The sequence below is a fragment of the Nilaparvata lugens genome, chromosome 9 (genome assembly GCF_014356525.2).
Source record: "Nilaparvata lugens isolate BPH chromosome 9, ASM1435652v1, whole genome shotgun sequence".
NCBI lineage: Eukaryota > Metazoa > Arthropoda > Insecta > Hemiptera > Delphacidae > Nilaparvata > Nilaparvata lugens.
The window spans coordinates 2,777,584-2,838,531 of NC_052512.1; the positions used below are offsets into that span (position 1 = coordinate 2,777,584).

At 36.2% G+C, this 60,948-nt stretch overlaps 1 protein-coding gene across 1 annotated transcript; it reads right to left on the minus strand.

The window, feature by feature from the left end:
- Positions 1-28,908: 28,908 nt before the first annotated feature.
- On the minus strand, positions 28,909-58,125 carry LOC111049734. The gene is made up of 5 exons (XM_039435397.1): positions 57,993-58,125; positions 56,748-56,879; positions 53,995-54,150; positions 31,241-31,375; positions 28,909-29,392 (listed from the first exon to the last, which is right to left on the minus strand). Exons 1-5 carry the CDS (start codon positions 58,050-58,052, stop codon positions 29,312-29,314), a joined length of 564 nt encoding a protein of 187 aa, XP_039291331.1. The 5' UTR covers positions 58,053-58,125; the 3' UTR covers positions 28,909-29,311.
- Between the last annotated feature and the right edge of the window lie 2,823 nt (positions 58,126-60,948).

The window sequence follows — 60,948 nt, forward strand, 5'->3', positions numbered from 1 at the left end:
ATTTCGATGACGATGGTCCACTTCTCTCCGGTAATAAGCGCCTCTCCCATACTTTCGAACCATACTCCCTCCTTGTTAGCTTCGTGTGGAGAGTTAGACATCACACCTGTAACCAATTATATTCGATGTTCTATTCTGTCAGAGTTGCCTTTATTCCACCCTTATTCCACCATAATTCCACCACACCTCCATTAATTTTATGGGTTGACAATTTGGTTACCCATTCATTCAATTCTGATCAATTCCAATTAAAACCGGTTTTAATGTCAAGTGCCAATTGAAGTTAACAATTTCTCTGAACAACGGTGACTCAATGTTCATTGTTGGCCTAGGAACGCTGATTCAACAAGGCTGTCACAAGGTAGAACCGTTGACCTACAATGTAAACATTGGACTCCATTGTTATAGTTACAACTGTCGCCGCTAGATTGCGTAAGATTCCAATCGCAGAAATTAATAAATTTTTCTCTAATATTTTTCTCACGGCTGTAGTTCGTTTACCCGCGTGAACATGGTTGCCGTTTCTATTGAGTTGTGGTAAACAATGGGTATTAGCTTAGGCGTGTTTGTCACTTTTCTTCTATCATGTAATTCGATACAATAAATTACCTTCTGTCACAATAATTCAACCCGTAATCTTGAACAAATCATTTCCCTAGATTATAGGCCTGCTTGCAAACCTTTCTATCAATCATAATAATATTATTCTATAGTCTCTATCATCGTTTATTGGTTTTATTCACATTTGTATTGAAGTACATTTTATCACAACAAAGATTTTACTACTAAAATTCTTTCACTACTAAATCCTTACTAAAATAAATTGGAACGTTTCTTGTTCTCTTCTAGAACGTGGGCCTATTCCAGGGAAGTTCAACCAGGGCTCGGTTTGAGTACTACCGCCTACTCAATTCAACGATAGCCCTTACCCCTTATGGTTTTCACTAACCAACTGGTCATCCCTTACCGCAACAGCAATTATAACGTTCTCGAATCAGATACAATAAATTCGTAATATTCCCATTGAAAATATTCATAAACTATTCCACAAAATTCAATGACAATTCAATATTATACAGTTGCAATTATTCTCAACACGACTTACAAGGTAACAATTTAACAATAACTAAACATCAATCCTCATCAATCTAATCTCAATTATAAAATTACAATCAATTACTGCATCTCTGTATCAATGTATCGAAATTAATTTTTATACATCATAGTCACGTAATCTAAAACAATTCTTCCTAACACATTGAACTACAATAATCACGAAATCATCAATATCATCATAACATAATACAACAGTTAATATTTCATAGTCTTGGACTCAATCAAATTAATCGTTATCAATCAAAACATCAAATAACCATAAGCACTCGTTATCGAATTACTCTTCAAGTACAACATAAATCAATAATTCATCGAAATCATATTCTCATCGGAATCATAATTATTGAATCGCAATTAAAGATACATTACAATAATTCGTCATTTCATAAAAATTATACACAGTAGTCGTCAGCAATCGATAATAGCATTAATTTCCGTAAGCAGCATATGAGTCAGCAACTCCATTTATCACTCATCATTTATCGCACCTTATTCATAATCACATGTAAATCAACAAAATAACGTAGCAGTTCTAATCTATAATCGTCTAGTATTCATCAACATCATAATAACGTCATCGTCTTATCAATATTCGTTCATCTTCATACTAATCGTAAATCGTTTTTTTTTTGTAAACTAATTCCTTAATAGTTTGTTTGTCGGATCTACCTTCATCTCATTTCGAAGCGATTAGCAAGCCATTGTGTATGCCTTGACATCTTATAACAATAGGCGGCTGTCCGTCTTCTTTCCTTCATTTCATTTCGCTCGTGAATAGTGTATTGATCTATCACACTCATTCATTCTCGATAATAATATTATGAAATTTAATATTATTCATGGTCTTTTTTTTTCATCTCGATACAATAGCTTCTTACTCGAAATTCCTTTCCTATTTCGTTCTACTCCAATTATCACGTAATTATACTCCATTCAATCGTTACATCGAATACGTTACATTCATTAATTTTTCCGTACGAATTCATTCATTTGAATTTGAATTTGAATTTGAATTTGAATTTGAATTTGAATTTGAATTTGAATTTGAATTTGAATTTGAATTTGAATTTGAATTTGAATTTGAATTTGAATTTGAATTTGAATTTATTACTCTTTGCATGTACAACAATAAAGTTATTTGGCAATCGTCACATATTACAAAATGAAATTACATATTACAAAAATAAAATCACAACAAAAAGTCATTCATGTCATAAAAACACTTATCAGCCAGCCAGTCCTTCAATTTTTTCTTGAGCTGCACTCTATTGTCAATGTCCTTAAGATGGTGCGGCAGGGAGTTGATCATTTTTTGGCTCATGTGAATTGGATTTTTCTCGTAGAACGCTGTCCTATGTTGTTGTATTCGATATTCGATTCATACCTTGAATACCGTTTTTTTTCTACACTAAATTTCGAACGCAGTTTTCTGACATGCTCAGGTCATAACTTTCTCTCATTTTCCAATTATTGTTTGCCTACCCTAATTTTGAACGCAGTTTTATGACATGCTCGGGTCATAATTTTTCTCTCATTTTCCAAATACTCTAGGTGATTGTGCGTGCTCTCGATCGCAGAGGATATGGTGATCTCTGCTCCAGATTTACACGCTCGGTTGGTTCAAAAGTGAGGTCCCGTGAATCGTCATCAAAAACGTTATCCGGTGAAGAGGGCTCCATCACTTCCACGTTTCCTTCTTCTGATCCCATCTCGTCATTGTTGTCGACGCGATTTCGTGATTCCTCAACATATTCATCTTCGTCGCTATCTGGCTGTTGATAAGGTTCTTCTTCTCCATCTGTTTCGTTCATGTATTCGTCATTGTCCATTATATCGTTCTCGACTTCCTTCTCTGCTTTTGAGTCATTGGTACTTTGTTTCTCCTTGTTACTAGATTTCAGCCTATTTACGTGCACTACGACTTGTCTCCCATCTGGTAGTTGTAATGCATAGTTCACTATCGATAACTTTTTAACAATGATAAATGGTCCATTCCAGGGTTGGTGGAATTTGGTCGCCTCTCCCGGTTTGACAGCAGGGTCGTATAGATAGACTGATTCTCCAACTGCAAATTCTCTCAGCTTTCTCCCTTTATTGATTATCTTAGATCTTTTTTCAGCAGATTGCACGGATTTTTCGTGGGTTGTTCTGTAGGCTTGTGACAATTTATTCCGCAGTTTGATTAGATGGTCGCCCACGGCCGTCTCCTGGACTTCCCTTGGGATTACACAGGTCCCTGGAAATATCATCTCTCTTCCGTGTAGCAGATAATAAGGGGAGTATCCAGTCGATGCATGAGGGATAGATCTATAGGCGGCTAATACATACGGTAGCCATTTATCCCAGTCCGCTCCATCCCTCTGCACATAGTGTGCAATTGATTCATTCAGTGTCCTATGCAGGCGCTCCAATCTACCATTTCCTTCGGGATGGTATGCTGTCGTCCTCAACTTCTTAACTCCTAATAGTTTACACACCTCGGTGAACAGTTGGGAAAGAAAGTTGCGGCCTTGATCGCTAAGAAGTCGTCCTGGTACGCCGTGTCGGGTGATAACGTGGGTAACAAACACACGTGCGATCGTCTCTGCTGTCTGGTCGCGAACTGGCACGGCCTCTGCGTAGCGGGTGAAATGATCAATGAAACTAACGTAGTATCTATTGCCAGCTTGTGTTACAGGCAATGGACCGACTACATCGACACTTATCAGTTCAAACGGATATCCAGGTTCCTCTGCAGTTTGTAAGGGTGCTTTTAACATGATGGGTGTTTTCCTTCGAGCACACTCGTGACATCTCATTACGAAATTTTTTACATCTTCGTCTATACGTGGCCAATAGTAACGTTGTTTTATCAAGCGGCTTGTTCGTTCTCGTCCTGGATGGCCCGCCCATGGCACGCTGTGGTTGAGCTCGATTATATTCATTCGCATAGATTGGGGTATAGCTAATTTCCACTGTCTGTTCTCTTCTATATTTTTAGTCCACCAGATTATTCCGTTTTCGCATTGACCCTCTCCGGTTTGTAGAATCTTATTACACCAATCATCCCCTTTTTGTTCTTTGACTATTTCTTCCTCTGATAATTCACAGTTTTCAATCGTCATTACAGCTCGACTAAGAGCATCACAGTTTACATGTTTCTTCCCAGGTCGATGCACCACACTGTACTCGTATTCGGATAATCTTAAGGCCCATCGTGTCAACCGTGAAGAAGGATCTCTCAAACTCAGCATCCATTTTAGGGCTGCATGGTCAGTGATAAGAGTAAACTTTCTTCCCAGGAGATAACATCTGAACTGGGTGGTTACTGCCCATATTATGGCTAAGAGCTCTCTTTCAGTTGTCGAATAGTTCCTTTCGGCTGTATTTAATTGTCTACTTGCATAGGCGATAGGTCGTTCCTCTCCATCAAAGTCTTGTGATAGTATTGCACCAACAGCCACCCCTGATGCATCGGTTGCTACTGTGAATGGTTTTGTAAAATCAGGAAAGGCTAGCACTCGGTCTGAACATAGGGTCTGTTTCAAGCTGTTGAATGCCTGTTCTTGTATAACTCCCCAATCGAATTTCACTTCCTTCTTTGTTAATTGAGTCATTGGTCGTGCTATTTCCGCAAAGTCTGGTACAAATCTCCTGTAGTAGCCAGCTAGACCTAGAAATCCTCTTACTTCTTTCACGGTTTTTGGAGTTGGGAATTTTGCTACTGCTTCTATTTTCGACGGGTCAGGTTTCACTCCTTCTGCTGATACTACATGTCCCAAATATTGTACTTCCTCCTTTCCAAAATGACATTTTTCTAAATTGGCTTTCAAGTTTACATTCTCCAAAATTCCAAGTACTTGGTCTATCCGTTTGGCATGCTCTTGAATTGAACTACTGGCTATCACTACGTCATCTAAATATACGAAACATCCAGTACCTTTTACGGAGGCAAGAATATTGTCCATTAGTCTCTGAAACGTTGCTGGTGCTCCACATAGCCCGAACGCCATACGTTGGTATTCAAAATGCCCGCCTACCGTTGTGAACGCCGTCTTTTCTTGATCTTCCTTAGCAATTTTAATCTGGTGGTATCCAGCAGTCAAATCGAGTGTAGAGAAATAACAGCAGTTTCCCAGATGTTCTAAAGTTTCGTTGATTAGAGGCAACGGATAGGCATCTGTTTTCGTAACTTCATTAAGGGCGCGAAAATCAGTACAAAAACGGTATTTTATTGTTCCGTCAGTGGATTTTTTCTTGACTAAAACAACTGGCGCACTATACGGACTCATAGATGGTACGATTACTCCCTTGTTAAGCATATCCGAAAGGTGTTCCTCTACTACTGGTCTTAAATGAAAGGGGACTCTGTACGGTCTTTTCCTGATGGGTCTGTCGTCTGTGGTTGGAATCTTATGTTCTACAGGAACATTACAACCCTCCGTATCTGGTTCACCAAACACTGCCCAATATTTCATTAGAACAGGCTCCAGGATTGCTCTCTCTCTTCCTGGAAGGTGAGCTATTTTTTCTTTTATCTTCTGACGAATCTCTTGGCTATCACTTTCATCCTGTGATATGGTTGCTATAAATGGTCCAATATTTTCATGATCCAATAATTCACCGGTTCCAATTACTGTCTTCTTCTGTAATTTTATAGCGTTCTCTGTCACGTTAACTATGGAAGTGGTTACACATCCTTTCTTAGGTATGGCTAGAGCTCTGCTAACATACAAACCCGGTATCTGATGGTGAGGTTCAATTAATATCGGATTACCGTGTAAATCCCCATCAATTGACAATTTGATCAACAACTCCGACTGTGGTGGTATCACCAAGAATTTGGAATTCCTCAATTCATAAGTGAATTCGTCATAAGCATGGTTTTTTGAAACTGTACCGCGCGCGGTGACGTCACAGTTCGAAGCTCTCCCTATGCAGGCTACAGAGGGAATTTCGTTTCGGCCGCATTGCCGTGGTGACTGGGAATTTCCCTGCGGGTGGGAAATTTTCATAGGTTGCGGAACATTTGATGTCGGCTGTTGGTTAATCTGGATGCGCGCGCAAGGCTGACCCTCCTCCTCCTTCATCACAACTCGTCTCGTTACATTCTTGTTCTCCTCCTTCTTCTTCTTGTCGGCCTCTCTGCTTTGTGCGGTATTTCGTTTCTCGCTATCAATTCTATCTCCTTGTGCTCCGTCGTTTGTACGCTCCACTCTCTGGTCACTGTTATCATTGTCTATCGGTCTCTCTTTCTTCTCTCTATCCGTTCCACTTCGTTCCACGATATGCACTGCGCTGACTGGCGATCCTTGTCGCTTATCGCCTATTTCATTATACTCATCTTCTTCTGGTGCGACTCCACAACACGTTATTCGTTTTCTTTTCACGTCTATCACTGCTTCAACTCTGTCTAGGAAATCAGCTCCTAAAATTCCGTCAGCTTGTATTGCGATTTCGGCTATAGAGAAAGGGTGAACAAAATTCAAGTGTGCTATCCGACAATTTAAATATTGTATGCCGAATACCCCCAGTGTAGCGCCGGTCACTCCCCGTGATCTTGAGTGTTTTTTCGATAAATCCACGCCTTCTATAGGATACTTCAGGATGGATATCTCGGCTCCGGTGTCCACTAGCAGGGTTCTCGTCTCTCCCTCTATGCGTAGTCTGACGTAGATGTTGTTCGTCTTGCCTGCTGCAATACAAGGTATCCAATCTACTGGTCCATTTTGGGTCTGGCCGGCATCTGGACCTCTGATACCTGGCCGTTCCCATTTGGGTGATTTCGGATATTATCATTTTTTGCTCCCTGTCCACGAGTCGGGCAGTTGAATGAGAGGTGATCGGGCGCCCCGCACGAAAAACAAAATTTCGGCCTTGCTTGTCCTCCGTCTCGACGTCCACCTCTCGAGGTTCGGTTCGGCTCACTCGGATTCGTTCTCTTCCTCCTTGTGGCGCACTCTCTCCCATAATGACCGAACCCTCCGCACTCGTAGCAGGTGTCTTTCTGGTTGCCTCGTTTCGGAGTAGACTCGTCTCTACGTTCAACTTTTCGACCTTGTATTAAATTGACATTGACGTCATTATTCATATATTCAGTCACTATTGGGAAAATATTATTACTGGAGTTAATTGAGGGTTGTGCCTCTGCCGTTCGCTCTGCTATTCCGATCGCCTCCTCCAAGTCCTTGGGTGGGAATACTTGTAGCGTGGTCGCTGCTGGGCCCTTGATCCCTCGTACGAAGGCAGCCAGGAGAGTGCGTTGCAGCTGGGCACGCGTCCACTCAGCCTCTTGTCGGTTGCTAGGAGCTGGCATCGCCTTCAATCCCATTTCTCGGCATCTATCAGCAAATGCACGTGCGCTCTCTCCTACATTTTGCTGTACCATACTCAGTGATAACAGCCATCGTTCGGGGTCGATGGATCTTTCAAATCTTTGGAGAAGTAGCTTCCTAAAATCTTCAAAAGTTGTTGATTCGAGTGTAAGCTCTGGGTGGGCTTCAATACACGATGCAGCCGCTCCCGTCGATTTCAAACGACAAATCAATTTTTTGTCTTGATCGTCCCAACTTCCCGTTTGAGCTACAAGGTCGATGTTTCGTAGAAACTCTCGTACATTTTGGGTGCTTGATTCACCTGAGAAATTTTTAATGAGTGATTGTAATCCTAAATCTTTTCGCTTCGCCACCTGCCTAGTGTTACTGCTACTTCCGGAAGCCTGATTTCCGGCAGCGTCCCGGTTGATTTGTTCTGCCAATTCCCTGTTCTGTTGTCTTAATCTTGCTAGCTCCTCCCTCTCCGTGGTCGTCTCGTTCTGATCTTCCGCATCTGACATGATTGTGGATAGGTGGTAACTATTCTCTATATCTATCCACTCCGAATTAAAGGGTGAATTTGAAGGGTCACTTGAATTGAATCAGAGTTAATTAACTCAAATTAATTCTCTTAAATCAATCAATCAATCAAATAGTCAAAAATTCCTAGCAGTGCATCGATCATTTCAATAAGCATTGAGAACACATTGTGTGCGTAATGGTTGAAACTTGGCATAAGGTCAACTATGATTGATACAAGCTCTACAATGAATTCGGCAACATTGTATGATAATAATCTACGACCATTAGGCATTTTTGCAGCCTAATCCCACCGCTGCCACCAAATAATGTAACCGAACTGGCGGGTAGATCTGGTAGCGGGCCCAACCAGTTCGGACATAAACTTAAACCTAGTTAGGAGGTCGGCCCAATCCTGCCTATACGACCCTGGAAGAGGCCCTCTGAGTTCAAGTGGGTTGAAATCTCAACCCTAATGGGAAAGAGGCACAAACTCCTCCAGGAGACGCAGACCACAGCAGAACTGTTCGACTCTCCCTCTTATCTATTTAACATGCCTTAACTAAGTGAGAACAGGGCGACTGGAGAAACAACGACTGTTGAAATGAAATAGATTTAATTTACGAAATAAATTGAATAGATCGATATTATGTATCCCCTCACTAGTTCGCAAGAATGTCCAATTAGTTAACGTTGGAACATAAAATTCTTCTCAACTCACATTAAATTCGAATTTTAATACTACACCAAATTAATGCCTTAGACATCGGCTTAAAAGAAACATAGGTACACACATTTAAATACTCTCTACATCATAAAAATATGCAACTGTCGTCAGGACAATTGTTAACAAAATTATAACTGTTTTCTCGTTAATGGTACAATTGAATAAAATGGACAAATTTATTATAAGTGTTCCTCAATAGTAGGCGAGAATATCCAATTAGCTGTTAATGTTGGAATATAAAAACCCTTCGCCACTCTCGTCCAAATCAAATTCTAATAAAACACTAACATTTCAATTAAATAACATTCAGAGTAATTATCAACTTGGTCAATTAAATAATATTAAATAATAATAGCACAGTACAACCTATCTCTTACTCCAGCCGCCAAATAGACTAAGATAAAAATAATTCTCGACAATTTCAAAGGGAAGGTTCGGTCAAATATTAATCAATTATAGTGGCTAGAATAGATTCACTCACCCGTGATAATAATTCCGAGGGTCACTTTCATTAGGATCCCAAAACGCATCTTGGCTTCTGGATTCAGGTTAGAGTCACACAAATACGTTGTTCCCGCGAATTAATTTATTGTCTCACGGAAAATAATCACACGAATAAGTTCCACAAAATATATCAGAAAACTACAGGCGAACTTTATCGTTCATACTTCAGGAATAAGTTCAACAAATTAGCCTATAACGAAAAACTGGAACCAATCCTTATTGTCCGTATCGCTCGAATAATTTCAACAATATTATAACGAAACACAAAGAAAGATTCTATCGTTCATATCTCACGAATTGTTCAACATAACACAACGAGTACAACGAATTAATTCGACATCAACTAAACACTAAAGACACATTTTATCGCTCGTAGCACGCGAATAATTACAACAAATATAACGAATCAATTGAACTTGATTTTTATCGTTCGAATCACAAAATAAATTTAACAAAATATAACAATAATTAAAACTTATTTCACCGCAGTGCGTCTCGCGTTCGAGAGTAACCGTTCGCTCAGGAGTCCATCGCTGACTGACTCGAGGGCTGTCCATGGACATTACCCTAGCCTAAAACGCTTGGGAAACTCACCTTTTTCTCACGGCAGAGAAAGAGTGAGAGCTCAAAATTGGATGGAGAAAGAGATAGTTCCTCGTGGAAAACTGTCACCAGATTGCAGTTTTTTCTCCACGAGGCAGAAGAATACGCTGTACTGTGCACAATTCTTATATTCTAAAACGCAATAATCTATTTCTCACACTAGAGAAAATTGAAATACCCTTACATCTAGAAAAAAAATGAACATTAGAAAATTCAGTCCGATCACGCCATCGAGTCCAAAGTTCAATGATTTTAGATTGGCGTATCATGAGAAATAAAAAAATTAAATTAATTCACCTCCTCTCAATAATTCTACCCATTTACAGTTGGGATCTGAATTGTGTTGTGTATGAGTTCAAGATGGAGGAAAAATTACAGGAAAAAATCAGGGTGCATCGCGCTCAACTGGAACAATTGTATGCCAGATTGCAAAGAATTTATGACCTGTCTAAAAATGTCTCTGATCCAAAAGTTGCTGAGCAATTTTCAATCTTGTATCCTCTGGTGTCTCAGACCATTTCGGATTATGAAAGGACAGAATTAGTGGTTAATGAGTTGGAACTTGAGTTGAATAAAGATCATGTTGTAGCATTCAACAACTCATACCTAGATCTGTTCCAGTATATTGAAGTAGCGGCTAACACTCTAAAACAGAAAGAGGTGACTGTTGCTATTGCTCAACCTTCAGCAGCTATAGCAGCTAGTTCACAGCCGGTCGTGTCCGAGTCGGTACTGCCTAAAATCGACCTTCCGAAATTTGATGGGAACCAGACTCAATGGTCGGTGTTTTATGAACTATTTGAGGCATTGGTACATGACAACAAGAATTTGAATGATCAGCAGAAGGTCCAATATCTTGTAAGTAGACTTACTGGACAAGCAGCAAATATTTGTTGTCATTTGCCACCATTGGCTAACAATTATCAAATGATTTGGCAGGCATTATTTACCCGCTATAACGCTATCCGCTATCCACGGGCGCAAGTCAATGCCTATTTCAAACAAATTTTTGAATTTCGTCCAATAAAATCAGAATCAAAGGCAGATTGTATTGTGATTTTGGATGGGTTTTGCAGTTCAATCAATGCATTGAAGAGATTGCGACTCACTGATTTGTCAGACTCGATATTCCTCTATCATGACTTGAGATTGCTGGATCCAAGTTCTCGTAGAAATTTTGAATTGGCCGTCCGTGACAAGGCTATGCCAACTTATACCGATTATGTCAAATTCATTGAAAAGCAAATTAAGACTCTTCCTTCTGATGAGAAAAAGACTGAATCATTTAATATGAAGCACAAAAAGGATAATAAATAAAGCACATGATCGAGATTGTAATGATCCGCTTTGTGATGTTCATTTCTTGGTTGACACCGGGAGTCAGTGTCATTTTGTTTCAGCCAAATTGTGTCGGCGTTTGAGACTACCATTCCAGCCCATGAAAACCGTTGTTCGTGGATTCGGTGGTGGTACTAGTGAAGTTCGAGGTCGTACTTGTGTGTCGATTCAGTCAAAGTTGGATCCTACCGTCAAGTTTTCGATGGATGCCACAGTGGTAGATAGAATCATCGACAAGTTGCCTTCTTGTGAAATCGACAGATCCAAACTTCATCATCTTGAAAATCTCACACTGGCTGACGACAAATTCTACCTTCCTAGTAGAATAGATGGCATCATTGGTGCGGAGTTAGTTCCTCACTTGCTACGTGGGAGTCCTAGTACAGGTGAATCACACGAATTGATGACTGTTAATAGTGTCTTTGGTCACATTCTGATGGGAAGAGCGCCGATTCTCACTTCAACAACGAATGTGTCGAATTGTTTTACAGCCATCTGTAGTCCATTCGTTAGTAGTCCATTGTTGGATAGTTTTGTGGAACGTTTTTGGGAGTTGGAATCGTGCCCTGCACCAAGCTGTCAACTGAAACTGGAAGAGTTGGAGTGTGAGGTAAATTTTCGGAAGTCTGTATATTGTGTGAATTTTGGTCGTTTTGTTGTTGCCTTGTCATTCGCGGAGCCGCCCAGCAGCTTGGGAGATTCATATGCTGTCGCCGAACGCAGACTGCTGACTTTGGAGAGACGACTAGAGCTTGACAGCAATACTCGTATTTCATATCATGAAATATTGATTGATTACCTACGTCAGGGTCACATGTCGTTTGTAGCAGATCAGACAGACTGAGGTGGTTACTACATACCGCATCACGCCATCATGAAAGCAAGCAGCACTACCACGCCCATCCGAATTGTATTTGATGCAGGTTCCAGAACATCATCTGGTTTGTCATTGAACCAGGTTCTTCATGCTGGTCCCAAATTGCAGACTGACATTTTTGTTTTGTTAGTTAATTTTCGTTTGTTCCCAATCGCACTAACTGCCGACATTAAACAAATGTATCGACAGATATTAGTGGAGGATTCCTGCCGTCGTTATCAGTGTGTATTGTGGAGATTTTCGCCGGAGGATCCAATCGAAATTTATCAGCTCAATTGTGTTGTTTTTGGTGTTTCAAGCTCTCCATATTTGGCGCTTCGCACCATCCACCAGCTTGTAGAGGAGGATGGAAATCGTTTTCCAGCAGCCAAGGCGAGAATATCAGGAGACATGTTCATGGACGACTTACATCTGTCGCCACAGAGTCAGAGGCCACGGAGCTGTATCGTCAGTCCAAGCAGCTGTTTGAGGGAGGAGGTTTCTCGCTCACAAAGTGGACTTCAAATTCACCATCAATGTTGGAGAAATTCTCGGAGGAAGAGAAATCGTTTTTGTACAAGGATTTTGAAGCAGACAACTCCTTGGCTATCTTGAGATTGAATTGGCAACCTAGTACTGATCTGTTTCAGTTTTCAGTCAAGAGTGGTGAGGTCGTCGCTACTAAGCGTTCTATTCTGTCAGTGATGGCTCGTATCTATGATCCACTTGGTCTCTTGTCACCGTTTACATTATTTCTAAAGTGTCTTGTCCAGAAACTGTGGAAATTAGGAGTGGATTGGGACGAGAAGCCGCCTGAGTCTATATGCACTCTTTGAAGATTAAATTTTGCCCCTTGTTTGTATTTGATTATTTAAATAGTAAATTACAGTCCTCTGATAGCTCTAGCCTGAGCTTTGTTCAGAACACAGTGGTTTGACAATTTCTTAGTCTTCTTCATTCAATATGAATGATTACCACAATAAAACTTCTCAACTACACAAAAAGGAAAAGAAGAGTTCCCATAATGAATATGTAACAAGTTGGGAAGAGTTGAATGAAACATCTCTACCTCCAAAATTAGTGTTTAACTCAAATTTGACAAAGACAGTTATAACTGATGAAGATTTTTTGCATGCAACAAAGGTTTAGAAAATGTTTGGTTTCACAACGCTAGGGCAATATAGTGATAATCATCTATTGACTGATGTGTTGCTGTTAGCTGATGTGTTAGAAAATTTTAGAAGCATCACAATGAAGACACATAAGTTAGACCCATGTCATTATTTCACTCCACCTGGTCTATCTTGGGATGCGATGCTGAGATCTACAGGGATTCAAATTGAACTTCTCACTGACTATGAGCAAATTATGATGGTTGAAGGAGGAATACGGAGTGATTTGTGTCAAGTTTCACACCGGCAAATAAAAGCCAATAACAAATACATGGAAACATATGATTCAACTGCTGTTAGTGTTTTCATCTCATACAAAGATTGTAAAATTTGTATGGCCTGGCAATGTCAAGACCACTGCCTTTTGGAGACTTCCAGTGGGTCGATTTGAGTGCAAATGATCTACTCAATGCACAAGAGGGTGATGACTATGGTGACATCATTGAAGTTGATGTGGAATATCCAAAATCACTTCATGAAGACCATTGTGATCTGCCATTTCTACCTGAAGTGATATGTACAGGAAATAATAGAAAAAAGTTGTGAGCACATGTAAATAGCCAAAAGCAATATGTAGTTCACTACATGGCATTGGAGCTGGCAGTTGAACATGAATTGAAAATTGTAAACATTTGTCGTGTGTTGAGATTCAAACAGTCACGTTGGCTACAGCCATACATTGAACACAATACAAAACTCCATACTTTGTCTCAAAATGCTTTTGAAAAGGATCTTTATGAACCTTATGTTTACTTAGTGTATGAGAAAACTATGGAAAATGTTAGGAATCAAATGAACATGCAATTGGTATGTAGTGGTAGAAAGATTGAAAAAAATGATCAGATAGCCTGAGTTTATAGATAGAACCATTTATTGTGAAAGGGTTGCAGTTGAACAGCAAGTAGTGAATTAGTTCTTGAATTATATGTTAAATAGAGTGATTCTAAGATCCTGAACAGGGTTTCTCTAGTGCTTGATGAGTGTCATAAGGTGCATACAGACTTTTGCTCTGCTTCGCAACCAAACGTCACTCCAGCAGAGTGATTGATGATTGACCGGCGAGCAAGAGTGGTTCGACAGGGGACTGCGAGAAGATCTAACATCTTCCGTAACATTCATGATGGGTGCGGGGGCGGAGCGACTGTGGTTTGATGGAGGAACGAGGGCGGCACAAGGGAGGTATGAGGGTGGAGCTTGCTCGGTGCGGGTTAGAGGCGGGTATATGTGTACACAGCTATATACATCATACTTCACGAATTACAGAGGCAAATCACTTTGGGGGGACTCAGCCCATGAGTAACGAACAATGAAGGCAACTCATAACCATTCTTGGTCACTAGCTTCTGTGTTCAGCCATTGTTTTTGGTTACATTTAGATGCATTACAGTTCTAATAGGATTGGACTTTGATCTTCGGTTGTGCCAACGGTCGAATCAAAATTGTCCTGTACTATGAGAAGAGACTGAATCAGAGCAAGGTTTGCTTTGTGCATATTCCATACCTACAACACCATCTAGGAGTTAATTAGAGAAATATGAGTGCCAATGCTATCTGTTCTGAAATATAGAAGATTGAAAACCGTTCCTTCAGCTAATAGCAACAGTCGAATTCTACAAAAACTACATCCCAGTTGTAGCTTAATAAACGGATGAGACTCTTATTGAGCTGTTACTATCGACAGTCTGTTTGTTATTATTCTCCATTGTTAATTATCTCTTCAGAAATTGTGTCACTTCGATCTCCAAATAATACTTTATCACTTGCCCAACCTAGTATAACAATTATCACCTCAGATGGATCCAGAAAAATTAAACGGTATTCTTGACAATTTCACAGCGAATTAAAAGGAGGAGCTGAAAATCAAAATTGATTGAAAACTGGATTTAATAACCGATAAAGTAGAAAATATGTGTAACATATTTAATTTGGATTGATAAATAAAAATCCCTAGCTGAAATATTTATAGGTCTAAGTGAAGTAATTGGCTAATATCGCCAAAGAGATAACTTAAAGATTAGATAATATCAGACGTCCTGGCTAAACTGTACAACAGCCTAAGAGGAATGGAAATAAATTTTGCTGATATATAATATTATATAAAATATTGAAAATTGAGGTTAGGCATAAATATTTACTGATCGGCGACCTAATGATCGACCAAGCCATACAACGTAGAATCTGACCAAACACCTTGGCAGAAATTTATTGTGGCAAAACAGTATGCAATTTGAGGAACTAAAGGTCTCACGTGGCTAATTATTGTGATGTATGAAAAAACTAATAACCTATAAAAAATTACTAAGCATGTAAAGAGCATATTTAAAAACCCCAACAAAAATAATTAAATGTATTAAGGAAGTAGGAGGTTACTGGGTGCATGAATACTGTAATAATTTGCATGCACCAATCAAATAGTGGCAATTGATAGGCAGCAATAGTGAGCCGATTCAAAAATATTTGTATATATTTCTACAAATAAATAGAATTTATAAAAAATTGTTGTATAGTCTATGTTTTGGATATGGCCCGAAGGCAAAGAAATTATTAAATATATAACATAAGTAATAGTTTAATATTTTAATACGGTCTATTTGAGCCTTGAATGGCGGAGGACTAGAATATTCAAATTTTATGCAAATTTGAAAATCGGAAATGAGAATTGTAAAATTGAGAAACGAGAACAACACTTGCCTGCCAACTGCCACCATGAGAGGTCCCTAAAAATTATAGAGCGTAATACCTTGCTATATCTTGTAATAATTTAAAGTTAAATTGAATTACTAAATTCTTATAAGACTTTGTGATGCTCTTATAAAGCAAAAGTCATTTTCATTTTTAAATAATTTTGTAACCCCTTGGAAGAGACGACTCCAGCTACAATAATCCAGGACCACCAGGAGTTGGATCGACATCAGCAGCTCATAAGAAAATTCCGACATGTGAGTGGAAAATATTGAAATAGTGATAGGGCGCCCTCAGTGCTTCGAAATTACATAAAAATCAAAGCTAGCTCGTCGAAAGGGTTTTCTTATAAATTAAGAATTTGGTAAAAAATACTTGCGCAAGTAAATGTAGTATTAAAGGTATTTTATTAGAAAAGTAACGAATCAATTCATATATATTGGAAGATCTATCAATCAAAGAAGTATAAAATCTAGGCTGTTAATACACATTCATATGATCATTAATTTCTGCAATATAATTTACGATAGTTTGTTGTGGCTCTGATTCACTGGATGAATTGCTCTATTTATTCCTTCAGGTGCCGAATCTCGCACCCTGAGATAAAATATATATTTATTACAAAGAAATCTATTAGATACTATAGAATTTAATATATATATTTGGATTACTAGTTGTCAATTTATCAAGTTGATTTTTAGAATCTAGTTTTAATAGAATTGTCCAAGTCGACAAGTATTAGCAAGCTGATATCACAGCTACATGCAAATAAATGCATATGATCATAAAAATAAAAGCACATGGTAACGTTTCGTGCTATAAATTTTAAAGAATAGTATTGGCCTGTGATATTTTATTGATTTTGATTATTGTTCTATTTCATATTATATATTTTTTATCGCTCTATATATTTTTTGCAATATTTGTTAATATATGTATCAAATTGTTTATGGTGTGCGATTTATTTTTATTCCTCAATACTATAGGATAAGTACCATATATATATTTTTTAATAAATTATCAGTATTATTTCTATAAGCTCCTGTATGAGCCCATTAATGTATGATGACAAGAACATGTCGTACTAAAGTGAGACTATATCTTATAAAAAACCACGACCTTGATTATTATAATTAGTAAAATATTTCATGCTCTACCGACTGATGCCAAGCAGGAGGCTAATCGTTATTTAACTATAAAAAAATAACGTGACATATGATGAAGTAGTAAAGATAAATTCCACTTTGAATGAACAGGAAGAGAAAATATACCAGTTAGAAAGGAAGGTCAGAGAAAGAAATCTTATCATTAACGGTGTGGAGAAGGACGATAGGAAGGATTTGCATGGCGTAATTGTAGATCTGTTCGAAGAGAAGCTCAATGTTCAGATAGAAGATAAAGAGGTGGATTTCGTCAGGAGAATAGGGAAAAGTGTAGGAAATGATAGCAGACATATTTTACTCTCGTTAACTACTACAAGAAGAAGAATGGAAATCCTCAGAAACATTAGAAAGCTGGAGGGCTCAAAAATATTCATTTTAGAGGACTCCCCGGAAGAATTTCAACGTATAAGTAAAAGCCTATGAGGGAAAGTGTTGGAAGCAAGAAAAGACGGAAAATTCGCTATTATCAAGTATGACAAATTGGTCATGATTGGTAACAAGAAAGGAAACGAAAACCGTGAGCTTAGCGTTTCTCCACTGAAAGAAGAACATCAAACGAAAGTATTTAAACAAACAGATGAGACGGGGTTGACAAGAAAAAATGCTGGTAAGGAAAAAGGTTCAGGAGGAAAGAAGGGATCAATCGATAGCTATTTTCGAGATAAGGAGGAACAGAGGAGTTAGGACAAGAAAGAATAGGAATCAACGGAAACCAGGCCAATCAACAGAAACAGCAAAAAGGATTTTACAACTAAATTAAATAAAACTATTAGCATTTCCCCAGAAAGACAGGTCATCGAGGGGAAAAACGACCAATACCTCCCAGGATTAACAATAGGCACACTCAAAGTGAGAGCATTGCGAACAGAAGAGAGACTGGTGGGACTAGAAGAGGCCATGGCAGAAACAAAAATCGACATCCCAGGCTTGGCTGAATATTGTGAAGAGATTCGGAGAAGATAATTCATAGAAGGAGTGGATTCATCCTCTATCATTTTGAAAAAACTGAAGGTCGAAGAGCTGTTGGCTTTATTATCAGAGAACATTTGAAGACGAAAATAATAGAATTTGATGGAATATCTGAGAGACTAGCAATGCTCAAGTTAAGAATGGGTCGAAGAATATTGAATATTTTCCAAATATATGCTCCAACATCAGTAGCCAAGGAAGAAGATAGAGAAGCATTTCACCAGTCCCTATCGGTTGCTTTGAATAATGTAAAAAGGAATTGGAAGTACGTGAATATGATCTTAGGTGACTTTAATAGTCAAGTTGGAAGTCAAGAAGCTGGTGAGAGTCGCATAGTCGGAAAATATGGCTATGGTGTCAGAAACGACGCAGGACAGACACAAGTCGAGTTTTGCTTAGAACATGACTTGAAAATAGTGGACACCTTTTTCAAAAAAAGGAAAAGCAGGAAGTGGACTTGGATTTCACCTAATCAACTGGTGGAAAATGAGATAGATTTTGCTTTGGCGCAAAATAAAGGCTTTCAACATTTCAGGAAAACTACGCTTCACCACTGATCATAGGCTGATAACTGTTGAACTGTCAAAGGATTACTTCAGGAAGGGACCAAAATCACCAGTTAATGGAAATACGACGAGATTAACTAGATTGAAGTTGAATGAGCTGCCTGATTTTGAGACAAGAATCCACCAATGGAAGAAGCAGTGAGGAATTGACTTACAAGAAAGTTATAGCCGACTTGAATTTCATCTCAGAGATATCTTTGAACCAGTCACTGAAATAGAAACAAAGAAAATATCGAATAAAACTGAACAACTGATTTTAGAAAGAGAAACGTTGAAAGAGAAGAAAAATAAGAATGATTGAGACAGAATTGAATTCAGTATAATCTGCTAATTGGTGGAATACAGCATACGAAAAGACCTCAAACCATATGAAGACAACTTGATCAAATCAGTGCTGGATTACAATGGATTGATGAAGAAATTGAGACAACAGCTCTTTGATAATAAAGAATGGAAGATAGGAATGAGAAATAAGAGAGGCAAGATAGAACGGAGTAGGCTAGGTATTGTTAATACTGCCACTGCTTTTTATAAAGAGCTATACTCAAGTGATGTGGAGGAGAGAGTGACGTCTCCATGCAACCACAAAGACGTCATCCACAATATATTTCTGGTGGGCAGTGATGAATTAACGATAGTTGCAAAAACATTGAAGAAGAATACAATGTCTGGGAGAGATAGAATATCAAATGAAATGTTGAAAACACTGCATTCGTCAGAGGATACAGTCCTGTCTCTATTCAATAGAATTCTCATGGAGCAGTCAGTGCCTTCACAGTGGAAAGAAGCAGATATTCTTCTATTGTTCAAAAAAGGTGAAATGTTCAACATTAACAACTTCAGACCCATTAGTATTTCATCATGTTTTGGGAAATTCTTCATGAAAATGTTTCAAATTTGTCTACAGCCAATACTTGATTGTCAACAGCCAATCGAACAAGCAGGTTTCCGAAGTGGCTTCTCTATGTTGGATCATCTCCAGAGTGTCAATCAGCTTATTGAGAAATGCGAAGAGTTCCAAGTTGGTGTATACTTAGCCTTCATTGACTATAAAGAAGCAATCGATTCTTTGGAGCACCAGTTTCTGTTCACGACTCTACAAGCGCAATTAGTCCCATCAACATATGTTAATATAATATAACATTTCTACAACGGCAGTACAGCAAGACTATTGTTGGATAATCCGGGAGAGAGTTTCTTTATTCAGAGAGGTGTTAAGCAGGGTGACCCACTCTCGCCGATGCTCTTCAATGCCGCTTTGGAAGAGATTTTCCGACATTTGAAATGGGAAAAATGCGGGATAAATATTAGAGGAGAATGTTAGTCATCTACGCTTTGCAGACGACGTCATAGTCATTGCAAAATCGGCCCAACAACTTCAAGTTATGCTCACCGATCTTTCAGCAGCTAGTAGACGAGCTGGCCTTTCTATAAACCCCTCAAAACCCTATCTGATGACAAATAGGAGATCGGAAGCTATCGTATTGGATGGATGTTCACTAAGGTGGGCGGATGAGACTATTCATCTTGGGCAGCTTATCTCATTCAGTGACGGAGAGAGAAGTGAAGCGGAGATGTGCGATCGCCTGGAGTAAATATTGGGCTTTAAAATTCATACTCAAGAATAGAAATATTTGCACAAGTACAAAAATGGGGATACTAAGGAGCTGTGTTCTCACTACACTGGTCTAAGGCTCGTGAACAAAGGGCTTGACATGGGCTTGTAAACAAAGTGTTTTAAGAAAAATAGGAGTCACCCAAAGATCCATGAAACGCAGCATTCTAAATATCAAAAGATTTGATAAGGTGAGGAACACTGAAGTTCAAGCGATAACCAAATCAGAAGATTGGGTGAGAAAGGTGCAGAGTCTGAAGTGGAAATGGGAGGGCCATGTGGCCAGATTGAGCAAATATAGGTGGACAAAGAGGCTGACGTTTTGGCAGCCGGTCGGCAGAACACGCAAAGTCGGCAGACAGCGAGTCCAGTGGCAAGATGACATCGTCAAGGTGGCTGGTGCAAAGTGGATGCAGTTGGCGGCGGATCGAGACAAATGGTGTGACCTGGGAGAGGCCTTTGCCTTGAAGGGCTTGGTTTCCACAAAAGACAAAAGAAAATTTATCAAATAATCTCAATTCAAATAATTGTAAATATATATTCATTTATGAAGAGAATTCATTAAGTAAATTATGAGGATATTCATTCCATATTGTGTCATTGTATAATTGTATATGTGAAGTGGAACAATAAAGTCTTTATTTATTCATTTATTGTGGAAAATCCAGCAGCTATCCATTTACAAAAGGAAAAAGATTAAGTGTGACTCTAGAGAACGGGTTTGCTGTGGAACGTCCTGTATATAAGTTGGGCAGATGTATAGATAAGTCACTCAATTCATTCTACGAACTATTAAATACGGTAGATTGGTCACCCTGTTTCAGTAATAATGGTGGTGAAAATGCCTTCAATGCTTTCCATTCTTTATTTTATAATTGTTTTACTGAATGTTTCCCGCCCAAGAAGTTTAAAGCTACAGTGAAACACTTCAACAAAAGCTGGTTGACTAATGGGATTAGAATTTCATATTCTAGAGAACTGTGCATAGAGGCTAGAACTAATAGGGACCCTACATTTTTGAATTTTTTTGTCACCTAGAAGAAAATCTTGAAAAAAGTAATATTATTGGCCAAGCAGAAAGCCAATGAGAAGATCATCTCACAGTCAAGTAATGTCAACAGAGGAGCGTGGTCTGTTGTCAGGAAAGAATTGGGGCTGTCGAACTATAGTGAGCAAAAAATTGAGTTAATTAATGGAAATGCTAATGTTTCTGATCCAGTAAGGGTTGCATCTTTGTTCAATGATTATTTCTTGGAATGTGGTACTGAATGGACGAGCTCTGCTGGGCTGAGTCATGTGAAGCGTTATCTAAACAAAATAGGTAGACAATTTGGCATATTTAGATTCAGAGCTATTACTGAGAGTGAGTTGAAAGGAGCGATCTTGGGTTTGAAAAATACTGGTTCATGTGGCTGGGATGAAATTTCTTCCAGGGTAGTGAAATGGGTATGTCCCATTATATTGCAGCCTCTCACGCACGTTTTGAATATGTGTCTCAAGGAAGGGATATTCCCACAGAAATTAAAATTTTTTGTCATTAAACCCATCCATAAGAAAGAAAGTAAAACGATGTAAAGAATTATCGGCCTATATAGCATTATTGACAACTTTCTCCAAGATTTTCGAAAGGGTTGTATTTCAACAGATGTCTGCTTACTTGGAGAGTGAAAGGATATTTTATAATAAGCAATATGGTTTCAGAAGGGGTGCATCAACTAAGTCGGCCACGTTTGATGTTATATCCGATTTGTTGGGGGCTCTGGATGGGTCGCGGAGGGCTGTGGGTGTCTTCTGTGACTTATCCAGAGCGTTCGAGATGGTCGATCATGAACTCCTTTTGAGTAAGCTTGAATTTTATGGATTTAGAGGTCATGCAGAGGTGTTTTTGAGATCCTATTTTGTGGATAGATACCTGGCTGTGAAAAATGATTGTGATGGCTCTCAGGTGCTTTCTGAATGGCAGATGGTTAAGCGAGGGGTTCCTCAGGGCTCCATACTTGGGCCTACATTGTTTAATATATTTATCAATGACTTGTCCTACAATGTTGATGGTAAATTGGTGTTGTATGCTGACGACACAACAATCTTACTTGAAGGAAACAACTATCAAGATGTCATGGAGAAGGCTAAGATTGCCATGCAGCAGCTCAATGGATGGTTTTATGATAATTCCTTGAAGCTTAATCTAAGCAAGACAAATTCTATTTAGTTCTCTATGAGAGGTAATGAGAATGATCCAGCTACTGTGGGATGGGAGTGTTCTGCTACTGATAAGACAGTTTCTGGGGATTGAATTGCAGGCAAACTTGAAGTGGGATGGTCACATAGAGAAACTCCAGAAAAGGCTTTACCATGCTCTCTTTGCTCTGAGGACTGTTAAGTCGAATTCAAATCTCAAGACAGCTCTAAAGGTTTACCATGGGTATTTTCTTTCACTAATTAGATTAAGTATTTTGTTTTGGGGGGCTGGAAGAATTCATTTGAACACAAACTTAAAAATGCATAAAAAAGCACTTTGGATTTTGGGGGGAGTGGGTCCATCTTTCTCCTGTAAGACCATATTCAAGGCACTCCGACTACTTACAGTTCCAGCGATATACTTCCTTGAAGTTGTTTTGTTTGTGTTCAAAAACAAAAATATTTTTAATGCTAACCGAATTTGTCATACTTATGAAACACGAGGTAAAAATACAGGATTATTCCAGTTCCCTATCCATAGGCTGACTCTTCTCGAAAAGGGACCGTATTATTCAGGACTCAAGTGTTTTAATTGCATTCCCGAAGATATAAGGCTGTGTAGCAGCTATAAGTTATTTGTTTCAAAGATAATTAGGACACTGGTAGAGGCTTGTCCTTATACCATTGAGGAGTGTTTTAGAGCATTCATGTGACTTCATTCTAAAAATGACATGTTGTATGCCACTTGAGCACCGCTCAGAATTTTTGGCTTCACACAACAAAAATATAATAATAATGATAAAAGAGAGAAATGGAGCCTAGAGCTTCAAAGCAAGACACGTCATCGATTGTCAACCTCCAAAATTATAAGTTTGCAACTATTGAAAATTATTATTCTCAATAAAACTTCATTTTAAAACTAATTGAACTTTTTATTTAACCTTTATATTGTTTAGAATTATGTGTTTATTCAGGAATAGAACTTTGTCGAAGTGAGTTGTTCAACTGTTTAACATTTTAGTGGCTCATCAATTTCCAGTGAAAAATTAAGTCCCCATACCGATTACACCGATATTTGCTATCAAGTTTTATTAATATTGAATATCGAATTGAAGACTCGATTCAAATCGAGAAAATGTAATATCACAAATACCCCACTCTCGATATAAAACTTTTACGTTTTGAGAATAAAGAAATTCACATTACATTGTAATAGCCTGAATGAAATTTAAGTTTTTTTTAGATTTGAGAACAGGAACAATTTTTTCTTACAAAAACATTACATATCATCCTATAATTGAAAATTATTATAAAAATTCATCAATAGCATTTATTATACATTTCCAAACAATATTTCAAAGTATAGAATATCAAAATTACTTTTGATTTAGCTTTATGATTTAAGTAAATTATCTCAACAGTCATCTAATATATTTAAAGAATAGTTCTTGAAATTTTACATAAGTTTTGTATATAGAAAAATTCAATTGTTATTGCATAGAAATTTAGTATGTTGAACAGAATTTTTTTAATGAATTGATGAATTGTTACATTTAATTTTCATATAAAATTGCAATAAATTAAAAAATGTCAATTTCTTTCACTGTTGACGCAGTTGATTTTTTATTGATGCGAATTTTGAAAACAGTCCGTTAAGGTACTCAGTATGAATTTCAGTTAAGTGTGACTCCAGTGTTGGTCTGATCTGAATACACATAGTGTTGGGCTGATCTGGATACATGTAGTGTTGGGCTGATCTGAATACATGTAGTGTTGGGCTGATCTGGATACACGAGACATCTATTAGCATGGCCTCATGCTTGTAGTTGACTGATGCATACAAAGCTCGATACAGGTGACATCTTTTAGCATTGCCTCATGCTTGTAGTAGACGGATGCATGCCAAGCTCACTCAAAGTCATGTAAATTGTGTATCATACATACAGTGTACATTTAAGGCTTGAAATGACAATGTAACTAGTTTGGAAAAGAGATAGACGCTGCATACAGGATTGATTTAGGTGAGGATTAACTTAGGTAGGGTTTGGTTTTTTGATATTTTCAGCTTTCAAGGTTTAGAGTTCAGCATACAGGATTAATTTAGGTGAGGATTTTTTGTTTTGAATCAGTTTATTTCATGATACAGTGACTGTTATTTGAGTTTAAAGTTGCGAACTTGGACATGGATGGCAATTACCTCCAGGTAATGTAGTAGTGCAGAAGCTTGAGTTACATAGTCAGCAATAGGCATAGTCATTGACATAGGCATTGGCGTCGACATTGGCGTAGGCATTGGTGTCAGCATTGGCGTCGGCAATCGATTAATGTATTTCTTAATATGCTTAAAAACTAAAAAGAAAAATTTGATTAGGCTACCAATACAATCTAATGCACATAAACGTTATCTACAAGTATGTAATCAGTATAAGAATGAAATTTATTGTTAACATCTCATTATACAGTCAGCAACTTATAAATTTTGAAGTTTCCCCAAACTCAATAGAGACATCAATTACAAAAATGTTAATAAAGTAATAATTTCATGTTCATTTATTCACTGTTCAAATAACAAAATTCAATCCATTCTTAAAAAAATCAGAACATAATCAAATACATGTTACATAAATGTTATAGCATCCTGTATCATCAAAATTGCAAAAAACATCAGATCATCACAACAGAAAACAATTTCAATACATACTTCACTATATTCAGACAATTGGTCTTCCACTAAAAATAATTTCATAATACAATATATATGCATTTCATTTATCATTCAGTATAACATTTCAAATATAGTATTTCACATTTATGATTTATCATTCAGGGTTTCAAAGTTATTTGTAGACAGATTTATAAAATTTTTATTTCAATTTTGTTCAAATAATTTATAAAAAGCAAATTATTTGATATTATTAATCATCGTTTGTTGGATACTATAGTTTATTTCGACTTTTCAATGTTCTAAACACAAACTACATTCCAGACAAAACTTTACTAATAATCATTAAACAAGAAATCATTCAAAACATCAATAATATTTTGCTTCAATGGCAATCAATATTCATAAGTAATTATTTGCATCTATGGCACCCAACACAATTAATCATCATTTGCATCTATGGCATTCAACATAAGTGATCAACACAAAAAAATATTATCTCATTACTGCCTCTCTAAGTCATAACCTTTTGGTCATTTCTTCTTTAGGCAATAATGGTTTTCCATCTCAAAAACAATCATTACCAGCAAAATTCTCATCATCAAACCCCACTAAAAATTCTACATACACTCCAGCATCCATTTCAAACGATAGTTAATCATATCAAAGTTTATAAAGAGAAACAGTTTTCAAATTTAGAAAAAAGACATCAATTGCAAAAACTTTAGAGGAAATTCAAACTTTAACTCATTTCAATCAATAATGTGACACAACTTCTATATAATGAAATCATTATTATTCAAGTCAACTCTTCATTTATCTTGAACATTTCATATTTATGGCAACACAATTCATTAATACTTTCAAATTTTGAAGCTCTTATTATTATAACAAAAGAATTTATACATCATATTAAATTTCAACATTTTCTAAATTGAACTATTTATTTTTCAAATAATTTCTGAATTTGAAGACTGTATAATAATTACAAACCATTTCAACAATACAAAGAAAATCAAGATGGATAATGGGTAAATAAGTTCCCTAAAAAATTACAAATAAGAGAGAAGGAAAATTGGGTAAATAAATTCCCTAAGTAATACAAGGAAGAGAAAGATAAATAATATGTAATAAGTTCCCTAAATCAACACACACAATATTAATACCTTTCAAAATAAGTGATACATGATGAAAGAATATGTCACAAGCACATCATAATCATTTACATTACAGTAGATAGATTCTATAAAATTCAGGTTTTATCAACAATTAAAAGATTAGGAAAATAAGCTACAATTTCAACTTCTAATATTATCTCAGAAGAATACTTGAAATTTACAAATTTAAATTACTATGGACAAGATTGGTTAGAAATTCAGATTGGAAGAAGAAATTCACTGAATACTACACAGAGACAGGAAAGAATCGGAATTTGAAAAGATTTAGGGCCAAGAAAACAGGCTACAGGAAAGAAAAAAGATACAATTATCGTCTTCTACCATAGTTGTTATAATAATAAGAGCTTCAAAATTTGAAAGTATTAATGAATTGTGTTGCCATAAATATGAAATGTTCAAGATAAATGAAGAGTTGAATCTGAATCTTGGTATGACACAGGATTCCTAATCATAACATATAGTGCCGGGAAATACCCTTTCATCATGTGATTCACTCTCATCATCTTGTAAGTAAGCAACTTAAAACAACCTTTGAATACCAACACATCAATGGTGATTTTGTGCTTTGATTTTTTCAAACTCATGATTTTGTTCATGGGTTCATTTGTTTCAATAAAGCCATTTTGCTCACATAAGTCAGTCAAGTTTACTTGAGATTGCATTACATTTACTTACCTTCTCCATTTTCAATTGAAAGTTGAATTCATCAACTTGATTCAAAGCAAGATTCATTTTGTTTACATTTTTCATAACCTCTGTAGAAACTTGTCTCATGTAAACATTTACTTTGTTTACTCTTTTCCTAACCTTCAATTTGGCAATACTACTTTCTTCACTGTTGACTTCCAATGAAGACAACTCCCTACCTACTACTTTACTCAATTCTACTATCTCACTAGGGTTGACTTTTTCAACAACAGTAACTAGGCCTACATTATCTGAAACTTCATCTGAATGAATTGATCTTGTATCTCAACACTACTATTATCATGCTATGCTTCAATTTGCTTTCATCTATATGATTTTTAATCAATGTTTCAAGTGTATCTTTCAATGAAAAAATTATACTAACCTGCTCTTGTCTTACATTAGCAAATTCTTGCTTCATATCATCAAACCTGGCATTTTGATCTTGTTGCAAATTATCAATCTTAGCATTTTGCTCATCAAACCTAGCATTTTGCTCAACAAACATTTGCTTTATGATAGCTATTAACTAATCATCAATATTAATATTTTTCATATTGTATGCCATTTTGCTAGTTTGCACAGATATATATTCATTAGGATTTGATCGCTCTTGAACTGACCCCACACTCAGTCTGCATTTCACCATTCATAACCCATCAAGATATCAGCCTACATATAATTCCTATAACTAGGGATTTGGAGTGTACCATTTGGGACTTATTTATTTTGTAATTCGGTCCAACCACAGGGGAAACATTTGCCGTGCTACCAAATTTTGTCCAAATAGGTTGGATAGCTTTCACTTATCATCTAAGGAAAGTCTTCCAAATAAGCTAATATCTTGATATATCATGAATGGATCTAATGCTTATGAATAAGAAATTCAGTTCAGAACAAATCATCTTATGATTTTCATAATACTTGGACAATTTACAACAAAAATTTACTGAACAAAACCATTTAATACTTAAACAGAAAATTCTTACAAGCTAAAAATACTTATCTCTTCATATTGAATTCATTTGTTTGGCTACAGACTTCAAAATTATACAATACATTCAACACACATTTAGAAAATGATAAAATTATTCAGATCTCAAATAAAGATCTTGATAACATTTTAAACTTCACTTGAACAGAAAATTTTCAACAGGACAAAAACGATTCTATTTCAGCCAGCAGCCTTTTTTTCTGAGGGAGCTACGTAGCTTGCTTTCTCAAAGGACACACCTTAAAAACGTCATCAATGCCAACCACACTAATTAAGAATTGTGCCGTGCTATGAATTCAAAAAGTTAATTTGGAATTTGGAATTTAGAAGCACACACAATATAACTTAATAAAAGGGATGCTTGATAAACATACCTAGTGCTAGAGAATGGGAATCCAGAAATGACAAGAGAGACAACTATAGAGAGAATATATCAAAATAATATATTGTCACCTCTTACAGTTGAATTCAACAGTTAATAGAACAAAATGAAGTTACATCATGAAAACCGAAAATAGAATCACTGAATTTAGAAAATTATCTCCAATATAGCTAATTCGATAGTATCCTACTCTGTCTGCTTCACATTGAAAACGTTTTAGATTGAATCATGAGAAGCTTTAAGGACTCTAATTTCAGAAAGAAAAATTGAAAGTTATCATAGATATCTCCCAGAAGTTAATCATAAATAACAATACATATTCTAAGAAAAGATCCACATAAAATTCAGAAAACTCTTAGCACATTTAGAACACACTTGGAAACCTTCAAAACACTATCAAAATATGATCAAATATTAATAATCCCCGATAATATTTATTCTGTATTACTATATTATGAAAACAAATATTCCTAAAGTATCACATCATGGAATTCTACATAGGAAGACTATTCAAAAATGTGTGTGATATCAAAACAAATTTAGCAAGGCTAGGGTCCTTCAAACTTCATTTGATCCTTTACAACTTTAAGACCAAAATTATTTTAAAACATTCATTTATCAATAAGGGACCTTTAAATATTTCATATACTAATTCAACTTTTAGTAGTTTAGTAGATTATAAAATATAAATAAAAAAACTGAAATTCCCAGCTGGATCCTTACAGAGAAAATATGGCCTCACATTTCAATGTAAAGATAAAACCAAAAATCAAACCAAATTAATAGAATTGTAATCTATCCATTCCAAATTACGACTTAACACAAAAAAGACTCTAATTCAACACGTTTTAATTGAATCAATGGTTCATGTTTTACACCCCTCCCTTTTTTTAAGTCTATAGTCACTAAAACCTATTCTGTCACATCCGGAGTTGCTGGGACGTTTGTTTAATTTGAAATAAGTTGTTACCTCAAAAATGTTTCTTCAATCTGAATGTAGGCTCGGTGATCGAGCTCTACACGTCCAGATGGACAGGAGACAGCATACCCCAAGATTCTAGGACTGCCATCGATTCAGAGGCATCTCAGCGGCTTAAAGACACACGTTCACGAGACATTCATAAACACGTAAATTGATGGACTCGTACATTGATGGGCTCGGACATTGATGGACCCATAGTTTGACCGCTGTTAGAATAAAAAAATAAACTAGGATAATACAAATTAACTCAACTTCAGTTATATCATAAAGTCAACCTACTTTAGTTTATATAAAACTCAAATCAATACTTATTACTTAAAAACACAAATAGACATTACCTACTTCAATATCTTGATTTAATATAGAAGAATTTATTTGTAATTAGGGCCATGCCCTTTATACAAAGAGATGGGTACATGGCATTCCATAATACAATACTTTAATTCACTAGTATATGGAATAACTTTTCATTATACGATCTTTCGAGTATGGTAGTTATTTTTTTCAGTCTGCTCTCTTACATAAATTACATATTAGTGTAATTTAAAAGATAAATTACATAATAGGTGTTTCCTTGAGAATCAAGAAAGCTTTTCATTAGAATTAGCAGAACAAATAAAATCTATAACATAGAATACTGTCATTCAAATTTAGTTGAATAGCTTCCTATCCCAAAATAATATTAAATCAGAAATATCTAAATTCCTACTCATAGGTACTCTACATTTCTACATATTACACTTAAATGTATCTATCACAATAAATTTAACACTTTGATGGAAGCTTCCATTGATAATAATTTCCTTAATTATATTATAATCTATGACGTACCTTTTGTAGCGGTTATAGGAGGAAAATTTCCATTGTAAGGTGACAAATTTGATATCCTCTCTAAAAATGCTAATGGAACAGAAGGTTCCAGAGCCAACTACTACCAAGCCTAAAGCTGGCATAAAAGCCATGATTAATACAAAATACTGTGACTACATTTTGTACTGCTTACAACAGAGGACAGACGCTGAGTGAATGCACTTCGCTTCTCTCGTCTTGCCGTGGACAGCTGTAAACGGCCTCACTAGATAGGAACCTAACCAACGTTAACTGTGATTGGGAGTTACTATTTTCTAGTAAAATTTCCGCCAATAGAAAGGAGCAGTACAACTACAATTTAAGATACATTCTCCCACCAAGTGACAGCTATTTTCCAAATTCCTAACAAAATAAGGCATGATTGATAATCAATCAGACACAAATTCCTTGCCTTATAAGGTTATGAACCAAGCTGATGCTCCAGGAAAATCGTTGATTTTCCTAGTACCATAACTCCTATGCACACACTTACAGAGTCGACACAACACAACGCAGAAAAGCAAACCAGCGAAACAAGTTGTTATAACAGGACTGACTTCTAATGATGATTCACATAATCCTCATCATTCACAATTGGAACAATGAATATTGTTACAAAATACAACTCTACAAATTTTATTTATTATACTCATTAAAACTTTATTTTTAAAGTTATTTTAAATTTATTTACCCTTTATGTTGTTTATAATTATGTGTTTATTCAGAAATAGAACTTTGTCAAAGTGAGTTGTTCAACTGTTCAAAATTTGAGTGGCTGATCAATTTCTGTTTAAAAATCAAGTCCGCATATCGTTTACACCAATATTTGCTATCAAGTTTTATTAATATTGAATATCGAATTGAAGATTTGATTTTAATCGAGAAAATGTAATATTACATAGTGTATAAATCAAAACTCGGGGAGAGACAGTTTTGGGCTGTACCTGTTAGTACTTCCCAACCATTTTAAAGAATTGTATTTGGTTTATCAAAAGTCAATAAATAAATAATGAGCGGAGCTCGGTGCCCCAATATTTATTATTATTAATTTGACACCTCTACCTCCAACTATATAGCCACAATCAATTGTCAAAGTTGAGAAATTCCTAATGAAAAACTCCATGTCATTGAGGATGAAGTATGGTACCTGATTTTGACTTTTTGAGAACATACACTGCTAAGAAATATCGAAAAATTGTGATTACCTGGTTCATTCCCTTTTTTGAGTCAACTTCCTTTATTGAATTTCTTCTCATCACTTGTTCCTTTTGCTCTTTTACTTCAGCTTGCCACACCTTTGTCATGATTTGCTTCAATTCTACTTCCACTGCCATTTTTTCCTGGAAAGGCAAAATGTTATAATTTTTCACATACTAATTTTTGTTCATGAGAGTTGGATTGAATTTTTCATCAGAGGGTGAATTGACTATATTTTAACAGTCCAGTTTATGAGCGGCAGCTAAAGTAATTGAAAGTAATAAATTGCATATCGTCTCCTGTAGACCCTGAAGCTTATATGTGCTCAAGTACTCTCCACAGCCCCCACGACAAAGCACATACAGTAGACAAAGAAGAACACGTGATATAACATATACAGCACATACATTACTCCCGGTAATTGAACTAGTACTCCCGGTAAAACTAGTGAATGAAAAAGACTAAGAAATTGTCAAAAACCACTGATTTATTGATAATTAGAAAGACCGGTTTCGGTTATTACACCATTGTCAATCTCTGATAAACTAACTCTCTGATAAACTGAATCTCTGTTTATCAGAGATTGACAATGGTGTAATAACCGAAACCGGTCTTTCTAATTATCAATAAATCAGTGGTTTTTTGACAATTTCTTAGTCTTTTTCATTCAATATGAATAATTACCACAATATCAACTTCTCAACTACACAAAAAGTAAAACTAGTGAGTCTTATTTTTCCCGATTAGGTATCTTCAATGGCGAGCTCATCCATACAGTTGTACAGCGGTGCACAAAAAGTGAGAATTTCTACCCTACAATTTGAAATTCCCAATTCAGTATTTTCCAACAGCATTATTCACAGAATAAGAATGAAGCAACTGAACATAAGCATTAGAAACATTGCAATTATGTCTAAATGGTTATTGATAATAATTTTCAATTACTAAAATAATAGAATTGAAATTATTGGAAAATATAATCCTCTTCAAACTTCTTGATTTTTTTATCATTTTCTATTGCATAAGATGCCTACATTAGCTTTTTGCTTGTTCATGGGTAATGGAAGGTGCATTGCTGAATTTATCAAATGATTGAACGTCCATTCCATCTGCGGGATTCAAACCTGAACCAGGCGGTGTTAGCAGATAAAATGTTTATAGTGTTCGTTACCACTATACCAACCTAGCAAGTGAATGATGAAATCATATTTTAAAATCACACCTCAATAATATTGAATTTTCATTTCTGGTTTTCTATAATTCAAAATAAATAACAGCCTCTTAATAAAAGCTCCTTAGAAATTCCCTTCCTCTGAACTCATTGTGGGCCATAATTGGTCAGTGGTTTGTGGTTTGTTTATTTCAGGAGTGTGTAAGTATCTCTCAAACGCAGAACAAAACAATAATTTATCATAGAGGAATCACGTAATAGTGTGATACCTGGAGAATCGGCAGCATTCGATGCACACGAGAGCTAGGCCTCTCTGGGATAGTCTTTTGTGCATATGACTTCTCCAGGACTTCTAATTTTCCTATGTATATGCTAATTATAGTCTTCTTGTGACCTGAACTAGATAATATATTATATGGACTTCAGTATGTAATTTTAACATAATGCTAGATCACGCACAAAACACTGTGTTAGAGAGGCCCAGTTCTGAAATCCATCAGACCATGTACACAAACACTCAGGATGCCAGTGACATGATAAAGCAACACTATGACATCAAAGCAGACCATGAAGGATACCAGGCTGGTGACAAGGTTTGGTTGTACAACCCTCAATGACACCGACACGGCCGTCGCGTGGGCGAGGCGACCGAGGCGGTCGCCTTGGGCACCGCGGCCTGGGGGGCGCTGCGGCCTGAGGGGCGCCGCGGCCTGGGGGGCGCCGCGGCCTGGGGGGCGCCGCGGCCTGGGAAATCATTCAATTTTGAATTTGAACAACTTGTGATGGTGAATGATCTCCAATCTTTTCCTAAATAATATCTCATTTTGGCATACAAGTTTCATTCAATATTGTTTCTGTTCATTGACTAACAAGGAATTATGCAAATGACGGAAGAAAGAAGAATAGTAAAATTGATCGTTATCGTACAATAATTATTGACAAAGCCAAAATTGTCTGCGAATCGAGATCGAGACATCCGGTGTCTTTTTTCAAGAAAAATGTGACGCCCAAAGAAGTACTGAATTTGATTAAAAAGTCCAACAGCAAAGACATGTTCACAAACTTGTGGGTTGCATTAAGAATTTTACTAACAATTCCCGTAACAGTGGCTAGTGCCGAACGTAGTTTTAGCAAACTCAAACTTATAAAAACTTATTTGCGCTCTACAATGGCACAAGAAAGGCTTAATTCACTCGCGATACTTTCGATTGAGAATGAAATTGCAAAGGAACTCGACTTTGAAAATTTTGAAAACATTTGCTTATAACAAGTCCAGAAGAACATATTTTAGCGTTTGAAGTTTTGAGTTTTAATGTACAGTACCTACTGAAAAGGCGAGACAATTTAACAATCCTAGAAGGAAATATCAAAACTGCTGACTGTGTATAAATAATAATTAGTTTGTTTTACTTTGTACATTGTGATAGTAAATATGATAACAAGTGGTGAGTGGGTGATCCGTTATGCCATCAAGCTGGACAAAATGGAATAAAAATTAATAAATAATTCACTGGAGATTCCCATAAATTCGCTGGAAATTCACCGGAATTCGCTGTCCTGAAGATCGTTGCTGTCCTGCCCCAGTTATTTCGTAAGTAAAATTAAATCAAAATCATTTATTGTAAGTTAATAATGTCTTCACAAAAACAAAATTCTCTCACAACAACAAGTACAATTATAAATAATAAGATCATTATAAAACAACTGGTAACTGAATTGAAAACAATAAATTTTTCTTCAAGTCCATAGAACTGTTATGAAGGTAAACTTGGCAAATTTAACCGTTTGAACAGAAAAACTGAGTCAACTATGCTTAAGAATCTGTACAAAAAGTACTCAAATTCCTCACTAACCTGATAAATTCATTTATTGTAAAAATAAATAACATATAATAGCATACAAAAATTATTTGCTAGTATAGCAGTAAAATGGGTTTGGTAATTGGTGAAAAACGTTCATTCCATTCACCGAATCACGTCTCACCCTTACATTCAAACATGAACATAGTATGTAAGCTGTAGCAGACAGCGTGGTGGTAGACATTTAAAAACGTAGGGATAGTTATAGTTGTGGGGGGGGGGCGCCGCGGTTGTTCTCGCCTCGGGGCGCTACAAACGACGCGACGGCCCTGGACACCGAGGATACTCTCCCAAGTTGTAGTCATCCTGGGATGGACCTTATGAAGTGGTCACAAGGATCATTGATGTGGTCTACAGGATCAAGAAACCAAGAGGTACTCCACGAATTGTCCACTTTGACCGACTGACACCCTATCATGGAGATAATACTGTAAGGGAGGCTCAAGAAGTGCAGGTTCTTCAACCAGCCAGCCCTGACTTTGAAGAGTTCATGGCCAATCTGGAGATGTCACAAGAAGAAGTGAATGCCATCAACAGTTCAGATTACTGTACTTTTTTCTGTAATTACTGTACTGATTTTTCTTCATATTTATTATTTCGGGGCAGGCCCCCTGGGCCCCTTTCTTATGTATGCCCCTGGCACAGACGTTTTGTATAGTCACACATCCACATTAATCTATAATAATATTTGAAATATGAATTGAATACTTTTGTACAAAGAGATTTACAAATCACTATCTGTTAAGGATTAGGCTACATGCCATCTATTGGTAATAGTGTGACTACTTCAATTATGAAACGCAACTCATCCCCTCCCCTTTCCTTTTTCTTAACCTTGGTATTGTGTGAGGAGCCAGTTCTTGCTCTGATGTCTTCATGTCAACACATTGTGTCATCTCGCTACCATGAAGCTATTACGTGACGTTCTCACCTCAACTTTCCATAAGTTTTCTCACCTATGATTTACAGTCATTGCTCAAAAGTTAATAAACTCGGTCCTCCGTATTTCTCATTGTGCTATCTCTCACATTTGTCTGATCGCAGGCTGTGAATAGAATTTGCGATGTTGTTTATAATTGCATTCCCATTTCAGAGACATTAATATCATCATGAAACGCCATCGAAATTCAAATAATTATTAGATTGAAATGTACATTACAATTTAACTTACCATCGTGCTTTTAAGAAAATTAGGTTGCAACAGCAAGGAAACTCAAACACAGGACCATTAAAAATTAAAATTAAGCAAAGGAAATCAGAATAATAGTGGATGATGAAGTTATAATTTATTTTTGTTAAAGATTTACCTTCAAACTCATAGGCTTAAAATTACTAAAATTCCTGCATACAAAATATTATCAATTGTATTTTTTATGCTCTATATTGAGTTACACTTGGCAAAATATAACATTGTAATGGTGGGGAAAGTATTAAAAGTAACTACATTAGGATATCTCTACTTAATACCTTGACTTTTTAGCCATGATTCAAAATGTTGTCATGAAATATAAAAAATCATGGCACCCAAAAATGTTGATGGCGCAAATTGTACCATGCCCCCCCCCTTGTGGGCACCACTGGATGGTGTAGTCAGAGTTGTTACTGTGCACACATCAAACAATGAATTCAAGCGAGGAGTCAATTGCCTCATTATTCTGCCTATCAACTAGAAGAGTTATAGGCCCCCTTGTACATAGTTTGTTTATTCTACACATTTCAAGTTATTTGTAATTTCTTAAGTACATTTTTCATATTTTCGTCATATTAACAGATTCTTGTGCTACAAATTTTTCAAGTGTTTTCATTTTTTTCCTCCAAAATCTGTTTGAAATATGTTATTTAAAGGTGGGTGGAATGTTAAGGATTACATGCCATCTATTGGTAATTGTGTAAACTACTTCAATTATGAAACACAAGTCATGCCCTTTCCTTCCCTTTTTCTTGACCTTGGTATTGTGTGAGGAGTCAGTTCTTGGTCTGATGTCTCCATGTCAACACATCGTGTCATCTCGCTACCATAAAGCTATTACGTGACATTCTCACCTCAACTTTCTGTAAGTTTTCTCACCTATGATTTACAGTCATTACTCGGTCCTCTGTATTTCTCATTGTGCTATCTCTCACACCATCATTTCTGACAATTTGTTTATGAACAAAAAAATATTCCAATTCTAATGATATACATTAAAGCAGCAAGGTTGATCTAAGGATTGAATAATATAGGCCTACTGTGTCATAAAAGAGTAAAGCAAATCTTTTTCAAAATCTTCCTTTATTTTCTATACTATAATAATTTACTTATTAAAAGATTCCGAGAACAAACCCAATAAATAACTTACCACAACTCAATTCAATTGCACTAGAAACTTTCAAATTTTTTATTGCATCAAAAATATATGATAACCTACAAACAAGCAAGGAAATTGATCAAACCAGTCTTTTGACCGTGTTCAAATAATTTGATTGCATGTTCGGCGGCAGTCAAACTTAACCATTGATTTGACTGTGGTTAAACTTAACTGGTGTTGGTGGAATGAGTTATTTCTGATTTGACCAGCTGATAGACTTCAACCATGTTCAAATGCCTTGACCAAGGTTAGTGGAACGGGGCATAATTATTTATGGTTTCCTTACTCTGTGACAGAAGGTTGATCACTCACAGGTGTGTGATTCAAAGCGGTGGGGGGAACGCCAGCGTGACTTTATGTGTAGTAAAGAAGTGATTAGTAACTACACTGAGCATACAGTTTATTCATTGTAGCTTCAAATACATCATCGTTTATTGAGATAATAATCAATTATTGAGATAGAACATTGAAATTCTCTGTACTTATAGCAAATGAATCACTGATTCTAATGATGTAGTTCAATACAAAAATTTGAAGATAATCCGAATTGTATGAATAGAATAAAGTTGAAAGTTTTTCAAAATTTTTTAAATGTGACATGAAAATGTTAATAAGCTACATAATTCTTAATTTTCAGGGTAGACAAGTTTTGTTAGTGAGAAAGTTTGAGATGGAAAGACAAATTTTAAATTCCATTTGCTCATTTTTTCTCCAAGACTAACCTTGAAATTCGAGAAACATTCGAATAAATTCAGACTACCATTGGTGGCCTATGCAGATTTTGAATGTCTACTGGAGGAGGCCGAGGAAGAGCAGCAATGGATTGGGAAGGCAACCAAAGTGATCCAGGATCACACATACTGCAATGAGCTACTGCCTCTACTTTGTTAGAGATAAGAACTTATTTCCATCATGGCTGACAATCACCAACCTCATCCCTGAGGAGCCAATTGTCTACAGAGGACCTGATGCAGCCGAACACTTCATCAAAACTCTAACCATGCATGCAAGAGATCTGGATGTGGCAATCAATCATCGTCAAATAAAGATGCTTCCACTTTTTGAGAGGGGGAAAGCCAGGCACAATGCTGCCACCAACTGTAAAGTCTGCAAGAAACTATTCAATGGTGACAAGGTGTATGACCATTGTCATATAACAGGAGTCTACTGGAATGCTCTGTGCAACAAGTGCAACCTTCAAAGATGACATACAACATTCATCCTTGTTCTTCTTCACAACTCTTCCAATTATGACACTCACTTGATCATACCGCACCTTGAAACTGATAAAGAGCAGCTGTTTGTCATCCCAAACACAACAGAAAAATACATATAATTCACCAAACAAATTTCAAAACAACTGCACCTACGATTCATAGATACCTTCAGGTCCACACCAGACAGCCTGGAAAACCTACTCACCAACTTTGTCAAGTCTATGGAAGAAGTGTCAACAGTGTTACCACATACTGCTAGACAATTTGAAGACAAACTGGAATTGGTTTCCAGAAAGGGTGTGTTCCCCTACAAATATTGTGACTTGTGGGAAAAACTGGAGGAGACCTCACTACCACCAAAGGAAGCATTTTTCAGCAAGCTAACTGACAGCCACATCAGTGACGAGGCATATGAGCATGCTCAACAAGTGTGGGAGAAATTCGACTGCAAGACCCTGGGAGAGTACAGTGATCTATACCTCAAAACAGATGTTCTCCTTTATGTCGTTGGAAGCTTCAGAGATATGTGCTTGAGAAATTATAACTTGAATTGTGCACACTACTTTACATTGCCAGGCTTCTCCTTCGATGTTATGCTGAAGTATACAAAAGTGGAACTAGAACTCTCTACCGACTACGATATGTATATTTTCATTGAACAAGGCATCAGAGGTGGAATAACAACATGCATTCATCAACATGCCGTTGCCAACAATGCCTGCACAGGAGCACCTGTCGACCCAGAGAAGCCTACATCATACCTCCTGTACACAGATGTGAACAACCTGTATGGCTGGGCAATGTGTCAACCACTCTTATGCCAGAAATTCCAGTCGATGGAGAAAGATGAGTTGGAGGGGGTGAGCAGAGGTATTGATGGCATTGGAGATGTTCAAAAGATTGGCTACATCTTAGAGGTGGACGCTGAGTACCCATCCAAATTGCACGATGAGCACAATGACTTTCCATTCCTGGCCGAGAACAAGAAAACACCAAAATCAGGTTCGTTGAGATTGATGACAGCTCTAAACAACCGCAAACAATATGTATGTCACTACCATACTCTAAAACAGGCAGTACAACATGGATTGGAAATCACTAAAGTTTGAGGTGTGAGGTTTGTGCAAGAGGACTTCCTAGCACCCTACATCATGCTCAATACAAAGCTGAGGCAGCAGTCAAGGAACAAATTTGAAAAAAATTTCTTCAAACTAATGAACAATGCAGTTTTTGGCAAGACAATGGAGAATGTTCAGAAGCACATGAACATGGAGCTTGTCAACAATGAAAAATGTCTAAGGAAACTGATTGCCTGACCAAACTACAAGGACCACATCATCTTTGGCAAGAACATTTGTGCTGTGACACTGCACAAGGGGGAAGTTGAGCTGAACAAACTTCTATAAGTCTTATTTCGTTTAGTTAAGTCAGTTTAAGATAAGTTAATTTATGGTGCAATGGACAAAAGAGAACAATCAGTTACAAAAATGAAGAAATATAATCAGGTTGATTAAGAAATATAATTATTGTTATTGATTGTTTTTTTATTGTATGTAAAGGATTATTTTTATATATCCCTCAAATAGCTTACAGCTAGAGGGATACTATTGCACTATTGTGATACTCAAATAGATAAATAAATAAATAAATAAATACTGTTTGTGCCGGTTGCACAACAGCCGGTTAAATTTTAACTGTGATCAATTCTATGAGAACCAATCAGAGAAGCCGTCTTATCAAAAATGCCTTCTCTGATTGGTTCTCGTGAAATTAATCACGGTTAAAATTTAACCGGCTGTTGTGCAACCGGGACTCAGTCATTCAATACAATAGGAAGCATCCTACTCTGATAAACTTATCTTCATGCAGGAAGTTGGTTAAACATGATTTTCAAGATTCTGAAGGTTGTATTTGCTGACATAATGGTCCAATTAACTGGGCACCATCCTGTTATGATGAACTTGGGGTCATCATTAACTTTCAAGATGCCGACATCATGGTCTGATAGAATTGTTGCCTATATGAATGCTAATTAACAAATTCATATCACCAGTATGAATAAGACAGTGATAGCATGAGAGCTGCACAGACAAGCTCGTTGGAATTTTCCAACAAGAAAGGTTACAGTCAAAGGTCTTGATGATCTCTATCAGGCTGACCTTGTTGAGATGATACCATATGCTCGACAGAACAAAGGTTACAAGTACATTATTACAATAATAAATTGTCTAAGTAAGCTTGCATTAGCTATACCAATTAGGAATAAGTGCTATCTGGATTTGCCAGTAACCTGTGCTTAGATCAATTTTAGAGTATACGTTTTTTCCACTAAAATGTTGGGTACCTGCTCTATTTGATCGGGACCTTCATGATCGTCCTCCAAAATACTGTTAAGCACTCGGGCATCTAGACACAGTCTCACGGTGCTGTCTTTGGTAAGCTGTACTGTGAGTTTGATGGTTCAATAATCCCTAGATCTTGCATTCTTTTTATCTCTGCTATAGCTGCCGGGCGGTATGTGAATGGGATGGTATAGGATTTAAGTTAATATGCTTCATGAGGCTTAACCTTGAGCCTGCATTCAAAGTATTTGGCCAGACCGGGCTGCTCTGAGAAGACGTCTCTGTTTTCAATGAAGACTTTTGCTATGTTGTCTTCAGTATCTGAATTCTACTTTGTACCGGTCTATTCTATCCAGTAATCTTTCTAACAGTTCTTCTGAGGTGGTATCCTTATCAATCAAATTATCATTTGTTGCTGTTAAGCTCAACACTTCGAAATGCTCCATGGTTTCTTCAATTTTGTGGATGCTGGGATTTGGAAGTCCTGGGAACGCCTTTCATGTGGTATGCAAATTGTACAATCAGATTTTCTCCTGGATGTCTCTTTAAACTGAGAGGTGTAACAATTTCAGTAGTCGTATTTTCAGGACTTGCATGGAATTTCAGCATGTGGAAATTTTAACAGGTTCGGTAGTATTGTAGGAAATCAGTGCCTATTATCATTGGTTGACCTTTAACTGGTAACACTAGAAAAGTATATTCGAATATTGCTTCTTCTATTTTCACTTCTATAAGACACTGGGTGCTCATTCTTATCCTTCTACCAGGGTTAATGCCAGAAATATACACATTAGTAAGGGGTAGTGTAGCTATTGCATGCTTGTCTTTAATGTTCTGAGACATATCCCCTTGCAATAAGCAGCATTGTGAGCCACTGTCAATCAGGGCTTGTAACTTTGTCCCATACAAATTGCAATCGATGTAAGTTTTTATCTGACTGTCCAGTTTCGCATCAATTTTTTCAGAATCTTCTAGGAGTGTCTCACGCTGGTCATCCCGGAAAGTAGCGTTTATATGGAAAGGTTTAGTTGGTCCCTCTAATTTGGTGAATGAATAATTCTCCTCTGACTTGGGGGTATCATATAGTCATGTAGATTTAGAAGCGCTTATCTCTTGATTTGGTGGTGAGTTGTTGGTATTTTGGATTTGGGTTATTCTTATTGCATGTGCTACTGTATAAGATGTATTTACTCTATTGTGATTTAGATGATTTTCGTCTTGACTCTTGAAACCTCCATCACGTTTATAATTATTCCCATTTAAGCCATTCTGCCATCATAATATGCTCCTTTATCATATTGTTTACCATTTTGATGTTGGAGTCTGTTCCTGGAATTATTATTAAATGACTGACCTCTATTAGTATTCTCAGCATACTTCATATTTCGAGCGTTTGTTCTGGCATTTGCCATATGATTTTCACCATTATAATTTCGTCTGAAATTGTTGTTATTAATGACTTGGTTCAGAAGTAACTGATTGGATACAGTGTAAATGTTCTATCAGTTCTTTGCAACTGGAAATAGAAGATACCGCCAGTGTCATGCAAACACGGAAAGGAAGTTTTTTGAATAGTATTTTGGCCAGTGATGAATCAGCTAGAGATTCATCTAGTTGAGAATTCCTATTCATTAGATTTGCTACAAATTCTGTATAAGATTGTCCACTTCTACTATCATAGGTGCATGAAATAATCTCTGATAGTGCATCTTTCTGTTTATGCTTGCTCCAATATTGTTACAGGAACTGGGAGAGGAAATCGTCTAGGCTCTTAGAGTCCTGCATCTGGCTCTGGAAGAACATCAGCGGCTCACTGAGTAGGAAACCAGACAAGCGGAAGCGCCATACTAACCAAGGGGTAGGTACCACTTCCTGAATGGCTCTTATTTGATCTACAAACGGCCTGGGCTGCATGTGACGATATGAATTGTCAAATTTTTCAAGGTTTTGGGAAAGCTGAGCTCCACTTACAAGTTCAGTTGGCATATAATGAATTTGGCCGGCTGGAATATCCCCTGTACCTGTCTCTATTCTGGAAATCCTCTCATCATTTGCTGCCCATTTACTGTTCATACATTTTCTACTCTCGTTAATTTCATCACACAATTTGGCTAGTTTTAATTGTTGTCTGCCTATAGCATTCTCTAGCATGCCGTATCTCTCCCTCGATTTGACTCCTTCTTTTGTTATAGATGTTAGGTGTGTTTGCATGCTACTTTGTTCCTTAGCTATCTTTTCTATTTTATTACTGTTTTCCTCCACCTTTGATTCTATCTCACATTCATTTTCCAATATTTTCTCCATGGTGACTCTCATGATAGTGGCACCTAGCTCCTTACCTAGTATGTTTACCTGTTTTTGAATTTCTTTGGGCACTTCATCTAACCGCTCATTTACTTGACAGGTAGATTGCATACCTATTTTAATATACATCATGTCTTTCATTTCTTCTTTGAATTCCGAAAACTTTTTATCAACTTTCTCATCCATCTTCTCGACACTTCCTTGGACAATTTCGATGTTTTCCTGGATGGCTTTGGTATTTTCGTTGACAGTTTTGTTATCTTCCTGGATAGTTCTTATTTCTTTCATCAGCTCCGCCATGGCTTGGTTGAGCATGAGTTTAAACTCGCTTAGGGTGTTGTTCATCATATGATGGGTAACACAGCCAACTAAAGAATCTAATGTGACATTGCACTTTTCCAGATTGGTGGTGGCGGACAACGGTTGGCCGGCTGCATTGGACAGCGATTGGTGGGCTCCTGTGATCCTTCTGTGGTGCCTGGGGCGGTCTGCGGAGTTGTCGGTGATGGGTTGGATGCCCTCACTCCTTCATCTCCACCGGCTGGACTCTCATCTGTAATCAGGGCGTCGGCAGCATTCTCGATCCTAGTAGAAGATAATTGCACCAGGTTTTGGGGGTCAAAATTAGCAGAGCATACACTGCCTCCTTCTCTCTCCCGTGGTGTCTCCATGGCATTGTCCTGAGGGTGTTGATCAGTTGGGGTCATGTCTGTAGGGTTTTGAGGATGGTCACTAGAGTAGAAAATTTGTGAATTAGCTGGAGACTGGTTCATGATGAGACTATGTGTGATACTTCAAATAAGTTGCCAAGTATACTACAAAATTGCAGGAATATTGAAATGAACGTATTGACAGTGCCTATTTCAGATAAAATTGTGTGGTGTTAAGAACTTCAAGTGTCATGTACATAAAATACAGATATATAGACCATCAATGTGACTCAGGTATGGCAGCAAACATAGAGAAAATTACTATTAATAAAGCTCTTAAAATTCCTTGAGACTTACAATGCCAGTTTTTTAAGTTCTCTGGATCCTTATATGATATATTATAGGCTTATTATTATAAGTATCAGTGAAATTTTGCTTGCTGAATAATATGACTATCATGAAAGGATGATAAGTAATAACTGCTCTGAATAAGATCAATATTGATCAATTCACTAATTATATATGCTGCAGAATAAAAATGCTTGGTACCAAGACAGCTAAAACTATATATCACAAGATGAATTAGGAAAATAATGAGAACTTCTAAGATATTGTATGCTGACATGAAACACAAATATATCCCCATAAAATATTTCTTTATAAATATAATTTTCTTCGAATAAATAAATTCTCTAATATTTTAATAATTATCACATGGATTGTTAGCATTCACAATATTGTGAGCTGTAAAAAATATATATTTATTTATCAATACTGATATGTGGAGCTTCAGGTCAAATCAGAATTTAACAAATTGGAACCTGTTCAGTCCATAGATTCAATAGAACATACTTTTAACCAATGAACAATAATAATCAATAAAAAATAACAATTTTTATAATCTCTGAGTACCATTTGTGGACTCGTGCCGTGCATGGAAATAAGCTCCCTATAGTATTAAATATATTTCTGTAGATCACTCTAGTTCCATATACCTAATAGTGGTTGACACGTTGCAAATTTTTTAAACTTGAATAAAATTTATATAGCGCTTTACATAATTCCCCATTTTACTGATTAAGGCCTGCTAATGAGCTCATTTGGATAATTAGCACTCACTTTAATGATGTTCTTAAGTTCTTGTAGAATAATTAACTATCTCCAATAATTAATTAGTCGGATCCTTTTGACTCTGCAGGGCTCATGTATGGTCCAGATTACGTATAAGTTTCTATCAGTACTAATGATATATTCACGGGAATAAATTACAGTTAAGAACTCTTGAATAGCACTGAGTTCACAAATAATCAAACATTAATTACACTTATATAACATTAGAAAAAGAGACAGGTTTGAGTCTTTAAAAATGATTGAAAAGAGACCCTATCTCCCTATGCTGCCATATTGGTCGAGTTCACAAACCAGAGAGAAAACGTTCTACGAAAAATTCTCATTCCTTCCTCTAGCAATTTGTAAGCCTTCTTCTGATTGGCTTTCTAGTCTTGGTAAAATGTGATGTAATTGGTTACTCAAGATTCAGGATTTCTCCAACTTTTGTTGAAGAAATAAATAAAATTTTTATATACAACTAACCTATATAATAGCCTGTGCGCACTCCAATAAATAAATCTCAATATATGATACTACAATGCAGTATACATTTAATTTTTTATGTGAGCTTTCTTTGTATACTCTTGGTTTTTCATACTTATTTAGATTTCAATAAATATTCGAATAACATAATAATTGTTGTTTTCTCATTACATAAACCTTCTTTGACAATTAATATGTACAATTTTATGAGTAAAATATAATTTAATTCATAATAGTCTAGTGAGCAATCAGCTGATTTATTTGATATTAATCCAATAAATTGTCGATTGATCTAAGATTGATTGACGTATTAAATCAAAACAAAGGATTCTAACCTCAAATTGTACAAGCAATCCCTTTTTTTATAATCTGCCAATAATAAACAAAGCCGCTTTATAATTTCATTTCTGCCAAAGAATTTCCATTACTGCATCATTATCAATTTGCATGGTTCTCTTATCGCTTTATAGATAATATGACTACTCTTTTTCATGAATAAGATTCGATTTTATTCGAATGATACCTTGACTAGGCCATCTATTATTTCAGTTCCACAATTCTGTTAAAGATTAGTTGGTTTCTTCAAAGTTATTTTATGGTGACAAGACACAATGTCATAACTGGAATAAAAATTTATATAGCGCTTTAAATAATTCCCCAATTCACTGATAAAGGCCTCCAGTTTAATGCGCTCATTAAGAAACTAGCACTCACTTAAATGATGTTCTGAAGTTTTTGTAGAATAATTAATTATCTCCAATAATCAATTAGTCAAATCCTTTTGACTCTGCTGGGCTCCGGTATGGTCCAAATCACATATAAGTCTCTATCAGTATTAAGGATATATACACGACAATAAATCACAGTTAAAAACTCTTTAACAAACACTGAGTTCACAAACAATCAAACATTAATTACAAATACTTGATATTTAGAAAAGGGACTGGCTTGAGGCTTTCAAAAATTAATTGAAAAGGACCCTGTCTCCATGTACTGCTGTATCAGTCAAGATCACAAGCCAGAGAGAGCATTTCTTAGAAAAATTCTCATCTCTTCCTCTAACAATTTGTAAGCCTTCCTCTGATTGGCTTTCTAGTCTTTGTAAGGCGTGATATGATTGGTTACTTAAGATTCAGGGTCTCTTCAACTTTTGTTATACACAGAATAATAATAAGATTATACATAAATGACTTATATAATAGCCTGTGAGCATTCCAATTGAATGTACCCAAGATATGCTCAAAGCTGGCGTTTTCCAACATTTTTATATTTTTTTCGGTTTTTCATTAATTTATGGACAGAAATTGTTTAAATCTGTTCCACAGGTCAATGTAATATTTTTTTAAGTTCAGAGTAAGTTGTTTTTCCAGGGTTTTCAGGAACAACTGAATTTGAAAGTGTAAACTTGAGGTAATGGCGGTGACAAATCAGAGGGATTCTTTTCTCCAGTTTTTCATTTAGCATTTTTCATTTATGCATTTCTATGCATATTTCTTCATTTCTCGGAAAATTCATACTTGAGAAAGTTTGATATGGATGTTTTGTAGGTTAACCACTTCATTCCTATAATCACGTATAAGCCTGTGGTACTTTTCTGTAAGCTGTGTAATTCTCATTGAAAAATATGATATAACTCAAAAAAGCTATGAATGACTGAGAGAACCAGGCGTGATTTGAGGAAATCCATAGAGTAAGTGCATGAAAAATATATGTCAGTTTACTCGCAAAAACTCCGGCACTCTATTGATTCTTAATTGATTGTTTATCACAAATGACAATGTATTGCCAGGTCTTGCAAGACCCATTGCATACTATCACTACATTATAATGGAAAAAATGAACAATTAACATATTCACAACAGAAAATAAATATGTAGATGGGAGTACATAACTTTTAGAAACAAAGAGTAGAACCTATTTGTTTACTGAATAGAAATGAGGAATACACATGAAATTCTATCAATACAAAGTAAATGAAATAACTCAAATTAAATTTTCTTAACAGACACACACGCACACACACACACACACACACACACACACACACACACACACACACACACACACACACACTGTCACGTGGTACTTTAGTACCATCAAATATTTTAAAATGAACCAATGAATTTTAATAGAATTATAAAAGGGAAAGGAGGTTAGACCTAGTCAAAGGATCAATCAACTTAAATCGAATATTATTAGCGATTAGGAGTAATAGTATTATCAAAAACGATAAGAAAACATGTATAATTGTGATTCTATAACTATGAGAACCCATTGGCAAGATTAAAAAATTATAAAGTGGCTTACTTATTATTGGCGGATTATAAAAAATAAAAGTTTGCATGAACATTGAGGTTAGAATTATTTGTTTACATTTTGAAAAGAATTAGTCGATCTTGAATAAATCGATAATTATTAGAATCAATGCTGAGCGAATCAGCTGATCATTCGATCAACCAGTATAACAGGTTGAATTATATAAAATTTACTCACAAAGGATATATTATGTATACTAAAGGAAGTTGATGTATAGAAATACAAACAACTATTATTTCTGTATAAATATTTATTATAATCTAAAAAAGCACGAAAATTCGGGGTATACAAAACTCATATAAAAAACTAAATGTATTATCTATTAAAATCGTATGTTACGATTTATTTATGAAATTAATTCAAGATAAACACTCCATATATTTGTATAAAAACTTTTTATTTAATTTTTTCTATTATAAGAAAAAGAGGAAGCCCTGATTCCGAGGCAACCAATTGTATTGAGTTTATTTAATTGAAGACCAATCAGAGAGTAGCTTACAAAATTATTCTAGGAAGAGACAAAATTTTCTGAAAACCTCCTTCTTCTGGCTTAAGCTCTTGACCTGAGAGGACGCACATAGAGTTCAGGGTTCTTTCTTCCTTTTAAATTTTAAAATTACCAAGCCAAACCCTTTTTAAATGTGAAATATTTGTATTAAATGTTAAATTATCTGTGAACTCAGTGTTGTTGAAGAGTTCGTAATTGTAATTGTTCCCATAAATATATCTTTAATTCGGAAAGAAATCTATAAGAATCTGGACCATGCGCTAGCCCAGCAGAGACGAAAGGAGACTGCCTAATTAATTATTGGAAATAATTAATTCAATCCACGAGACCGTCAAGAACTTTATTTATGTGAGTGATAAGTCAAACGAGCTCGTTTTAGGTTTTCCACGTTGTAATGTATTTGAAATTTGGGTAGATGTAAAAATCCCTAGCTGAAGTACTAATAGGTCTGAATAAAGTAACTGGCTAATATCGCCAATGAGATAACAATAAAGATTAGATAGCATCAGCTTGTTCTGGCTAAACGGTACAATAACCTAAAAAGGAATTGAAATAATTTTTCGCTAATATATAATATTATATAAAATTTTTGAAGATTGAGGTTAGGTATAAACATTCAGTGATCGGCGACCTAACGATCGACCGAGCCATGCAACGTAGAATCTGACCAAACCCCTTGGCAGAGATCTATTGCGGCAAAACGGTATGGAATTTGGAAGAACAAATGGTCATGTGGCTAACTATTAGGAAGCATGAAATAAATATTAGTATATAGAATATTAACTAGCATGTAGAGAGCATACTTAAAAAACCTAATAAAATAATTAAATGTATCCAGGAAATAGGAGGTTACCAAGCGCATGAATACTGAAACAATTTGCATGCACCAATCGCATAATGGCAGTTAATAGGCGGCAATAGTATGCCAATTCAAAAATATTTATATATATTTCTATAAATGATTGGGATTTATGTAAAATTATTGTATAGTCCATGTTATAGATATGGCTCGAAGGCAAAGAAATTATTAAACATACAACATAAGTAATAATTTAATATTTCAGTACGATCTATTTGAACCTTAAATGGCGGAGGACTAGGATATTCAAATTTTATGTAAATTTGAAAGTCGGAAATAAGAATTGTAAAATTGAGAAAGGAGAACCATCACTCGCCTGCAAAATGCCACCATGAGAGGACCCTAAATATTTTAGAGCGCAATACCTTGCTATAACTTGTAAAAGCTAAAGTTAGATTGAATTATTAAATTTCTTAAAAGACTTTGTGATGCTCTTATAAAGCAGAAGTCATTTTCAATTTCAAATAATTTTTGTAACCCCTTGGAAGAGACGATTCCGGCTACCATAGTCCAGGACCACCAGGAGTTGGATCGACATCAGCGGCTTATAAGAAGATTTCGACACGTGAGTGAAAAAATTGAATTAGTGATGGGCGCCCTTAGTGCTTCGAATTACCTAATAATCAAAGCTAGCTCGTCGAAAGGGTTTTCTTATAAATTAAGAATTTAATAAAAAATACTTGCGCAAGTAAATATAGGATTAAAGGTATTTTATTAAAGGAATAATGAATCAGTACATTTCAGAAAATTCTAATAAATCAAAGAAGTATAAAATCTAGGCTATTAAAACATATTCATATGATCTTTAATTTTTGCAATAATTTGCAATAATTTGTTGTAGCTCTAATTCACTAGATGAATTGCTCTACTTATTCCATCAGGTGCCGAATCTTGCACCCTGAGATAAAATATATATTCAATACAAAGACATCTACTAGATATTAGAGAATTTAATATATATATTTGGATTATTAGTTGCCAATTTATCAAGTTGATCTTAAGGAACCTATTTTTAATTGAATTGTCCAAGTCCACAAGTATTAGCAAGCTTATATCGCAGTTACATGCAAAAGGATGCATATGATTTAAAATAAAAGCACATGGTAATGTTTCGTGCTATAAATCTAGAGTATAATGTTTAGACTGTACTGATTTCAATTATTGTTCTATTTTTATATTTTATATTTTTATCGCTCTTTATATTTTTGCCTTAATCTATTTTTTGCATTATTTGTTAATATATGTATCAAATTGTTTATGGTGTGCAATTTATTTTTAATTCCTCAACACTATAGGATAAGTACCATATATATATATATATTTATTTTTTTTCAATGAATTACAAGAATTATAGAGGAAGCTCATACCTGGGCCTATAAAGATTTCTATGAGACTGTATCCTATTAAAAAACCACGACCTTATTTTTATAATTATATCAAATATTTCATGCTCTACCGACTGATGCCAAGCAGGAGGCTAATCGTTATTTAAATATAAAGAATAACGTCAGAACGTATAGTGGGGAAATTAATTGAAAGCGCTATTCAAATTGACCTGAATTAAAGAAAAAGTCACAACGTGTTGAGTGATATCACATAGTTCATAAGAACATTCTATAAATTTATTTGATATATATATAGGAAGCTTACTTCCATGCACGGCCCGAACTCATATAAATCCCTGAGATCTCATGTTTGATATTAATTTGTTAATTATTATTTTTGCTAATTGAGCAAAGTATATCATATCAAATCTATGAACCAAACAGGTTCATATTTGTAGGATTTTGAATTGACTGGAAGTCTAAGCATCAGTATTGAATATAATGTGTTTATGAATTTGAAACTCACTACTGTGAAAGCTATTGAATCTTGTGATAATTATTCAGATTTTAGAATGAATTTATTTAAGAAAAATTATAAATATATCGAATGTTTTATATACACTGTTTTATGGGAATATATTTTGTGTTTTATGTCAGCATACAAAACCATAGAATTTTTTATTATATCCTAACTCATCTCGTGATATACAGTTTGAGCTGTTTTAGTACCAATAGATATTCAGCAGCATATAAAATTATTGAATCAAGTAATATTGATCTTATTAAAAGCACTCAGTATTTATCATCCTTTGATGATAATCATATTAGTTTGCCAGAACAAGTATATTGAAAATTATATTAATAAGGTTCCAGTTATATCATATAAGGATCCAGAGAGCTTCAAGAACTGGCGTTGTAAGTTCTAAGGAATTTTGGAAGGACAAATTGGTGAATACCTGTATTCATGACGAGCGTTTTAAGAATCAACTAGAAACAACTATAGTTGGTCTTTATTATTCTCTAGTGGGTACATGGTTACTGATAATCAGTCATCAAATATTCTTTTAATTTCCTCACTGGTATTCTTCAAGAACTTCATAGAAGCAGCGGTAAGAACTATTAATCACAGGTCATTGAACCTTATGGTGATTACTTGTATTTGTAAAATTCATGTATCTACCACTGAGCTAGAGCTGAGGTTTGAACCCAGTAATTTTGCGAGCCGGACGGCCTTAATTTTTTGTGAATTTATTCGCCAAAGAGGGAATTTAGCAACTGCTCTTATAAATATCAAGAACATCGCATCATCAGTAAAGGTTTTGAAATTTACCACCATACATAGTTATAGCTTCATAACGTGGGGCTCTATCATAAGAGATAACCCTCCAAGGAGCACAACTTCACAACACACACACACACGAATAAACACACACACACACACACACACACACACACACACACACACACACACACACCACACACACACACACACACACACACACACACACACACACACACACCACACACACACACACCACACACACACACACACACACACACACACACACACACACACACACACACACACACACACACACACACACACACACACACACACACACACACACACACACACACACACACACACACACACACACACACACACACACACACACACACACACACACACACACACACACACCACACACACACACACACACACACACACACACACACACACACACACACACACACACACACACGTGCGCGCGCTCAAAGAAAACCCAACAAAAAAAATTTAAATAAAATACTGAGAGAAAAAAAAACAAAGAAAAAAAACTACTCGTTGCCCTCCAAAAGTAATTTGAAAAGTCTCATCTTGAAAACGCTTAGTGAAACAGGAAAAATGACATGTTCAGGAATAGCATTCCAAAGTCTTGCAGCAGTGACCACAAATGAAGAATTGTATCTTGCAGTGCGATGAATAGGAATCTGCAAGGTATACAAATGAGATCTCGTGTTGCGATTTGGATTGACATCAACAAGACGGATGAAATCATCTGCTAGATAAGTAGGGCCCTCCCTCATGACCAGAATTCTATATACTTGACAAAGAAGAAAATACTGTCTACACTTATCCAATTTGAGCCAACCCAACTCCATGAAGAATGGAGTGATTCGCGAGAAACGCCTTGCATCAAATATGAACCTGACTGCATAGTTCAATGAGCGTTGGAGCCGACCATTCAACTAATTTGTTATGTCGTTATAAGGGATGCAGCATTAATCAAAGAATGGCATTATCAAGGACATGACAAGGGTAGTGCGAACAGCTCTGGGCAGAAATCTTCTTATCTTTTTAAGTTGATGCATTCCTCCAAAAACCTTATTACAAACATGAGTAACTTGTTCTCGCCAGCTCAATGAGCGATCAATTAATAAGCCAAGTACTCTGACACTGGAACAGTAAGGAGTATTAGTATCATTTATGGTCACTGGAGGTGCACTAGTGACGTCCAATTGGTTCAACAGCCCAGGATGTCCAATGACAATACTTCAGGTTTTTGAAGGGTTAAGCGTCAACCTATGAGCAGAAGTCCACTCAACAAGCAATGCTATATCGTTGCTCACTTGATCAATGACATGTGTGTACTGCGATTTTTGAAAATGTGAATAAATTATCAGGCCATCAGCAAATAGATGATAAGAGGTATTGTTGAGAATCATTGGAGCACTTTTAATATAAATTGAAAATAGAAGAGGACCTAACACCGAGCCTTGTGGGACTCCTTGATTGATAATATGCCAAGAGGAGACGTCACCAGCTGTCCCCACCACAGCCTGAGATCGACCCACCAGGTAAGATTCGAACTATGCCAATGTGGAGAGAGAGAAATTGCATTGATTTTTCAACTTTCCCAACAGTATGAGATGATTCACATTATCGAAAGCTTTGCTGATTTCAAACTGTACCAAAAGAGTACCAGCAGTCAACTTCTTGTCCAGTGCAGCCCGAATATCATCAGTTATCTTAATCAAAGCAGTGCTTGTACTATGATGAGGTCTGCATCCAGATTGAAACTTGGCAAAGAAATTGAAACGAGACAGATATTCAACCACCTGCCTATGAACTATCTTCTCATGTGCTTTGGATATCGAACAGAGAATATTGATTGGGTGGAAATCATTGGGAGCTGATGAATTTTTAGTTTTAGGGATAGGTTAATCAATAAACACTTCCATAAGTCAGGAAAAACACTTGACTGCAGAGAAAATTTGAAGATGTGGGTGATTGTGGGAAGCAGAATGGGAAGTAGCTTTTTGTAGAGAAGAATTGGAATACCATCCACCCCTTTAGCGTTTTTATTTGCATTGAGGATAATATGAGATACTTCTGCCGGGTAAACATATGAGTAAAAGAATGGTTCATCTGGAAGGACATGAAGAAACTGGTTGATTAATTGGTTTTGTGCTATCTCCTCATTATTAATAGAGGTAGTTGGGTTGATGGGTTCAACAAAATAATCATTTAATTCATCTAGTGGGAGATCAATGCTATTATTTTGCTTCTTATTCCGATGAGCACCCAGACGACGGACATTATCCCATAGAAAAGAAGTAGACTTATTACAATTGAATGTATTGTGGTAGAATCGTAATTTTGCACTCAGAGCCAGCGAGGAGCTTGGTTGTCGGGTTTGGTGATAACAACCAAGCTCCTTGCACGCTAGCGTCAACTAGTCTCCCCGACAGTAAAGGTGCTCTTTCAGGAGCTTAGTTAACGCCGTCAGTAAATCCCCTCGAATGTGGTTTCAAAAGGAGCTTTACTGTCGGGGAGACTAGTTTTCGGGGAGACTAGTTGGCGCGTTCCTCCCATACTACATTGTGAAGATAACAAATGATGTAATGTACAGGATTGAGAAAACTGAAGGGAGAACGGAATCAAAGGTTGTACACATTAATCGTCTAGCACCTTATCAAGGAAATCTGGATATTGGAGACCAACATCCCTAAGGGGGGGATATTGATGTAGACAAGCCCTACATGGATGCTAATCATGTGACCACAGTTTCCAAGGTGACTGTTTCATCAATAAACGTTTACAAGTAAATAACTATTAATAGTTGGATTTTTATGAGAGATGCTCAAAGATGATGTATTTCATTTTTATCTTGTTCTATATTGTGAACTTTTAATGAATGAAGTGTTAATACAAAAGCACATTTACAACAATACTACCATTCATTATCACTTGTAAGCAATCACTCACACAATTGCTGTTGGAATCTGGGCACATTATTTCAATATCCTTTATATTTTCCTTGATTATTGTTTCCATTCTTTCTCTTCTCAGACTGTTCCCTAAACCAATAGCTGCAAACACTGTATCCACTGCAATTATCAAGTCACCCTCTTCAGCTGTTGGCTTTAACAAACATGAAATGAAGAGATAAGAAAATATAGATATGTTTAATAAAGAAAATATATTGGACAATTGAATTAATCTAACTGTAATGTGAATTGAACATATGTGAAACTTCGAATACCTTTCATTTCAACTTTGTAGATACATGCATTGATTCAGCAACGGTGCGTGGTTGGAGGATTAAGCTACCATATATGTTTTGTCTAATGACAGATCAGTACCGTAAAGCAAACCAATGTTAATTAGATGACTTCGTCAGAGCTGGTTTCTTCGACTCACTCATGTATACTTGGGCTGATTTGTGCACTATACTCTACATTCGCATTCTGAGCTGATAGTGATTATGGTGGAGTGGATTCCCATTTTTACTTTCCTTGCCCTATCGTGTGTGTGTGTGTGTGTGTGTGTGTGTGTGTGTGTGTGTGTGTGTGTGTGTGTGTGTGTGTGTGTGTGTGTGTGTGTGTGTACACGATATCTCATCTCCCAATTAACGGAATGACTTGAAATTTGGAACTTAAGGTCATTACAATATAAGGATCAGATACGAACGATTTCGATCTGATGCAATTATTCAAGATGGCAGCTAAAATGTTTAAAATGTTGTCAAAAACAGAGTTTTTCGCGATTTTCTCGAAAACGGCTCCAACGATTTTTATTGAAGTTATACCTAGAATAGACATTGATAAGCTCTGTCAACTGCCACTAGTCCCATATCTGTAAAAATTTCAGGAGCTCCGCCCCATCTATGCAAAGTTTGATTTTAGATTCCCAATTTTCAGGCTTTAGATACAATTTAAACAAAAAATTCCAAGTGGAAAAGATTGAGCATGAAAATCTCTTCAATTAATGTCTAGTAGCATTTTCACCTAAAATTGAAAATAAGCTCGAAATTCGAGAAAATGTTATTATTTCAATTACAAACTGTCGGCAACTGTTGATTCTATTAAATCATTCACTTTGAAGAGATAGCAAACTTCGTGTGTCTCCAGCCTTATTGTCCTGTCACCAGCTGGCTTGGATCTTTGAATAGTAGACTTGAGATGCGCGGGAACACTAGCGTCAGGTGATAAATTTTCATAACGGCAAGGGAAGTTGTGTGAGTGCGCCACACCAGATTTTTGAAATATTGAAACCAATATAGTAAAATCTCGGTTAGGGTGAGGGTACAAGATTATTTCTCTACGGTTTTGGAGGGTAAAAAATGGTACAATGATATTGTATAGTCAAATTTCATTTTTGATGTGATGGGGGGAAAAGTGTCCACCTGTTCCCCTCCTCTTATCTTGCTCATATGTCCGTTATGGTTGAGATACAAAAATTTTTGTTGGTGGTACAAAAATGTACAAAAAAGGTAGGTACAAAAATATGGTATAGTCAGATTTCAATTCTATTGTAGGGTGGGAAAAGTGTCCACCTGTTCCCCCGCATTTTATATTGATCAAATCTCGCTTAGGGTGAGGGTACAAAATTATTTCTCTATATGGGTTTTGAGGGTACAAAAATGGTACGATGATATGGTATAGTCGAATATCATTTTTGATGTGGGGGGAAAAGTGTCCACCTGTTCCCCCCCTCTTATAATGCTTTTATATCGGCTTTGGTTCAGGTACAAAAAGGTAAAATTGTTTTACAAAAATAGGATATAGTCAGATTTCAAGTTTGATGTAGGGGGGAAAATAGTATCCACCTGTTCCCCCTTTTTATTTTGCTTGTATCTCGGTTATGGTTAGGTTACAAAAGTTTTGGTTGGTGGTACAAAAAGTACAAAAATGCTGTCTAGTCAGATTTAAATTTTCTCGTTGGGGGGGGGGGACAGGTGGACAGAGCCCTCAACTGGTTTCTTCCACTTACTCATGTATACTTGGGATGATTTGTACACTCTACTGTACATTCGCTCTCTGAGCTAATAGTGGTTATGGTGGAGTGGATTCCCACTTTTTCGGTTGAGACAACTTGTACCACTACCTCCATAAACAAAGCCATAGTGCATGACAGGTGGTTGATGGTAACGTCAGCACAGGTAGGGCTCCTACATCAATAAAAACACTAGCTGATATAGATCAGCTGAAATCAACAAAATTTTATCGGTTTAGGTGCCCTACCTGTGCTGACGTCACTAGAATGCACTATGGCCTTGTTATTGAGTGTACTCATCGTCAGCTATCATATAACAACCACTATACAGGTAGCAGTGGTCACAGTTCAGCTGTTGAGTTCTTGAAAAGTTGTATCCTGAGAGTGTCACAGGCAGTAAAATAATTAATACTTTCAGGCAGACAGGCAGGACCTCCTATATACTACCGGACCTCAGCCTAGAAAGAAAATAGCCGCCGTATGTGGTGGTCTTATAGAAATTCCTACTGAGGAAAAATCACTAATCAGCTGTTAGAGAGCGTCTCAGTTTGTCGATATCTCAGCTCGTCCAGTTCCCGTTTAAAATATCAATCCCGGCCACCACATACAGCGGCCATTTTTTTGTAGGCGCAGGTCCAGTATATAGGAAGTCCTGGGTCAGGTCTGAATAGAGTGAAATCCATAAGTACACTGGGTCTGACGAGTTTGACACTTGGATATTTCTTTATAGATAGGTAGCTTACCAATGGCCGATCCTCATTTTTAACCTGATTTTCCTGATTTCTACAGCAAGACGTGATCTTTTTCAAAAACATGTTGACAGTCAAATGGATTTTTCTCATAGTTTTCTTCAAAGCATTATTCTCATAAAGACACTGCAACAAAGAATATCAGTAGCCTATAAAAGGTACTAAGAACCAGTTCGGGATGCAACTTGAAGATCCTCTCATCTTACATAGGCTAGTATACGGAACCATAGTCTGTTAGCAAGTAGAAAGGAAAGAAAATCTTTGAATATTCCAAGGAGGGACAGACAATCGAACTCCGTCAATTCATGCAGACACAAAGAGTATTATTTAATTGCAATTATTCAAATTGCGTTCCATCTCCACAGCATCCAATAATAATTATTTAATTATTATTTAACGAAATTCCAATTAAATGCTGCAAATCACCCTGAAGACTTCTGCTACTGCAAATATTGATAACAGGGTAAACAGCTAGGTGGAAGGAAATTCGATGATCGTTACTATACAGAAACTATTTTTCAGCCCGGGAAACGAACCCAGTACCTCCTAATTGCCGGTCAGGAATGTAAATACCTTTACACCAAACAGACACTCCCCGGACAGCAGCGCTCATTCTATACAAAGCCATAGCGGCCAGCCAGTATTATATGAGCGCTGCTATCCGGAGATTGTCTGTTTGGTGTAAGGGTTAAGCATTCCTGACCGGCAATTAGGAGGTACTGGGTTTGATTCCCGGGCTGACAAATATTTTGTTTTATAATAGCGCTCATCGAATTTCCACCTAGCTGTTTACCCTGTTGTCAATATTTGCAGTAGCAAAAGTCTTCAGGGGGATTTGCAGCATTTAATTGGAATTTCGTTTAATAATAATTTATTAATAAATTAGGATTTGGAAAAATGCAACTTCCAATTTATTTCCATCTGTAGCAATAATTATTCGTAAAAAAACGTTGAATAATTATCTCAAAATTATTAATAATAATAATTCAAATACTTAAATTACGACATAGCAGTGTGATTTTAGCAGTCTGACTTAGCAACCCTCACAGTGTTGAGGAAGGGCCTATAGTGTCCGAAAGCGCTCCAAAAACGAGAGTAGAAGCTAATAGCTTTTAATCATAGAAATCAGCAAATGTTGTAATTTAAGTATTTGAAAGTGATCATAACAAGCAGTTCATAATGGAAGAAGAAATTGAATAAATAATTGAAGGTGGATTCAAAAGAGAGTATCCCACTTACCAAAAGCAAAATAATAATAACTGGCAAAAGAACTTGGTATTTGAAATTCAACAAAAACATTTTTAAATATCGAGTTGAAAGGAAAGTAAATACTGACTACTGACTGATCTATTTGTTGAGCACTATTTCCAATATACTGTCTTGAACCATGCTCGGGTATTAATTAACTCTTGTTTGTTGTCTTTTATAGTGACGTCAATTATGTCTTACTGAGATAATATTATTAGTTAACTTGATAAATTCTAGCTACAGTACACTACTATAGTGAGTCCTAGATTCATCTAAATCTGTCAGCATTGGAGAATGTGAAGAGTTGGTGTTATTCAAAAAGAATTCTGACAGTGACACTGAGGTCCACCTTATAATGGCAGTGTTTGATTAGCATTTGTATTGCTATTCTTGTCTATCATTCAAGAAAGCGGATAGTGCTATCTATCTCTTTTTCGCTCTGTTCTGTTGCCAGATCGTCTTTTAAAAATGTATAATTAATAATTAATCAACCAAATATTTAATCTTGATTATGAAAATTCATTATGAAATTATTGAAAGAATAATTTCTTGCTTAATAAAATATAATTTATTATTTTAAACAAGAATGAACAGTTAATATTACATCAATAAACTTGTATCAGCTACCGTCTATAGGAAGCATTGACAGGACTGAGGATCGGCAACGTTGTTCTCCTATCTTTCTCCACTGCCATTATAACGTGGGCTTTACTTTAAGATTGTTTTAAGTAGTTTGAATATTGTGATGATAAAACAGCTGTAATATTTATAATCTGTTATCTCTGTTACTAAGACACATATTTAATGTCGAATAAAGCTCGTGTTGAGTCCAATTCTATTACAATTTATTCGACATTAAATATAAGATAAATGGGTCCGAAAAGAAAAACGAGTAAACGTCAAGATTTAGTCAGTGAAGGAGAAAACGATTCGCAAAACCAAATGCTTGGAAAAATACTGAAACCAACAGTTTTATCGATTGACCAAGATTCAGATGAAGCACCGAAAACGTGGAGACATTGGAAGGTAACATTTTTAAACTTCTTAAAAAACAGTTCAATCCCGAAAAAGGATGAATTGAATGTTTTGATCAATTATGTGTCACCGAATATTTTTGAAAGTATTTGCAATTGTATATCATTTGAAGAAGCTATAACAACTCTTGAAGAAAGCTTTATAAAACCTCAAAATGTAGTACATGCACGTTACTGCTTATCTAAAGCAAAACAAACCCATGGAGAATCAATTGATCAATTCTATAATAAACTAAAACGGCTAAGTTTACCATGTAACTTTCAAGCAGTCACGGCTGACGATAACAAAAGTGAATATATCCGAGACGCGTTCATCTCCGGATTAGAATCATCGAAAATCAGACAACATCTTTTCGAAATGAAATCGCTAACTTTGCAAGACGCTATCTCACAAGCTCGAATGTTAGAGAATGCTGAAAACATTGCTAAAGAATACGAAACCAGTTCAGAATATGTTAACACAGTCCTAGCAAACGAGAATAAAAATACCGAGAAAACGACTTTAGTCCGTAATTCTTACCAAAAGAAGATTCAATGCAGATTTTGTGGCTATAATAATCATACTGATAATAGCCAATGCCCAGCAAAAGGACAACCATGCCTAACTTGTAATCGAATAGGCCATTTTTCAAAAGTATGCAGAGCACGAAACGATAAAAAAAACCAAATGGTATCTGCCACAGTAATTTCAGCAGCAAATACCAGCACTGACCTCTCAAAATGTCTTGTTCCTATACGTGTTAATGGAATAGATACATTGGCACTATTAGACACTGGGAGCACAGCAAGTTTTATAGATAAGAAACTAGTAGTACAATCGAAGATGAAAACTATGCCATATTCCAATGTAATAGAGAAGTCATTAGAGAAAAAATCGATATGTTCAGCAATCTTCCTTGATGTGGCACAGGCATTTGACAAAGTGTGGCATGAAGGACTGATCTTTAAACTTCATAAAATTCTCCCCACTCAACTTGTAAAACTTTTAAAATCATACATCAACAACAGATTATTCAGAGTAAAACAAGGTGACGACGTCTCCGAATTGAAGGAAATAAGGGCTGGAGTTCCACAGGGTAGTGTTCTTGGACCAGTTCTTTATGTGCTGTACACAAGCGATCTTCCTGAATTGGATGCAGTGACAATAGCTACTTTTGCTGATGATACTGCAATACTGGCAGAAGGGGAAACAGTACAAGAAGCAGCCACAAAACTACAGAATGCTAGCAACAGATTCAGTGACTGGACCAAAAAATGGAGAATTCGATTAAATGAGATGAAGTCTATTCATATCAACTTCACAAACAAAATTATCAATGACCCGATTCGAATAAATGTGAATGGGAATGTAGTACCACACAGCAACACAGCAAAATACCTTGGAATGACTCTTGACGCCAAGTTGAAATGGAAAGAGCATATCAAGATGAAAAGGAGTGAGCTAGGACTCAAATACAGTAAAATCTATTGGCTGTTGGGCCGTCAATCACAACTCTCATTGGACAACAAGTTATTGATTTACAAACAAATTCTAAAACCTGTCTGGACGTATGGAATTCAGCTTTGGGGCTGCTCTAGAACATCTAACATCAGTCAGATTCAAACATTCCAAAACAAAGTACTGCGGAACATGGTGAATGCGCCCTGGTACATAAGGAACAGCGATTTGCACCGAGATCTGCACATCCCCTATGTGACCTGTGAGATAAGACGATTGGCAGCCCATCATGAGTCACGTCTTCATCAACATGACAACACCGAAGTCATCCAACTACTAGACAACACTGAACTCACCAGGAGGTTGAAGAGAACAAAGCCCTTCGAGTTGGTGTAGTGCTAGTGGAGTGATTAAAGTATATTGAATAAAAGTGTAGTGAAATAATTTAAAGTAGTGAAATTATAGATTGGAACTG

Excerpts from the sequence above, each read along its gene's own strand:
- LOC111049734 (XM_039435397.1), bottom strand. The coding sequence starts at position 58,052 with ATGTTTTTGTTGAATTTCAAATACCAAGTTCTTTTGCCAGTTATTATT. Across the intron at positions 54,151-56,747 it reads AAAATGAGGATCGGCCATTG|CCAACAGCTGAAGAGGGTGA; the intron begins GTAAGCTACCTA and ends TGTTTGTTAAAG. Across the intron at positions 29,393-31,240 it reads CAAAAAAGGGAATGAACCAG|CGGTCAAACTATGGGTCCAT; the intron begins GTAATCACAATT and ends TTATTCTAACAG.